Source organism: Benincasa hispida, chromosome 11, assembly GCF_027475165.1.
Source record: "Benincasa hispida cultivar pf3 chromosome 11, pf3_genome.v1.1, whole genome shotgun sequence".
Classification (NCBI taxonomy): domain Eukaryota; kingdom Viridiplantae; phylum Streptophyta; class Magnoliopsida; order Cucurbitales; family Cucurbitaceae; genus Benincasa; species Benincasa hispida.
The window spans coordinates 18,403,335-18,475,423 of NC_143488.1; the positions used below are offsets into that span (position 1 = coordinate 18,403,335).

The 72,089-nt window shown below is 35.1% G+C and overlaps 2 protein-coding genes across 4 annotated transcripts; both read left to right on the forward strand.

The window, feature by feature from the left end:
- The first annotated feature begins 25,435 nt into the window (after window positions 1-25,435).
- Window positions 25,436-40,737, forward strand: LOC120091013 (RNA helicase family protein). Of its 2 annotated transcripts, none has more exons than XM_039048794.2 (15): window positions 25,436-25,858; window positions 26,022-26,090; window positions 26,285-26,331; window positions 26,417-26,497; window positions 26,586-26,802; window positions 27,192-27,606; window positions 32,204-32,407; window positions 32,675-32,835; window positions 32,961-33,146; window positions 33,494-33,725; window positions 33,934-34,133; window positions 38,687-38,821; window positions 39,002-39,209; window positions 39,410-39,495; window positions 40,387-40,737. In XM_039048794.2, the coding sequence occupies exons 2-13, from the start codon at window positions 26,026-26,028 to the stop codon at window positions 39,183-39,185; spliced, it is 2,127 nt and encodes a 708-aa protein (XP_038904722.2). In that variant the 5' UTR covers window positions 25,436-25,858; window positions 26,022-26,025; the 3' UTR covers window positions 39,186-39,209; window positions 39,410-39,495; window positions 40,387-40,737. The 2 variants fall into 2 exon arrangements, with proteins under 2 accessions (XP_038904722.2, XP_038904721.2); XM_039048793.2 differs by having other exon boundaries at window positions 25,444-25,858; window positions 32,675-32,838.
- Window positions 40,738-61,988: 21,251 nt separating this feature from the next.
- LOC120090196 (1-acyl-sn-glycerol-3-phosphate acyltransferase-like) lies at window positions 61,989-65,897 on the forward strand. 2 transcript variants are annotated; one of them, XM_039047733.2, is made up of 6 exons: window positions 61,989-62,370; window positions 62,635-62,972; window positions 63,695-63,844; window positions 64,652-64,750; window positions 64,841-64,933; window positions 65,466-65,897. In XM_039047733.2, exons 2-6 carry the CDS (start codon window positions 62,655-62,657, stop codon window positions 65,700-65,702), a joined length of 897 nt encoding a protein of 298 aa, XP_038903661.2. In that variant the 5' UTR covers window positions 61,989-62,370; window positions 62,635-62,654; the 3' UTR covers window positions 65,703-65,897. The 2 variants fall into 2 exon arrangements, with proteins under 2 accessions (XP_038903661.2, XP_038903662.2); XM_039047734.2 differs by having other exon boundaries at window positions 62,098-62,370; window positions 62,654-62,972.
- Window positions 65,898-72,089: the final 6,192 nt, after the last annotated feature.

Here is a 72,089-nt window from a genome sequence, read left to right on the forward strand (position 1 = left end):
TAAGCAAGGTCAAAAGCAAAAGGTTTACAAGCTTAATCGGTCCATTTATGGATTGAAAAAGCATCTCGACCTTGGAATATAAGATTTGATACTGCGATCAAATCTTATGGCTTTGGTCAGAATGTTGATGAGTCTTGTGTTTACAAGAAAATCGTTAACTGTTTAGTAGCTTTCCTTGTGTTGTATGTGGATGATATCCTACTCATTGAGAATGATGTAGGATTATTACAGATGTAAATAAATGGTTAGCTACCCAATTTCAAATGGAAGATTTGGGTGAGGCGTAGTTTTTTCTAAGGGTTCAAATCACTAAGGATCGTAAGAACAAAGTGTTGAACTTGTCTTAGACATCATATATTGACAAAATGCTTATAAGATATTTGATGCACAATTCCAAGAAAAGTTTATTACCTTTCAGACATGGAATTGTCTTATATAATAAACAGTGTCCTAAAACTACTCAAGAGGTTGAGGAAATGTGACGAATTCCCTATGCATCGGCTGTTGGTAGCCTTATGTATGCAATGTTATGCACCAAACCTGACATTTTCTATGCAGTAGAAATTGTCAGTAGATATTAATCCAATCCAACATTAGATCACTAAACAGCGGTCAAAACAATCCTCAAGTATGTATGGAGAATGAAGAACTATATGCTTGTGTATGGAGCTAAGGATTTAATCTTTATAAGATACATGGACTCTGATTTTTAAAATGATAAGGATTCTAGGAAATCCACATCAGGATCAGTGTTTACTCTTAACGGAGGAGCTATTGTTTGGCGAATCATCAAGCAAGGATGCATCGTGGACTCCACAATGGAAGCTGAATATCTAGCTGCTTGTGAAGTTACTAAGGAAGCGATGGAACGAACACATACGCAGCGGAAGAAAAAACGGATTTAAAGTACTCTAATTAGATTAATTATAAAGATAAGTATGCATGCAATCAAACAAGTAAAAAGGAGAAAAGAATACATATTGAAAAGAGCAGGAGTTTTTCCGGCAGCTTAGTATAATAGCTAACCAACAGCTTGAAGGTGGATTGCTATAGTACTTATTTGATTTGGATTGCTTTCCTCCAGCTATACTACAGAAGGAATTGCTTTCCCTGGCTTTAGAGGTTTCAGCCTGACTTTGATTAAATTAATTGGGCATTTGTCCTGTCACAAGAATAAGCGGCAACCCCTTTTCTTCCTTAGTGGCACAAGCCTCCTTTTCTATTCATGGGAGCTGTAAAGGGAGAACTCAATTCCATTCTTTTTGAAAGCATAACTTGGGTTGTTGTCAAGCTATCCTTCACCTCAATTCAAATACAAATAAGTCTATCTGGCCCTCATAGGAATGGAGGAAAAATGGATTTTAGCAGCTAGATAGTTGGATATCATTGCTGGTGCTTTCTGCATGTATTACTCGAAAAGACTGATTTTCTTTGACTGTGTGACTTTTGTTTTGTTTTAGTTGCCCAACTCTCTTGCAGACCCTTGCTTCGTAACTATCTTCCATATACTATTCTATCCAATCAAACACTGGCTTAATTACCGAATTTCACCTAACATAACAGTATGACTAGTTGAGGCTCTTGTGCTGAGATTGACTTTGTGTTAAGGTTTGTTTTCAGGGTCCTGAAGGAATAAAAAAGGTGCTAAACTACTTTTCATAGTCCCCATTGAATTGGTTAATTGTGGGTGTCCCATCAGGTTTTCGAGAAAGATAATGTACCAGCTTTACTAGATATCGTACCTGCGCAAACAACCTCACGCACACAAGCCAGACAGTGTTGTTAGCCACCACCCTATCTTGCCCATGTCAAGTAGGAAGCGGTACAACCTTTGTAGTCTTTGAATCTTCTTTAAATCAGCTCAAATCTCCTCATGAACGGTTCGTAGACCACCACGAGAGTCTTTCCGACTATTCTCTGGCCTTAGAATGGGATGATGGGATCCGGTGAATGACTAATTTGGAGAGGAAAAAGCTAAAACTTTGAGAGAAAAATGGATGAGATTATCACATAATCTCATCTACACCTACTATGATCAAGAGTTCTTCAAAAGCATTAGACGCTCCTTTTAAAGACCATTACATGCAAACATGCAACTTTGAGTTTGATGAGAATTTGACATGAAAAAATCCACTAACTCAAAAGGTGGGATTTAATGGGACAAGTGTCTTCAAATGAAGACAACACTTAACCATGCAAAAGTTGACATTTCCCACTCACAAATGTTAAATCTTTCCACTAACTTTGTCAAAGTTTGACTTTCAAACTCCAAAGTCAACAAATTTGACTTTTTGACTTTCAAAAATCAAAAGTCAACAATTTGACTTCCATTGCATTTTTTAGTTATTCAACAATTTGACTTTTAATGTAATTTTGACCAAATCCATTTAATTTCAAATTTAATTCTAATAATCAATTTTAAAATTAAATTAATATTAAATAATTAATTAAATTTAATATTAAATCCAACACTTATCCCAATGTTTATTAATTCCTATTCATAATCTTGATATTTAAATCTTATTTAAATATCTCTTATTTTCTGTCTCTTTATGTTTAGTTCACAATTAAACATTAGGTTAAATATATCGTATATATTTAACGCTTTGCTCCAAAAACTGAACTTGAACACTTTAAATTTGTTTGTCACACTGTTCTAAGGTTTGGTCTGATATGAACTAGTAGGGGGACCTTATGGACCTACAAATCATAGGCTCCAACGATCCGCAATTAACCGACTAAACTCTTTAACCTAATTAACCACCATTCGTTAACTACCAGGTCACTTCACTAAAGCCCAGTAGTTGCACTCCCCTCACTGTAGATATATTATGTCCACTCGATATAACCATGATTAATAAGTTAATCCTTCACCAGTTGTTCGTAATAATGGCTGGGTTAAAAGCTATTTTACCCCCGAGATTACATCTTGCTTCTTAAGTCCCACTGATCCTCTAATGAACAATTGATTTGTGATCATCATTAAACTAAGTCCCTCTTAAGCCAATGAGAGAGTGGGGCCCTTTGTTCAAGACTCGGAGTCAATACTTAAGGGAACAACCTCTCTACTATCCCTAAAAGCGGGTATGAGTGAATTCCGTCTTGCACCCTATGTCTCCAACTATCACCTGGCCTTACCCCTAAAATGGAACTTATTGAGTCGGCGTTGTTAAGCCAACCCTCTGAAGGAACTCTTATTCAAGAGAACCTATAAGCGAAAGCAGATCTTTCCAATTCATTGTGACAGAATTACCGCATATACATTCAAAACAAACTAATATGCATTCATAATCCTAAAGAGATGAAGAGATCATACCAGATGAAGATTTCTTCTTCACAGCGAGTAAAAAACCCAACCGTCTACCTCAAACAATCACCACTTGAATAGAAGGAAACAAAGAAGACACCACCACTCAGAGCCCTCAGTATTCTTGGAGTGAGAATTCAAAGTGTGGGCTTTGTTCGGTTTGGTAAAGGGAATGAGGAAAAAGCGATCGTACACAACGATCAAGCAAGTGGGAGAAGAAGTCGTCTATCGCATAGACAAGATGCTTGATCTTTTAGGTGAAGTATACAATCGTGTAGGAAAAGTAAGTGATCGTCTAGACGATCGTGTAGGAAAAGGTCAGCGACCGTATAAACGATCATGTAAGAAAAGGGTGAGTGATCGTCCAAACGATCGCGTAGGAAAAACTAAGTGATCCTCTATACGATTGTTTAGTAAATATCGAGAGCTAAACGATAGCTTAGAAAACGATAAACGATTGTTTAGTTAATAGCGCGCGGCGGTGTAATCGGTGAGCGATCTCTTAGCAATATCATATATGTAAACGGTCGTGCAGTCACTATCGTATAGGTATGATGCGTGGGAAATGGAGAGTAAATATGCATGCATCTTATGATATGTGTTGATCTCCATGCGTCGATAGTCATCCATTGGACTAAGAAATATGCAATATGCATTTAAGAATATATGCGATGACCATGCGTTCCTACCACAAGTTTTCTTGCTCTCTCGCCAAGTATAACAAGATCACAAGTTTCTCGGGGTGATCCGAGGTCGAACTCAGGGACTTGTAACTAAATGTTGTGAAGTAATGTGCTTGCGGCGATGAATAAAAGAATAATGAAGTTAAAAGACTATGCGCTACTCCTACTCCTAACTAAACAGATTGAGCAATGGAAGTATGAGTATGAGAATTGGTAGAGACGCAACAACTATTAACGCGTAATAAAATGTATGGAAAAATAAATAAAATGGTGGAGATAAATTCATCGCATCATTAAGCTTGATCGTAAGGGTAATCTCAGCTAGCAAAAGTTATGCGATCATGCTATACACAAATATACACATGCGATGCATATGCGAAAACCATCGAGAGAACTTATTTCTAAGTTTCTATTCTTGCTTATGCGCGCATAAGACAAGATGACCGCATACCACCATTCCTATTTCTAGGGCGCATGCGACATGTAAATAGCAGATAGAACTTATGTCTAAGTTTCTATTCTTGCTTATGCGATCTAATCTGACTCTCTTAAGCCTAGATTCTAATCCGACTCTCTCAAGCCTAGATTCTATCTTTAAACTACTCTTTCGAGTACGTCCAAAGGGTGAATGATGCATACATAAGACAAAATGATCACATAAAGCATGGTTGTGTTGAACATAAGATTATTCCTATCTCTAGGAACACTGTTTACTTTGCTTAGTGAGTTCCACTACTTATCCTCTCGGGTAATTAATCATCATTGATCAGCCCATAGATAAGCATTGCGGCCCCTCATAGACAAGCGTTGCTACAACCTCACACTAAGCAAAGAGGATTAACTCACTATACTCGTGCAACGCATACCTTTCGGTGGTTTGCTATATGCTTCATATGTCTATGCCACATGATTGAGTATGTGATACTCTTGCAATCTTACTTAGTTCGATGTAATGAAAGTATAAAGAAGAAGATAATGAAGATGGTGTCAAAGGAAATAAAGAGATGTATTGATTACAAAATGTATTAATGTCTTAAGCCAAAATATAATACAATACAAAGGTAAGAAGAGAAGTGGAGGGCTAGATGTAGGCAATCTCTTGCTTCCATCAGATGTGTGTCAAGGCTGCCGGTGGTACCATGGATGGGCGGTGGAGTAGTCTCTCTCGAGATCTATCTCTGGCAAAGCTCTAGTCGTCACTCGGAATGGGTTGAAGGAATGAAGAACTCTCAAAGAATGTCTTCTCACGCTCTCATCTGTGATTATAAGGATCTGCCTTAAGGTAGAAGCTCGGATACTTTGAATTTGGGCTCTACGTCTCTATTTATAAAGCTCAATCGCCGATAGCATTGATGATCCTGCTTTGAATCACTACCACTAATGACACGGTAGGTGAAATGTCAACATCATCTTTTCGTTACTCCCAAGGTCTGTGCTCATGCTCGTTTTTGCCGAAGTACCATCGTATTCTACTAACCTTGTGATCATCCTTCTATCATGGTTATTACTTTGTAGCCGCAGCAACCATGCGATGAATGTATGCGATCAATAGGTGCAACATCCATGCGATGAACGTATGCGATCACCCTTGTGATGGTCTGGGATTCAGCGCATGCAATCGATTCCTGCGATAGCTACAAAAATAGACATTTTGACGCAGAATAACGCATAATATTAGGTTAGCAGAGAATTCTCATGTTGATCGACGCAAGCTCACTTTTCACATAAATTTTTAGTATAATCACCGCAAATTCTACTTGTTAGTCCTCATAATTCTAAATAAAAGGCTACAATAACTTGTATTTCTACCAGCTATCAAGGCACTGATTTTCTAAACGATGACACTTTCTTTTTCACAATGTCCACGCACAACGAGATCAATACACCGTCAGCTATTTATAATGCACTTATTCGTTATTTAGAACAGAAGAAATGACTTCTCATTTCCTTTATAACTGTCCAATGAATGTGATCTTATCATATTCATAACATATAAATTAATATCATATACTAATTATAATATTTTTCTCTACTAGATATAAATCATATTTATATCCAATTTCCTCCAAATTAATGTATCTTATACAAAAAGTTAATTATATCACATTTAATTAACTCGTTCAATTATATCATATATAATCGAATTCCCTCTTGTCAATTTGAACATTTCAAACTGACCCAAAAACTGACTCTCAACTTGTTTTCAAGCTACCAAGGGGACCTATGGACCTATGGCTCGAAGCTCCAACAGTACGTGAATAGTTGACTAAACTCTTTAGTCACAATATCCACCATCCGTTAACTACCAGGTATTCCACTAAAGACCGAGAGTTTAACTCTTCTTGCCATAGATATATTTCTATGTCCATTGGATATAACCAATCATCAGTACGATGACCCTTCATAGATGATCGTAATTATAGCAGGCCAATTTACCCTTTTTGCCCCTATAGTTACATCTTCCTTCTTAAATACCACTGATCCTTCTAATGAACAATACAACATAGTCCTACTATGTGTGAACACCTCTTGAGCCATGAGAAGGTGTGTGGCGCCACATCGTTCAAGCTCCGATATCAGCCCTTAAGAGAGCAATTTATCTACTTACCTCTACTTTAGAGAATGAGTGAACTCCATCTTGTGAAGCTAAGTTCCTAACTCCCAAATCAGATGAATCCCCAAAATGGTAGGTTTGAATCGGCGACCTGGCCACTCGCACCCATACAAATCAAAAGACCACCCTCAATGGCAGGAATTCAGCGACGGTTTCATTAGATATCTTACAACTGGAATCCCTCTTTTTTCCGATCCAATTCCTCCACCACCGCGAGGAACTAGACGCATCCGGGAATAACCGATTGATCTCGATTAATAACTCACTCAGGATTAAGGTCATGTTACTTATGGTCATTCTAGTGAAGTGAAGTCTCAGTAATGAACAGTGTTATATAACGAGACATTAACACTTCGTGGTCAGGTCTTATACAAACTCTTTGTATAGGACGCCCCCGCTCGCATGTCCCCTACACGAATGATCAGGATCAGACCATCTGTGACAAGTCACAACACTTGTGACCATTTCACAAAACAGGCCACATCCGTAGTGTTACCAGGGTAAGGTTTCCCTTCTATATCCATATACTACAGACTATTTTAGCTGTCACTTAAGACATGATCCACTTCTATGTCACTACATACATGCTTAAGTTACATAAAGACAAACAGGGATATTAAGTTTATTGGTTTGTGGTAAAATAAAAAATATCTAAATGTGCAAAGTCAAATAATGAAGTAAATATCATTTATATTATACATCACAAGTGTTCGTATAAAGTTGTTTACAAACTTCAAGACACGAGACTTTAAGGTATAAACCCCAACACCCTCATCCATGCAAATCTAAGGATAATCCCGAATAAACTACAGCTCATAGTTAACTCAAGATTAAGGTCAAGTTACCTAGGTCTTCGCTTTGAAATAGTCAGTCTTAAACAGTAAACAGCGTTATAAAGTAAAAGTGATTTAATTATTGGTCCGATCTTATGCAAACTCATTGTATAGAATGCTCCCACTTCTCATGTCAATACATGAACGAATCAGGATAACCTCATTTGTAGCACTTTACAACAAATTATAACAACTACAGAGTGGGCCGCATCCGATAGTATTACCAGAATAAGGTACCCAACCTTATTCGTATACTATAGACCATTTTGGCTATTTATTGAACTTGATCCACTCTTATGTCTCCACATAAAGTTCATGTATTCATATAATAGCCATGGATCTTTAGTTTATTGGATTAGACTTTATAGGTGTAATTCACATATTCAATAACAGTTTTCTTGAATAAACGTCAATAACATCTTTATTAATAATAGAATATATTTAACATTACAAATTTCATGTTTTAGGACATACAACCCAACAGGAAGCTGTTTGGCTAAAGAAAATCCTTACAAATTTGGAAGTCGTTCCAAATATGTCTTTGCCCATCATACTTTATTGTGATAATAGTGGTGCTATCGCAAATTCTAAGGAACCCAAGAGTCATAAAAAATGCAAACATATTGAGAGGAAATATCACTTGATTTGGGAGATTGTGCAACGAGGTGATGTGATTGTCATAAAGATAGCTTCGGAGTACAACGTTGTCGATTCGTTTAATGGTTAAAGTGTTTGATGGTCATCTCAAGAGTCTGGGTCTACGGGATATGGGACATATTGTCTAGGACAAGTGGGAGATGTTACAGGGTATAACGTATGTCATAGTTTATTGTATTGTGGACTTTTTTGGTATTGTACACTCCACTCCACTAGCTTTAGGACAAATGGGAGACTTTGGAACTAGTGTCCTAAATTTATTATATGCTCGTAGTTTGTAAACTTGTATAAACAAATTGTTATTGATTAAATAATCATTATTTTATATGTGCATTAACTCAATCTAATAAATTAAGATCCTAGGTTATTATGTAGCTTAAACATGTATGGAGACATATAGATGGATCATGTTTAACTAATAACCTGAATGGTCTATAATAGATGGATAAGGTTGGGTACCTTATCCTAGTGACGCTACAGATACAGCCCACTCTTTATTGTTACAATTGTTGTAAAGTATTATAATAATTTGATCCTGATCATTCATGTGGAGACATGTAAGTGGAGATATTATATAAAGAGTTTGTATAAGACCGGACCATAAAATGATAGTCTCTCTTTATAACTTGTTGCTTGAAAAGACTTACATTTCACTAGGATGACCATAGGTGAATTTACCTTAATCCTAATGAGTTATAAACTCTTACATATTAGGGCGATCCTTTGATTCGTATGGGTGAGAGTGGCACTTATATGTCAAAGTGTTTGTCATAAAATTAAAAACACACCTTAGGTTGTGCAATTATTCATGCATCATGTATTATAAATGTTATAATCGTGCATGAAGAAATTACTTGAAAGCATGAGCATGCATCATGAAATATAAGAGTTATATTTTGCATGCAGTGAGCATTATCATGCATCATCCTTTAATTATAAATGTTATAGTCTAAGGGTAAATGGAAGCATGTTTTGCTTGTTTCATTGCGGTTTTGTATAAGTGTTATATAAAAGAAGTAGCAATGAATGGACAATGCATTGAGCATAACACTTAGGCTGTTTATCAGCGTTATGAATGCCTCGCATGTGTTAGTTTCGCATTGTGGTGGTTGTTTCCGTTGATAAGTGTTATAAAGGAAATTAGACCTAAAATCAAGAATTTAGAGTTGCATGCAGACATAGGGTGAACTCAAGTGTTTAAAAGGGTTTTAAAATTGAATTGAGATAGACCTAAGTGTTAATGGTTCTAAAGAGTTTAATAACCTAGATTAATCTTTTAAAATAAATTTAATAGGATTAATTTGATTGGAATAGAAGATTAAATTTCTTGTAAACCTATCTATAAGAGACCTTTTATCTAAGGTGGGTTCTGGCTAGGCTGGGGTTCTTAAGTTGACGAAAATGTAAGACCCCTACTTGGGTACCTACCTGGAAAGATGAATCAGATAGATTTTCAACAAGCATGTGACGATTTGGTCAAAGACTCCATTAAAGAGTTTAATGGATGATTATCAAAAGTTGTTCAACTATCCAAGGTAAATGTTACTCTTGGAAAAACCTAAAAGTCACTTAGTTAAGATCCTTAGCCGTGTTTTTTCTAAGTAAGCTAAACCCTAGGTTATAAAATACTTAGTGGGAGGAAGAGGCGTATCAGATATGTCTATGATTCCACTCACGTTTCTCCTTGTATGTTCACACCGTGAGATTCATGCTTGGCTTCGAGATGCCCAGGATGTATCCCCCTTCGGATGGTGTTTGCATGAGTCAATATCAAGGTGAACAGAGAGAGTGTTTATAGTAAGTGGGTGAAGGGTGTGTGTCAACATGTCCTAGTCTTTGTCATTGGTTCACACCGTGAGATCATTCTATATGCCCTCGTGTCCCCTTCGAAGCGTCCCCCTTCGGATGGGTTTTATGCAGTTGGTCAATATCAAGGTGATCCCCAGAAATGAATAGGGTCGCTTTAGGTTTTGCCCCAATCGAATTTTTTCCCTTCGAATTGGCCTTTTGGGACGGACCTCTAGGGCTTAAAATGGCGGGTCACACTTACGGGAGATTGTTAAGTAAGTTAATGATCTCTTGGCCAAATCAATGATGGCTTTTTGTTATAGGAACAAGAGTTGCTCTGGTATTAATGACTGGTTGAGAACTTCTCAATTCAGAGGAAGGATAACTGACCTCCTTTCGGCGGCTTTTGTCCTAAACCTTTGAAGCGTCATTGCGAAACTAAATGTTACACGGGGTTCATGTTAATTTTGCTAAAACCTTATTAGATGTTGTTTTTTTTTACAACAGGTATTTGCTTAAAACTTAACGTAGGTCAATGTGTTTTTTTCTTTTCAGCAACTCGTTAGTATTTTCGTTTAAAGCTTTTAAAAATGACCGATTACTTACAATGGAAAGAATCGTGTGAAACGAATTTCGTGGCAAACGACCTCCATCCCACTACTCTCCAAAAGAGGAGACAAGACAATAAATATGATTTATTGGTCTTGGAGACATGTCTGGTAGAGAATGATGATTATGCCTGAATCCTTGATTCAGGTGCTACCAATCATGTTAGTTCCTTTTACCAAGGATTTAGTTCCTGGCAAACATTGCCACAAGGAGATATGACTCTTCGAGTCAGTACTGGTGAGGTTGTTTCAACTGTTGCTATAGGTAGGCTGAAGTTATTTGTTGATAAGAAACGTTATCTGTCACTGGATAATGTTTTTGTGGTACCTCATATTAAGAGGAACTTAATCTCGGTTTCTTGTCTCATTGAACAAGGCTACATCATCTTCTTTTCTGAGAATAAAGTGTTTGTTTTCAATAATGGAATGGAGATTGGTTATAGTTCAATGGAAAATAACTTATATGTACTAAGGTCGTTAGTCATAAAAGCCTTGTTTAACACTAAAATGTTCAGTTTGGCAACAATAGCTAAAAGACCAAAGGTTTCTCCAAAGGAAAACACCCATCTTTAGCATCTTAGGTTAGGTCACATCAACCTCAATAGGATTGAGAAGTTTGTGCAAAGTGGACTTCTAAAGAGTTTAGAAGAAAACTTCTTACCGGTATGTGAATCATACCTTGAAGGCAAGATGACCAAACGACCTTTTACTGGAAAAGGTTACAGAGCCAAGAAAGTCTTTGAGCTTGTACATTCAGACCTCTGTGGTTCGATGAATGTTAGAGCTCGAGGTGGGTATGAATATTTCACCTCTTTTATAGATGATTATTCAAAGTTTGGGTATCTCTTTCTAATGCAACGTAAGTCCGAAGTCCTTGACAAGTTCAAGGAGTATAAGGCTGAAGTTGAAAACTTGTTAGGTAAGAAGATAAAAACACTACGATCTGATCATGGTGGAGAGTATGGACCTCCAATTCCAGAACTATATGATAAAACATGGATTGTGTCCCAACTCTCGGCCCTTGGTACACCTCAACAAAATGGGGTATTAGAAAGGAGAAACAGGACCTTGTTGGACATGGTTCGGTCTATAATGAGTTATGTTCATCTTCTAGATTCGTTTTGGGGTTATACAGTGCAGACTGCATGTTATATCCTGAACAACGTTCCCTCGAAAAGTGTTTCTAAAACACCTTTTGAGTTATGGAGAGGCCATAAAGGTAGTTTATGCCACTTCAGGATTTGGGGTTGTCTGGCACATGTGCTAGCGACTAATCCAAAGAAGTTGGAACCGCGTTCGACGGTTTGCCTCTTTGTAGGCTACCCCAAGGAAACGAGAGGAGGATACTTCTATGATTCGAGTGAGAACAAAGTGTTTGTTTTCACTAATGCTATCTTCTTGGAAGAAGACCACATGAGGGATCATAAGCCACGAAGTAAGCTCATTTTACATGAGATCTCAAGTGAGACTGAGACTGCTGAGGGTTCAACAAGAGTTGTTGAACAGGCCGACAAATCAACCAGAGTTGTTGTCGTCGGAACATCTAGTCAACCAGCTCAAGAGTTGAGACTGCCTCGACGTAGTGAGAAGGTTATGAACCCACCAGATTGCTACATGGGTTTGACTGAAGCCTAAAACATCATTACAAATGATGGGGTCGAGGATCCGTTGTCTTTTAAGAAAGCAATGGAGGATGTTGACAAAGATGAATGGGTTAAGGCCACGTACCAGGAAATGGAGTCTATGTACTTCAATAACGTTTGGGAGCTTGTTGATCCACCTGATAGGGTAAGACCTATTGGGTGTAAGTGGATCTTTAAGCGAAAGAGAGGTGTAGATGGAAAGGTGCAAACCTTTAAGGCTAAACTCGTGGCAAAAAGTTATATCCAGGTTGAGGGAGTTGACTATGAGGAAACTTTCTCATCTATTGCCATGCTGAAATCTATCAAGATTCTCCTGTCCATAGCCATATTTTATGATTATAAAATATAGAAAATGGACGTCAAGACTGCCTTTCTTAGGTAATCTTGAGGAGACCATCTATATGACTCAACCAAAAGGGTTCATAGTTCAAGATCAAGAGCAACGAGTGTACAAGCTTAATAAGTCCATTTATGGGTTGAAACAAGCATCTAGATCTTGGAACATCAGATTTGACACTGCTATCAAGTCATTTAGCTTTTACCAGAATGTTGATGAGCCTTGTGTTTACAAGAAGATCATCAACAGCTCAGTAGCTTTCCTGGTACTGTATGTGGATGATATCCTACTCATTGAGAATGATGTAAGGTATCTGACTGACATTAAGAGTTGGCTAGCTGCCCAGTTCCAAATGAAAGATTCGGGTGAGGCACAGTATGTTCTCGGGATCTAGATTATTCGAGATTGCAAGAACTAACGATTAGCCCTGTCTCAGGCATCGTACATTGATCAAATGTTGACTAGGTACAGGATGTAGGATTCCAAGAGGGGTTTGTTACACTTCAGGCATGGAATCATTCTGTCTAAGGATCAATGTCCTAAGACACCTCAAGAAGTTGAGGAAATGAGACGGATTCCCTATGTTTTTGCTGTAGAAAGCTTGATGTATGCAATGTTGTGTACCAGACCCGACATTTGTTATGCAATAGGGATTGTAAGTCGGTATTAGTCCAATCCAGGATTTGATCACTGAAAGGCGGTCAAGACAATCCTCAAGTATCTTGGAAGAATGAGGGACTACATGCTTGTATATGGAGATAAGGATTTGATCCTTATAGGATACAACGTTGCTGATCCCTTTACAAAGGCCCTCATGGCTAAAGTGTTCGAGGGTCACCTGGAGAGTCTGGGTCTGCAGGACATGCGGCATCTTGTCTAGGGTAAGTGGAAGATGATACTGGGGTATGCCCTAGTTTATTGTATATTGTACATTTTTATATTGTATTGTACATTAGTCTCCCGAGTCATTAGGACAAATGGGAGATTGTTGGGATTGGTGTCCTAACTCTCTTAGAGTCTCTTTTTTTTTTTTTTTTTTTTTTTGTAAAGATACACATTGTTCAATGAATAAAATAAGTGTTATTTAATTCTAGCATTTACTCATATCCAATAAACAAAGCTTCTTGGTTATCTTATGTGAACTTAAGCATGTATATGTGATATACAAGTGGATCATGCCTTAAGTGATAACCTAAATAGGTCTGTAGTATAAGGATTAAGGTGGGATACCTGATCCTGGTGACACTACGGATACGGCCCGCTTTGTAGAGGTTTGCAAGTGTTGTAAACTACTACAGATGGTAGATCCTAACCATTCATGTGAGACGTGGAGTGGGGTGTCCTATACAAAGAGTTTGTATAAGACTTGGACCATGAGATGACTAGACTTTGTATATAACGCCATTGATACTAGAGACTTACATCTTACCTAAACGACCATAGGTGACATGACCTCAATCCTAAGTGTTTTGGGAACTCCTGCCTTTGAGAGCGGTCCTTTGATTAGTATGGGTGAGAATGGCCAGATTGCCAACTCAACATGCCTACCTTTCTGGAGACTTGTCTGATCTGGGAGCTGGGAACTCAATCCACAAGATGGAATTCACTTCTTTCCCTAAGCAGGGATAAGTAGAGAAATTGCTCCCTTAAAGGCTGATTCCAGGGCTTGAACATAGTGGCCACAACTTCTCTTTGGAAGAGAAGACTCAGTCATAGTAGGACTATGACTTATGTTCATTAGAGGGATCAGTGGTACTTAAGGAGACAGATGTAACTACAAGGGCATAACGGTTATTGGCCCAACTGTACTTACGAGCGATCTGTGAAGGGTTGTCGCACTGCTTGATTGGTTAAGATGGACACATAATATATCTGTGGTAAAGAGAATTCAGCTATCGGTCTTTAGTGGAGTGCCTGACAGTTAACGGATGGTGGATCCTGTGACTAAAGAGTTTAGTTAGTTATTCACGTACCGTTGGAGCTTCGAGCTACAGGTCCATAAGGTCCCCTTGGTAGCTCAATGGATTCAGTTGAGGATCAGTTCTTGGTGTTGATTTGAAATGTTCAAATTGACAAAAGGTATTTTGATTATATATGATATAATCGGTATGATGTATGGGATACGTCTAGTGAAGGATTGATGTAAATGAGATTTACATTAAGTACCATGGAATAGAAAAAGAACTATGATTTATATGTTTCATGAGATGAAATATTAAAACTATAGGTTATAAATATAGTATGATAAGTTGGTTATCATTTATATTTATAATAATATTAATTATTGGATGATTAATTCTTTTTTCTTTTAAATAACCATATGTGTAACACCCTGCACTTTTTTTTTAGTAATAATGTAATTTCAGTAACTTTATTATTTAGAATTTCAGTAATTGTTATTAGTTGGAGGACATTTTTGGAATTTTGGATTTTAAGTATAAGTGCGGGAATTTAATTGTTGGCATGAAATTATTCAATTTGAAAATTAATGGTAAGAATTAATTTTCTTTTGAAAATGAAAGAAATTTAATAGTATAAAGTGGAATAAGTAAAGGAATTAAATATAATTATACTTATTTCCTTTTTTAGTTATTATTATTATTATTATTATTCTTTTTAAAAACAAAATCTTTTCTCTTTCTTCCTCTCGCACAACACCTCCCCTCTCGAATTCTTTTCTCTTCTTCCTCCGCACTAAGACCCATCCGACCCAGCCAGACGCTACCGTCGACGGTGTCGAAGCTCATTACACCAACGACCACGCCGTCGAACAAACGCAGAGCCGGTCATGCCATCCACCTCTACATACCGCCGCCCTCTTCGAGCCCGAACCGGAGAAGCCGTCGCTCTTCGATTCGCGCTGCCCAGCCTCGTCCACGTTCGCAACCGCGCGCCGCCCAGCCCTTGACTCGCGTGCCACTCGTTCGCTCAGCCCTGCAGACCCTCGCGCCACAGGTCTGCGCCGTAGATCTGTCCCACGGACTGCTCGTGTTTCTGTCACAAGGCCGCCATTCAATTCCCCTCATTAGTTTCTGCCGCCGACTCTTGGTTTTTTACCAGATCTTGGATTTAGGTAAGGTCGATTTTGTGGGATGGATTTCTTGAAGGATTTTTTTACACCCGTTGATTATTGGATTAAATAATCATTTAATTCATGTTTTGAAGGTTCTAAGTCATCGTTTGTTGGAATTAGAATCTATTAGGAGGAGATTTTGGAGTTGAAATCTTGGGAGTGGTTATTGATCAAGTTTTTTTTGGGTAAGCTTTTGGGTATTTTGGATTTGAGTCCGAGGTTTCGCAGTTATTGTTGGACTGAAATTTAATGGTTGTATTCGTATATTAGGGCCGTTACTTCAAACTGCTATCATTGTTTGATTGTCTGATTTTATCTGTGGATTTTTGATTAAGGTAAGTAATCTTATTACTGGAACTGCCCACGGGCCAAGCATTAGATGTATGCTAGCATGATAAATGTATGTTATGACAGAATGCTAGCATGATAGACTGATGGTGTGATATGATCAAAGTATGTTCTGGTACGAGATCTGAATTATTTAATTATGCACATAGACACTTGAATGCTAGTATGAGATGGTATGTGCTTCCATATGGTTGTATTTGATCTAATGATGTTGAGGTATACATGTATGTTGTAGAACTATGATGTTGAGGTATACATGTATGTTGTAAAACTATGATGTTGAGGTATACATGTATGTTGTATAACTATGATGTTGAAGTATATATGTATGTGGTAGAATCATGATGTTGAGGTATGTGTATGTGGTAGAGCCATGACGTTGAAGATTATACGTATGTCATAGATTTGTACAATGATGATTATAATGTTGAGACTGTGCAAATGTCCTTACTGATTAGTTAAATGCCCATTAGATTTTTGTGTTTCCTTCGGGATTCACCAGTTTGTGTTTCCTTCGGGATTCACCAGTTTGTGTTTCCTTCGGGATTCACCAGTTTGTGTCTCCTTCGGGATTCACCAGAGGTAGTAGGCATACTTAACTACAATAGGATATGACTCATCTCCTTCTTGTTTCATATGTATATGTGCCAGAGGTGGGTATCTAGAGGACATAGATGCCCAGCCTGACCCCATTAATGGGGTTACTTACTGAGTATTTTATACTCGTTCTTTCTCATGTTGTTGTTTCAAGTAAAGGTAGAGATGCACCGGTGATGGACATGCAAAATTCGTGATCGAGCCACTAAAACTAGTTTTTACGCTTCCACATCATGAGATTTGAAGTTCTTTTCATGTTTCTCTTAACTTTTAGTTTTGGTGTTTAAAACTTACTTTTAAGAATTGTTTTTCAAACTTATTTATTGATTTTTATGATTTATGGGTACCCTACTATGGTTTTAGTGTTTGAATTTAATGAAAGTCTTTCGAACTTACTTTATTTAATTAGTATTTATTTCACCATGAACGAGTGTCATTTTGAGTTTCATGCATGCATATATTTAGTAACGGCCTAACTTAAGTCCTAGGGGGTCGGGTCGTTACAATATGAGTGGGTGGTTATTAGATCATGGTAATCGTGAGTTTAAAAGGAAAATAGTTTTCCTATTTTGAAAAGAAGTTTTAAAAACGGTAAAAAGTTTTCTTTGAGTTTTTTCTCTCGTGCAAAAGAACTCACGTAGTCGTCAAGTAAATTCGGATTTACTAAATGATCGTGTAGTGACGAGCTAAACGATCGTGCAGTATTTACTAAACGATTGCATAGCTTTGCTAGACGATTGCTGGCCCAAGGTAAACGATCGTGTAGAGTCTGTAGGCGACAGACCGAGCTAAATGATGAGCTAAACGATCACATAGCTTTTGTAAACGATCGCTTAGCTTTATCTAAATGATTGGACATCGACCTATACGATAGGTCTCCGCCATCTCCCACTTGCCCAGTCGTCTACACAATCGGTGTTTCCTCCTTCGTTTGTCTCATACCAAGTCCGAACAGAGCTCACCTTCTAGATTCTCACACCGAGAATACCAAGGTTGACTTGTTGGTGGTGTCAGACTTAACTCGACACCGTTGAGGTTTTCTAGAGGCCATTCGTGGTGCTGTGGAGATCGTTCGTGTTGCGGAAGAGTTCGTGGTCGAGGCGAACGTTTAGGACGAGTACGAAGTGTTCGTGCTGTATTTGTGCAATGTTATGGTCGTGTAGATTAAGCGTTCTTGGTCGCTGTTGTTCGAGCGATCATGCGCAAAGAAACGTGGAGACACATCTGCCATTGTTCGTAGAGTTTGTCTCTTTTGTGCATTTATTGTTCGCTGAAATTTCTGCATTTTATTTGTATAACCGCTTGTTTGAAGTCGACTGTAAATGTATTATTTATTCATGATTGTAATTTGGAATTATCTTGTTTCCGCTGCTCATGGAAATCTCGCTTCCGATTTCTTTCAGTAATTATAGGGGTAAAACAGTAATTTTGATTCAACTGTACTTACGAGCAATTTGTGAAGGGTCAACACGTTGTTGATTGGCTATATCAAATGGACATATAATTATTTCTACAGTGCAAAAAGTGCAATTGTCGGTCTTTAGTGGAGTGACTGATAGTTAATGAATGTTGATTAATTTGATTGAAGAGTTTAATCAATTAATCTCGTAGCATTAGAGTTTCACTCTGTAGGTCCACGAGGTCCCTTGTTAGTTCAATAAGATTAATGAGAATCAAATTAATTTTGGGTTTAACTTGAATTATTCAAATTAATTAAAGAAAATTAATTGTATAAGATACAATTAATATAATATATGTCCTAAGAATGACAGGTATTGCTGCCCATATGTATGTTGATACATTATAATACAAAGTTTAACGAGAGATAAGTATTTGAATATGATTCAAGTATTTTTATACGAATGAGATTCATATAAGAACTATATGCCAAAATTAATGTGAATATGATTCATATTAAATCTATGTAGTTTTATGAGAGAATAATAAATTATAGGTTATATTATATGTGGTATAATGAACAATAAGTTCAATATTATAAGAGATATAATATATAGTTTAATTATATTAATTGGTTAATATAATTAAAGTAAAATTAGTTTTTGAATTTTGAATTCAAAATAATAATTCCCTAGGGAGTTTTTTTTGTAACCAAATGGGAGTTATTTCCCTCACTCACATTCTCCAAAAAAAAAAAAAGATTTTAAATAGAGGGAGTTTTTTTTTTTCAACAAAAAATGTGATTTTTTTTTTCACAGAGATCTCTCAATTTTGATCTCCTCCTTTCTCTGTATTTTTTTTCTCTAAAAGATCACTCTCATTCCCTTACATCAAAATTAACATAGAAGCCCACACACTACCAATGATTCTCACCTTAAGAATAACAAGGTATTGTTATGGTGGTGTCCTTGCTAAGTTCGTGTCGTTGTTGTATTTGTGGTGTCCAAGATCGACAAGGAGGAGTCTTGTTCGTGTTCACTTGTTGTGGAAAGAAAACGTAAAGAAAGTGTTTCTTCAAGGGTTTGCTATTCTTATCTCTTTCCTCTTTAAAATTACAGTAGAAGCATGCTAAGGGTGTATGTTTATCACTTATTTCTATCTCTCTGTTTTAATTGAGTTTTATAAACAAGTCTTTAAGATACAAGGCATCCATACACTTTTGTTGTGGGAATTCCGATCCCTTCAGTAGTTTGTTCATTTGTTTGGTGCTCAATGTTTGGCATGAAAAGGTCAGAGACTGGAGCTTGTTCAAGAGGAATATTTTCATTTGGTTGGGAGAAAGCTTCTAAAGGTTGTTCTACTGCAAGGGAAAATCTTCACAAACTGGGCTCGTGTCACTAGGCCTTATGATATATGATTCTAATGGATTGTGAGAACTAGATGTTGAGCTTGATTTTTGGAGGACCCATACTATAAGTTTGGGAAACTAAGATAAGACACGATTGTTCTATGAGGCTCTTGTTTAGTAATTAAAGTTGTTAGAAATTTTGTCTTGAAGGAAAATTCATTTTAATTAAAGATCACATGCCTAGACACATATAGTCTTACACTTAAACTTAAATAATTATAACCTCTATGAGCTTTACTATAACCTAGAAACACACATTTAATGCTATTAAATTGAAAATTATGAGTTTGGTATGGGCTAAGATAAGGGAAACATGTACTCCTAAATACTTTTAGAAATGTATAGTTTGGTAGTCTCCCAAAGGCTTTTTCCCATTGTAATCTGGAGTCTGAAATAGGTATAGGAAGTCTATTTATTAAAAACAACAGAGACATAGACATCTCATAGAATCTCAGTGGCATTGAAGTTTGTACTAGCAAAATTAGTCCCATTTCTACCATATGATGATGTTTTCTTTCTACAAGGTCATTAATGTGCGAGCAAAGATGTCTAAACTCCATTTCATTATCTCTTAGGGTGTGTTTGGTACGTGATAAAAGTAGAGAGTTGAGTTGGTAATTATTATTTAGAGAGTTAAATTATATGGGGAGTTAAATTGTCTGTATTTGTTTGTAGAGTTGAGTTGAGTTGGTAATTATTTTCTGTGTTTTTTGTGCTAAGTTGAGTTGAGTTGAGTTGGAGGATTTGATGCAGTTTTTTGTGAATGAGATTAGTTCTATTTATTTTGTTTATTTTTTATTTCATTATTTTATTTTTCAGTTTTATGCTTTGTTATTGTTGATTAATTTTCAAATATATACGTATTTTCTCAAATCATTTATGACATAAATGGACAATCTCATTTTTTTTTCTCAATTTGTAGAGCATAATAGATTATTTTTCATATATTCTTTTCAAAACTGTAATAATTCTAATTCTCTTCAATCTGTAAAACATACCAACAAAATAAATTTCATATTGCTGCTCAATTAATTGGTATATTGTATATTGTATGTATATATATTGAAGGTAATTATCCCAATTACTAATTGGTATATTGTATGTATATATATTGAATCTTGCTAACTTAACAATATTATTTCACCATACAGTTTATTTTTATATAATATAGATAGTATATTTGGAATTGAAATTGTATATAGGATAATTATCTTTCAGTTGATTATGATGGTGAGAATATAATGTAGTACAGTAACATTTTTCATAAGATCACAAAAATAATATGAACCGACCGAACATGTGGCCATTTCCAAAAAAAGTTCACAAAATATATGTTCTTTTCATACTTATAATATAACAAAGTGAGGGCCTCAGATAGAACATAAGATAAAATCAGTCCTTGGAAGAAATCCAACAAAAATAATGAACCAAATTATCATATCAAATTTTTGTAAAACTAAAAAGTAAGCTGAAAACAAATCAGATTTGGGAGAGAATCCAAACACGAACATGAGGGAAGAGAGAAGAAAATAAAAATATCACTGGTTTTTAGGGTTAGTTTTGAGTGGGTAAAAAATGTGGTTTTAATAACCCACGGTTTTTCTTTATGGGCTTAACAAATATGAGTGATAAATATCCACCCAACCCAACAACTCATACCCCCTCTCCAATCAATTGTAAGGTTTTTATCTTCCTTTTAGATTTGTTCTCAACAAGAGTGTTGTATGGAAAAAAGCTTAGAAAGTTTGATCTTATGTTTAAAATGAAAAACATATGTTAGCCTAATGTACTATCCACAAAACTAATGCAATATCGATATATTGAGGTGGAGACTATTGGTGAAGATCCCTATAAATCACAAACTATAAGTTTAAGTGGTTTTTGTGCATGTAAATTGAAATTTCTAAAAGGAAGAGTGAAACACACCTAATATGTGCATTATTTTCCCTTGATTTAGGATAGTTTTCGTATGGTTTTATCAGATTTGATATTTTTGCTAGTGCTTTTCAGAGATTTATCAAGCAAACAAGTGTTAGAACTCAAAAGAACCAAACTGGGTCTAATTCTCCAAGAAAAAGAGAAGAAGAATCAATGTTGCCAAGAAAGCAGGGTAGCATCGTGGTGCTGACCTTGGCGCCAAAGACACTAGCTTAATATTTTAGGCAGTGCGCAACGCTGCGGCAAATAGACAAGGCTGAAGGCTTCAAGAAGGGCAACGCCGACTTTCTTTTTTTTTTTTTTTTAATAATAATAATGTCAGTAATTTAGAAAATTCTCTCTATAAATTCTAAGGTTTTTCACCAAATCTAGAGCCTGAGTTTTTTCTACAAAAAATAGTAGAGAGTGTGAGGGATTTATTTTGGAGGTCGTTCAAGTTTCCAAGATGAAGATCAAGACGTTCTTGGAGGATTCAAGAGACGACAAAACACTTCGACAGTAGTTTTTCCTCATTTTTTATTCTCTTTACTGTTTAAGCTTGCTCACTTGTATGAAAATATGAGCTTGAGAGTTATGAATGGTTAAACTCTTTAGTTTTAGGGTATTGATGGATTTAATAATAAAATTAAGTTAAAATTTAGTATTTTCGTAGATGTTGTTGAATGTTATGCTTTTCAATGTTATTATGCTTAATTCTTATTTATTCACCTTCAATAAATATTAAGTTAGATGTTCAATTTTATAGATTGCATGTTTAACTTAAACTATAGCATCGTATCATTATTAATCTCTCGTGAAAATAGTTAAGTTAATAACAAAAGTGTTTACGACGTCGCTTAATGCCATGTTTCTTAATTTGGTTTCAATAAATTAGTGATCATTTAAGTTGCATGAGAAAAGATTGTTTTTGATAGAAAATAATCTAGATATTAGTTTCTTGACTTAAACATATTATTTAGATAAGATTCCATGAAAGCCTTAAGTATAAGTTAATGAAATCAATACCTTATAACGCTTCATCTCTTGACAACTACTCATAGATGAAGCGTTTAGTCATTATTTCCAAAATTAAAATTAAAATTCAATTTTTAATCCTTTGCTGAAATTGACACGATTCTAAAATAGCTAAACAAAACTGTAACATTTTATCCTTGAGGACGATACTCGGTCCTTTAAGACCATTTTACTTTACTATCACTTGATGTGTACGCTTGTACACCATCAAAGAGCATGAGATTTGTCAAACTAACGTGCATCACAAAAGCTACTATTTTTATTATTAGGAGTAGAGACATTTACATGATTTAAAATTTGAGAAAGAACTTTGTTCCATGGATGGTCTGACCTATGATGCCATACATATCTATACACACATGACTGAGTCAAAGAGAAATTTTTGCCGACTCATTTACAAAACTTGCAATAGTACTTCATTATAAAGAAGAGATGAGTCAAGTGCTCTTGAGATGAAAGGATGGATGAACTTCTCACTTGATTGGTGTTTGTTCAACCTAACTCAATGTTTGGGTCACCAACTTATTAGTTGAGTTGATAAAAATTACCAACTCAACATAACTCTCCCTCCTTCTAGTATTTTCAATAACCCCAACTACTAGCAATTGTTGATGACCAACTTCGGTAATAACCACCATTGACGATTATCACTGTCTCACTATAGCGACATGCTTCGGCAGTGATGACTACCTCAGATGAGTTCCACTTCTAGCAACCAAGTCCAATACACAACCACCGTATATGATTACCGCCACATCACTCCAACGACCAACTCCAGTAATAACCACTATCGACCACCTCTAACAAGCAACTCTTGGAAACACCTCCAACAACCAAACTCTAGTACCCAACTGCAACGACCAACTCCGATCACTAATTTCGCTGATCATCTCTGACGACAAGCTTAACGGCAAACTTGGTCAATCATGTACTCAAAATAAATATAAAAACAAACAAAAGAAAATTTGACTAGTAAAAATATTTTTAAGTACATGTTTGTAATTATTAGTACATGTTTAGAAATAACTAAACCAAATACTCCTGACCAAACTCAACACCTAAAACATACTTTCATGAATTCCACGTACGATTTAGGGTGGTTTTGGATTAACTTTTCAAGTGTTTAATTTTAAAAATAAGTTATTTTAAAAAAATTAAAGTATTTGACAATGTTGGGTTTTATGTCCTAAAACTCGTGGTTTGTAAACAATAAAAATTATTCTGAAAATTCAATAAGTTGTTATTGAATACGTATTGCTTATTAGAAATCCAATAAACCTAAAAGTCCTTTGACTATTACATGAGTACTTGAATTTTATGTAGAAACATAAAAGTGGATCAAGTTCGAGTAAATAGTCAAAATGATCTATAGTATATGAATAAGGTTGGGTGCCTTATTCTAGTAACACTATTGGATGTGGCTTGCTCTGTAGTTGTTACAAAGAGTTGTAAAGTGCTACAAACGAAGTGATCCTAATTCGTACATGTTATGACATGAGGAGTGGGGGCATCCTGTGCAAATTGGTTTGTACAAGATCGGACCACGAAATCAGTCACTCTTACTTTATAATGTTGTTTATTGTTTAAGACTGACTATTTCAAAACGATGATCTAGGTAACTTGATTTTAATCCTGAGCTAACTATGAACTCCTGTTTATTCGGGATTATCCTTAGATTTGCATAGGTGAGGGTTGGCTCAACAACGCCAACTCAATAAACTCTCATTTCAGGGGTAAGACCAGATAGATAACTGGGAACATAGAGTGCAAGAAGGAATTCACTCCTACCGATGTTAGGGATAGTAGAGAGGTTGTTCCCTTAAGTGCTGATTCTGGGTCTTGAACAAGGGGCCTTACCCTTCTCATTGGCCCGAGAGGGACTCGGTTTGTTGATTAGATCATAAATCAATTGTTCATTAGAGGATCGGTGGGACTTAAGGAACAAGAGGTAATCTCGGGGTAAAACAGACATTTTACCCAGTCGCTATTACAAACAACCTGTGAAGAGTTAACTTACCAATCATGATTATATCGAGTGGACTTAATATATCTAAAGTGAGGGAAGTTCAACTATGGGTTTTAGTGGAGTGACCCATTAGTTAATGAATAGAGTTTAGCCAATTAATCTCGGATCGTTAGAGCCCATGATCTGTAGGTCCATGAGGTCCCCCTACTAGCTCGTAAATGGATTAGCTTTAGAGTAGCAATAAGTTAATATGAAACGTTCAAATTATAATTAAAAGAATTAGTAATTATATGAGATATAATTACATGTTTAATTTTAAGAATTAAACAGAATTGGAGAATTAATCTTAAATTTGATTTAAATATATGAAGGTGGATTTATGTAAAATTAATTCAATATTTGATATTAAATTAATTAGAATTATTTAAATTGTTTAAATAATTATTTATTAATTTTATTAGAAAAATTGATTTTTGAAATCGATTTTGGAAAAATTGAAAAGTTAGAAAAACAAAATGGAATTGTGGTTTATTCCATTATCACTTTCAAGTTGCTCACATAAAACTCATCTCTTTAGGCTTCAATTACTCCAAGCATGAGCTGCATGAGACGCAACCATCTTCTTTGCATGATAGTCTATAATATATTGAGAAGATTGGAGTGGAATTGAGACATGCAATCGATAGAATTTTTACTGAAAAATTCGTGTGACGAAGGTGTTCTTCAAGTGGGTTGTTGCTGTGAATTCTTCTCCAAGTTCCCTTCATTCAAGCTTATTTTGAGTTCCATAACTCAATCTAGAGCACCAAGAGAATAGTGGGGAAGATCTCGAGGTGATCTATAACGAGATTTGGAGAAATTTGCAGTTGGAAATCGAGGTTTGAAGAAGTTCTACAAAGGTATGACTTGAAACCCCCTTGTTTCTGCAAAAGCATACTTTAGTTTCGACCAAAATTAATGAATTAGTGTGATTATTGATCTTTGTTGCTTCACTTGCTGATACATTCCACTAGACAATTACTCAAAATAACTTTAGAAGTATATTTTTAATAGATTTTATGAAAAGAGTTTAAATAAAAATAAATTTATTGAAAATCATTTTTTTGGGTAACTTCATAGATTATTTTGTAGGAAAATTCTTATAAATAAAATATTAAAAAAATATTTATATTTTATAACAAAAGTTCAAAAAAGTACTTTAAAAAAAAAACTCCAAACTGATTTGGTACCCACCTCAAGTGAACTCAAACGCCACACCTCACGTGGCTAACTTAATTGTCATTATTCAATATTCTCCCTCATCTTAGCCCTAGCAGGCCTTTCATAGTGAACTCCCCCTCTCTCTATCCCGTCCATACAAACTCGTGGACAACTACTAGCAGCCGGCAAAACGCGATTCCGGCAGCTTGGTGACCGTTCCGTTAAACGGCGGCATAAAATTGCAACTCTCTGGATTTTTTGCGTACGATTTCCCTTGTCCTCGCCAAATTTCCGTGCTACACGGTTTCGCTTTCTCACTCACTCAACCAACTCTGCGACTTTCTCTCTGCCTCTTTTGCTTTCAACCTCTTTCCTTCGCCGCTTTACCCTTCCATCGTTTGCTTTAGACTTCTTTCTCTCACGTTTTCAGAAATTTCGCTAACCTGGTATGTGAATTGAATTCTATTAATCACTAATTTTTCTGTTCTGTTCTGTTTTGTTCATGCAACAGAAAGGCTGTAGAATTTTCTTGTGTGAGACCAAGTTCGTGTGTGTGTGTAATTGATAACAGTGGGCTTTTGTTTTTTCTTTTACATTCTTTTACTACAGGGCAATGGAAAGACAGGGACTCAATGCCAAGGTCTCAACTAACGATCGGAAGAGTGAAAATATCTCAAGGCATGCACTTTTAGTTCTAACCTCTTTTTCTCGTGTATTTTCTTTATTTTTGGTTGCTCACAGATTACAACGTACAAGGACAAATGAATGAAAAAAAAAAAAAAAGGAAAGAAAGAAAACGAATTGGAGTACACAACTTTGGCTTCTCATGTTTTGGTAGTAGTTTCATTGACGTGATTTTGGTTGCCATGCAGGAAGCGAAAAATTGCAGAACATAGAAAGTCACTCCCAGTAGCTTCCGGTACTAACCTAAATTCTTTTGGGTTTCTCTTTTAAATTAGTTCTTTCAAATTCCTGAAGTTTGTTCATCTCTTTTATTTGCTTAGTTGAAAACCTGCTCATACAAGAGGTGCATAGAAACGATACATTGATTATCGTTGGTGAAACTGGGAGTGGAAAAACGACCCGTGAGATTCTATTCCATGTTTCTAAACGTTATAATCATATTTTATCACCTTATTATTATGCTAAACTATTTGTATCGATATATTTTAGAAATACCACAGTTCCTGTTTAATGCTGGATTTTGTCGAGATGGGAAAGCTATTGGGGTGACCCAACCTAGGCGTGTTGCTGCTGTAACTGTAGCCAAAAGAGTTGCCGAGGAATGTGGTGTTGAAGTAGGGCAGAAGGTTGGGTATTCTATTAGATTTGAGGATGTAACTTCTAGTTCCACAAGAATCAAGTACATGACAGATGGTCTGCTGCTAAGGTACAACATAGAAACAATGGTTTTCTTTCCAAAATGCCATCTCAATGAACACACATATAAGGATTTATTACGCTCTTTTGTTTGTTATTATTATTTTTTGTTTGATCTTATTTTTCTTTCTCGTCTTTGTGTATTTGTATGTTGATGATACTTGATTTCGAATTCGTGTTGTTTCCCTCCTCTTGTTACATGTAATGTATTTTTTTTCCATGTAACTTATTTGTAGATAGGCATATGTGATAAATAAGTTTGTTTGTGGCTAATACATGAAGTAGATTTCTTTATTAGCATATTGATTGTTTCTCTTTGAGATTTAGAGATCTTAAGGTAAATGTGGACCTTGTGCAGTTTTCTAACTTAGGTATCATGTTGCTTTCATAAATTTTCAGGGAAGCATTGTTGGACCCTTATCTTTCAAGATATTCAGTTATCATTGTAGATGAAGCTCATGAGAGAACAGTTAATACCGACGTATTGCTAGGATTTTTGAAAGAAGTGCAGAAAACAAGATCTAGATCTTTGAATAACTCTTTTAATACTGAAAACATGAATAGTAATGGCCTAGTATTAGAAAGTGGAAATAATGGTAAATATGTAAGTTCCCTCAGGCAATATCGAGGAAGGAAACTGCCTCCATTGAAGTTAATTATCATGTCTGCCAGTTTAAATGCACGCCTTTTCTCTGAGTACTTTGGTGGTGCAAGGGCTTTTCGTGTCCAAGGCCGTCAATATCCAGTAGCCATATTTTATACCCGTAAGCATGTATCAGATTATTCAGAGGCCACTCTTATTACTATATTTCAGGTAGGTTTATTAAATTCTCACCCTGGATTTCCATATGTAATTGAGTTTAAGGTATATATATATATATATTTGTGTAGTGATTTTTTTTAAAAAAATAAAAATTAAAAACCATTGAGATCAAGTGAAAAAATCACGAAGAATCGAGAAAATCAACACCCAAAAGGAGCATAAAATAAAAGGGTAATTAGAAAAAGCTTTACAAACGGGGGGGGGGGGGTGTGAAATCTTACAAGGGACCACACCTCACCCAAGGTCGTTATAACCCTCCTAAAATTCTATTATTTGTTTCCTTTTAAGGACCCTGTAAAATAGGATAAAAGTTGGCAAACTGCAAGAAGTGACCCTTTCCACAAAAGAGATGAAGAAGAAGCGCCTTCACCGTGGGATTATTCCAAAATTTGCCTTCCAAGGATGAAGGCACCTTGAGAATCTGAGATTGTCTTCGGAAGAACTTTCTTTAATTTATGACAAAATACCATTTTTTGATGAGAAGTGACCCTTTCCACAAAAGAGATGAAGAAGAAGCGCCTTCACCGTGGGATTATTCCAAAATTTGCCTTCCAAGGATGAAGGCACCTTGAGAATCTGAGATTGTCTTCGGAAGAACTTTCTTTAATTTATGACAAAATACCATTTTTTGATGAGAAACATATGAATAATTTCATTGATGGGATGAAATTACATAAGGGCACAAAAGCCGTGAGAGAGATTACATAATACTATGCAATTGTGTAATAAGAGAAGTAAGATTGTAATCTCGAAAGTGTTGGGTGAATATACAATGAAGTATACAATAGGTGATCAAAGAAGTGGGTGAAATCAGATTCCTCATCTTTAAAAGTACGACGATTTCGTTCATTCTATATGAGCCAAAAAAAGGCTTTGATGATGAAGCACCAGATGATCTCCTTTTTGTTTTTGAAAGGGTGGCCAATAAGGAGCATATAGGGTCGTTTGGGAGGACCATGTGGTAGTTGAAGCATGTGAGGATCTTCTTCCAAAAGGATTGGGCATATTCACAGAAAACCGGAAGGTGCATAATAGTCTCCCCCACTATGGTGGCATAAGACACACCAACTATGGTGTGAAATCTTACAAGGGACCACACCTCACCCAAGGTCGTTATAACCCTCCTAAAATTCTATTATTTGTTTCCTTTTAAGGACCCTGTAAAATAGGATAAAAGTTGGCAAACTGCAAGAAGTGACCCTTTCCACAAAAGAGATGAAGAAGAAGCGCCTTCACCGTGGGATTATTCCAAAATTTGCCTTCCAAGGATGAAGGCACCTTGAGAATCTGAGATTGTCTTCGGAAGAACTTTCTTTAATTTATGACAAAATACCATTTTTTGATGAGAAACATATGAATAATTTCATTGATGGGATGAAATTACATAAGGGCACAAAAGCCGTGAGAGAGATTACATAATACTATGCAATTGTGTAATAAGAGAAGTAAGATTGTAATCTCGAAAGTGTTGGGTGAATATACAATGAAGTATACAATAGGTGATCAAAGAAGTGGGTGAAATCAGATTCCTCATCTTTAAAAGTACGACGATTTCGTTCATTCTATATGAGCCAAAAAAAGGCTTTGATGATGAAGCACCAGATGATCTCCTTTTTGTTTTTGAAAGGGTGGCCAATAAGGAGCATATAGGGTCGTTTGGGAGGACCATGTGGTAGTTGAAGCATGTGAGGATCTTCTTCCAAAAGGATTGGGCATATTCACAGAAAACCGGAAGGTGCATAATAGTCTCCCCCACTATGGTGGCATAAGACACACCAACTATGGTGTGAAATCTTACAAGGGACCACACCTCACCCAAGGTCGTTATAACCCTCCTAAAATTCTATTATTTGTTTCCTTTTAAGGACCCTGTAAAATAGGATAAAAGTTGGCAAACTGCAAGAAGTGACCCTTTCCACAAAAGAGATGAAGAAGAAGCGCCTTCACCGTGGGATTATTCCAAAATTTGCCTTCCAAGGATGAAGGCACCTTGAGAATCTGAGATTGTCTTCGGAAGAACTTTCTTTAATTTATGACAAAATACCATTTTTTGATGAGAAACATATGAATAATTTCATTGATGGGATGAAATTACATAAGGGCACAAAAGCCGTGAGAGAGATTACATAATACTATGCAATTGTGTAATAAGAGAAGTAAGATTGTAATCTCGAAAGTGTTGGGTGAATATACAATGAAGTATACAATAGGTGATCAAAGAAGTGGGTGAAATCAGATTCCTCATCTTTAAAAGTACGACGATTTCGTTCATTCTATATGAGCCAAAAAAAGGCTTTGATGATGAAGCACCAGATGATCTCCTTTTTGTTTTTGAAAGGGTGGCCAATAAGGAGCATATAGGGTCGTTTGGGAGGACCATGTGGTAGTTGAAGCATGTGAGGATCTTCTTCCAAAAGGATTGGGCATATTAACAGAAAACCGGAAGGTGCATAATAGTCTCCCCCACTATGGTGGCATAAGACACACCAACTATGGTGTGAAATCTTACAAGGGACCACACCTCACCCAAGGTCGTTATAACCCTCCTAAAATTCTATTATTTGTTTCCTTTTAAGGACCCTGTAAAATAGGATAAAAGTTGGCAAACTGCAAGAAGTGACCCTTTCCACAAAAGAGATGAAGAAGAAGCGCCTTCACCGTGGGATTATTCCAAAATTTGCCTTCCAAGGATGAAGGCACCTTGAGAATCTGAGATTGTCTTCGGAAGAACTTTCTTTAATTTATGACAAAATACCATTTTTTGATGAGAAACATATGAATAATTTCATTGATGGGATGAAATTACATAAGGGCACAAAAGCCGTGAGAGAGATTACATAATACTATGCAATTGTGTAATAAGAGAAGTAAGATTGTAATCTCGAAAGTGTTGGGTGAATATACAATGAAGTATACAATAGGTGATCAAAGAAGTGGGTGAAATCAGATTCCTCATCTTTAAAAGTACGACGATTTCGTTCATTCTATATGAGCCAAAAAAAGGCTTTGATGATGAAGCACCAGATGATCTCCTTTTTGTTTTTGAAAGGGTGGCCAATAAGGAGCATATAGGGTCGTTTGGGAGGACCATGTGGTAGTTGAAGCATGTGAGGATCTTCTTCCAAAAGGATTGGGCATATTCACAGAAAACCGGAAGGTGCATAATAGTCTCCCCCACTATGGTGGCATAAGACACACCAACTAGGAGTGGGAATCAGCCAAGGGGCCTGTTTAATAAGAACATCAGTGGTATTGATGCCTCCATGACTTACTTCCCAAAGGAAGAATTGAACTTTCTTAGGAATGGGGCCTTTTCAAATATGCTTGTATAGGGTAGCATTATTGTCTTTGCCACTTCAAGCAAAATGAAGGATCATCGATCTTGATGTAAATTTACCAGATTTCTCCAATTTCCATCTCCATGTGTCATTATCTGAGGGGTTGTTGGGGGCAAGCCAAATGGAGGATATCAAAGTCCATTCATCTATTTTGGCCTCGTTAAGATGCCTTCTTAGATCAAGATCCCACGCTTTATAGGTCGAGTCCCAGCAATGTGCAACGGATGCTTCCTTGTTCCTAGATAAAGCATGTAGCCTAGGAAAAGTGGTCTTAAGAGGGATAGATCCAACCCTACCGTCATTCTAAAGTGATGTTTTCTCACCATTTCCAATCACGTTCTCAATGTTATCATGAATCAAATCAGCCATCTCAGCAATATATTTCCATGGGCCTTTAAAAAGAATGATGGATCTACTATGGGGATAGAGAGGTGAGCTGTATTTAGCATCAACAAGGCACCTCCACAAAGCATCTGTCTTGCATTGGTATCTCCAAATCCAGTTGGCCAATTGGCCCTTGGTTTTTTTTCAAGTCATTTAAGCCAAGGCCCCCTCGGTAATTGGAAGTTGAACTTGTTGCCAATTGAGAGTGTATACCTCTTTTGTCATTATGCCCATTCCAAAGGAATGTTCGATATAGTTTCTCAATCCTGGCACTTGCTGTGGATGATATCTTAAAAAGAGACGGGAAGTATGTGGGTAGGTTGCTAAGTGTGGCTTGGATAAAGGTGAGCCTGCCTCCTTTGGAAATATAATTATCCCTCCAATTGTTAAGACGCCTCTCCACCTTCTCAATGATAGGCTCCCAAAATGCTGATGTGTAAGGCTTACCATTCAGAGGCAAGCCGAGATAACTAGAGGAACCAGTGTGCCTATTGACCCTCTGTTCTCTTTGAATTCTATGGTCTCTATGTCTCATTGTAATTTGAGCAATAGTCTCTTTTCATTTCACTAATGAAAAGTTTTTTTTCTGCTTTAAAAAAAAGACACTTCAGCAAGAATGTTGGCAAGGGTTTTATAAATACGCGTTACTATTCCGGCTTTAGTGGAATGGTGTTATGGTTTTTATTAACTTTAACATGTAAATTATCTAGCTACTTCCTCACTTTATTTATACATGTTTTTTCATGACTATTGTTTGCCATGTTTTGTTTTGAATGTAAACTCTTGAACACCCGTTGTCGTTACATTTTCTCAGACAAGTTCATCTGACAATTTGAATATTTTATCACACATATCCTGTCATCTAGATTCATTTGGAGGAGAGTCCCGGTGATATACTTGCTTTTTTGACTGGGCAAGAAGAGATAGAATCTATTGAAAATCTTGCTAAGGATAAGATTCAAAAGTTACCTGAAAGCAAGAGGAATTTAGTAGTTATACCTATATATTCAGCACTTCCATCGGAGCAACAATTGCGAGTTTTTGCCCCAACTCCACCTGGAGTTCGTAAGGTAGCTTAACCATGTATCTTATGAATTCTTTGTATAAATTTTCTTTTTCCATTCTTACTCCTAGTCAGATATTATCATTTAAGCATATCTTTGGTAAAAAATCCTTTTCATTCTTGCATTTTTTTATTATCCTATAGATTCCTTGTTTGTTTCATATTTGAACTGATGCTTCTTGTTGTACTAACTACCGTTGGATAAGTATAAGGTTCATCAGTGCTATTCTATAATTGATGATCTAAAGCTTTTACTGTTGGCCCTGTATTTTAGGTGATATTGGCAACAAACATTGCTGAGACGTCTGTGACAATACCTGGAATCAAGTATGTTATTGATCCTGGATTTGTAAAAGCACGCACTTATGATCCAAATAAAGGGATGGAATCGTTGATTGTTTTTCCAACCTCAAAAGCACAGGCACTACAAAGGAGGTAGTGAGTGTTTGCTATTAGCTTAAGCGTGATTGCTATTATGAAATTTTGTTTAGGCTATACATCGAGCTGAAAGGATTTGAGTTTAACTAGTGAGTGTTCTAGTGTTAATATTATTGCTTCAGTGGGCGTGCAGGCCGTGAAGGACCTGGAAAATGCTTTCGTCAATATCCCGAGGATATGTTTTATAAGCTTGAGGATTCAACCAAGCCAGAGATAAAGAGATGCAACCTTTCTAATGTCATTTTACAGTTGAAGGCTTTAGGTGTTGATGACGTCACGGAATTTGATTTCTTGGAACAACCGCCAAGGTGCAAGTTTTTATAGAGTTTATTGCTTGAGCATGTTGGTTTCTTTTCATTGGTGGGTGCATGATGTTTATATCTAGATGTTTAGTGAATAGTAACTACTATTTATTTGCTTTTATCTACTTTAGAACTTCCTCTCCCTTGTGGAAAAGAAAAGGAAGGAAAAGATAGGTTTTGAGGGGTGCATGATGTTTATATCTAGATGTTTAGTGAATAGTAACTACTATTTATTTGCTTTTATCTGCCTTAGAACTTCCTCTCCCTTGTGGAAAAGAAAAGGAAGGAAAAGATAGGTTTTGAGGGGTGGGCATTGAAAGATGGTCATGTGTCCTTGACCCTTTTTTCAACAGGCAAGCTATTTACAAGTCGTTGGAGCAGTTGATTTCTCTTGGGGCTATAGCCCATGACGGCAAACTATCCGATCCAGTAGGACATCAGATGGCTCGTATTCCATTAGATCCAGTATACTCTAAAGCTCTGATTGTTGCCAGTCAGTTCAATTGTTTGGAAGAAATGTTGATAATTGTGTCAATGCTATCGGCGGAATCCATTTTTTACCACCCTCGTGAAAAGCTAGAAGAGGTCAGTCCACACTTAATAGAAATCACGTTGTTTCTTTATATTTTCTGTTTGTAGATTTTATCTTTGTATCATAAAAGTATCAGCATGCAAATATCATTCACTCGACAACAACATAAGAGGTGATGATTAGAAATATTTCCTGCACTGAAGCCTTTGTGCTTTTAATCTATTTCTATGGTTCAACTCTATATGTTTATTCTGTTTTCAGGCAAGAGCTAAAATGAAATGTTTTTCAAGTCCGGAAGGTGATCATCTCACTCTAATCAATGTATATCGATCTGCTGAGGAATTTTTGGATAAGAAAAAGTTGGAACTTAGCAAAGAAAAATTGGAGAAAAGCTTGAGAAAGTGGTGCAAAGAAAATTTCATCAATAGTAGATCTCTGAGACACGCACGTGACATTCACAGGTTAGAAATGGAATTTCTTCATTTTATCTTCACCCAATTGATGAAGTCTCTGCCATAGATAATTGTGATATCTCTAACTAGACCACATTCTTCACGTTTTAAATTTTGGTTTCAATTCTATTATAGTCTCGTAATTTTAATTTAAAAATATTTTGTTTTAGATTTATAACTTTGGATAAAAGATTATCTTAGTCATTGCATTTTTTTTATGAATTATTTAAAAAGAATATACTTCAGTACATCTGTTGTTTATTTAATTCATCAATGAATGTTTACATGGACAGATGTTTTAAGCTACATATAATGAGTCATATATTGAATTCAAACAGATTAAAATTCTTGTTGAATGGTCAACGGCAAATTAATGTAAAGGATGACAGTCTTTTGTGCATGATGACAGAGTTTTAAGCTTTGGTTTGGATGATGTATCGCTTTGGGGATTTGCGTCGGATGTTCATTGGATTGTTGTTTTGTTTGGTCTCTCCATTTTTATGGGTTTCTTGCATCGACAATCCATTTTCCATCTCCATTTTTGTGGATTTCTTGCATCGACTATCCATTTTCCATCTATCTGTCTTTATCATCTTTCTATCATATCCCACCATTGTTTACATTATATATATATATATATATATATATTTTATTCTTTTGATGGGGTTGCTCTTTTTGATTCATCTTTGCACTTGGGTTTTTGCTGTACTCCTTGGATATTTCATTTATCAATGAAATGGTTTCTTATTAAAAAGAAAAAAAAAACAATCCTTTATGCAAATTTTTGGGATTAAAAGAGAACACTTGGAAGCTAAGGGACTGGAAGATAATATTTCAAAATGTAAACGACCAAAACAAAATTAATGAAAGTTCAAGAACCAAGGTAGGACTCTCCTTTCTCTTCTCAAACTAAAGAGTAGGATGAGATTAGGAAGGTAACAATTGATAAGATGGTGTTGTTGGTAAGGAGAATAGGAGGTGGAAGGGAAATGTTAGTAGAGGAGTGTAGATGTAAACAGGTAGAGGTTAGATTTGGAGTTTGGTTTGATAGCTTGGGTTAGGGATTGTTTTGTAGGCAGTGTTGAAGCTGAGACTTTGATAGGCTTTGAAGACGAAGGGTGAATGCATTGTTGATCCTTTTCCAAGTGTCAAACTCGAGGGGAAAGTCTAATCTTGTTTCATTGAAAGTTTTCGAGGATAAAGATCTTTGATACGTTCCAGAGCTCTTGCTTTGGGTTTCTCAGAATGTCTCCGGAAAGCCCTTGTTTTAATTTCAACTTCTCAGCAAGTGTATTAAAAGGTTTTGGGTGGGAAAAGAGAAACTTTGCATATGTTGTTGTTGGGCCAAGGAGTCGAGACTTTTGGTCAGTTTCCAAAATGGAGTATGAATCACATATGAACGTGGACTTTGACTTTGATTTTGATTGTGTTGCAACAGTAATCATTGAAAGGGGTAGTTGTGGGATTGTGTGGGATAACATCAAAGATTACCTTGAGAAGGAGCTCGAGTTTGGCTTTGTTTTGAAGTCTTTTTGCTCAACTTAGTTGTGAGCAGTGGTGTTCAAAGAAACTCCAAAAATCGGCCAATTGTATTGTCATCTCAGTCGGTTTAAAGGAAGAGTTGGCAAGGGTCGATTTTACAAAATGTAAAATTGGTTAGAGTATTTTTTTTTTTTTTTTTTGAAGAAATTGATCGACTGACCGTATTATAGAGAGAAATCTATATATTTTTTTTAAAAAATTGAAGTTTGTGCAATTAAACGAGCATCATGATGATTTAAGATGGTTTTGGAGAAAAGCATGGATGCCCATGGTTTTCTCAGAACCGCTGATGGTTTTAGAAAAATAATAATTTTCTTTATGACATTGTCTTTGCTTCAATCCTCACACGATAACTACTCAGTTTCCAACCTCTTCTCTCTCCTTTTCCCTACTCTCTGTTCGTCTCTCTCTTTTCTCCACTCCTTCCACCGGCCACCATCACCACCGCCGATGCATACCGTTGATGATGTGTGCTCTCACTCTCATTTTTTTTTTCCATTTTCTTTCCTCTCAATCTCTTTTTCTTTTTCTTTTTCTTTTTCCTTTTTCCACGTGCTCGTTTATTTTCTTTTATTTCCTCTTACTTTGTTCAGTTCAAGACACAAAACCAACTAAATCGACTGACCATCCATGTGGATGGTTGATCAGCATCAACAACCACAAATTTCCTTTTCAGAAACCGACCAACCACCACCAACGGTTTTAATCCAAAATTGACACCGATCGACTAATGAACATCCCTATTTTTGGGTTTGTGTGGAAGTAATAACTAATAAGGAGGCTAGAATCTTTCAAAGCTGTCAAAGATCGTCTTTGGTTAAGCATCATTTGTGCTGTTTTGTGGAAGGTTTGGGATGAAAGAAATGCTAGAATCTTCCGGGATGAGAAGAGTAAGACAACAAAGGATATTATTGATACTATAATTCACATTGCTTTTTTTGGTGAAAAGATTTATAGGCTATACACAGTTTTTCTTTCCTCGTTGCAAATTGGAAACACCTTTTGCACACCCTATGGATGAGTTTTTTTGTACACCCTTTGAATGGGGTCCTAATGTACCTTTGGATATCTTTGGATATTTCATTTAATCAATGATATTGTTTCTTATCCCAAAAAAAAGGAGGCTAGTGAGGTTCTTTGGAGGGGAAGACGAATAGAGTCCAAAATTTCTTTATCCATGAATAAGATTTTAACTTGATAGTCGAGTTTAGAGGATGGATAATGGCCTTGTACACCCCCCCTCTCCCCACTAATGACTGGCTTGTTTAAAGGGCTTGTTGAGGTTGAAGAAGTTGCTTGTGAGGTGTCGTGAATGGAGGAAGTCCGCTTTAGGGCTAAGGGAACATTAGCATGATGGAACTTTTTTTCTGGTGAGGTTTGTGGTGCATTGGTTATGGTAAGGGGGTTGGAAACCGTGAGTTAGGTGCCAAGGGAGCTAAAAAACTTAGTGTTTGATTAAATATGATGGCAGAAGGGTTTTGTCAAAAGTGGGAAAACTTAAGTTGCTCAATGAAGCTCATCTCTTGGAATGTGCAGAGTCTCGGTGGGAGGGATAAAAGGAGGCCGGTGAAGGAGTTCTAACTTTGGAATGTCAGAATATTGTCATTTTGTTGGAAACTGATCTCTAGAGATATTGTAGTTGCTTTGTTACGAATCTTTTGGGCAGATGTCATGTGGAATGGGCAAGGCTAGAGTTGGAGGCTTCGGGTTCTTTTGATGTGGGATGGGAGAGTTGAATCTGGAAATTTGAAAACTAGAGATTACATGAAAACAAAGTTGTATTTAATATTTTTAGATATGTGTTTGGTAGCAGAATTCAGAAATTGAATTCTAATTTAAATAATTGAAAACTAGTTGTCCCACTAAATATTAGTGGTAATAAACTATTATTAATTTATTTATGAACATATTTTATGTTAAAAAAATTGTAAAATTATTATTTTGTAATAATATATCATTTTAGGATAAATTGAAATTTTTGATACTATAGTTTGGAAGAAGTTAAAATTTAGGTCTTATGATTAATTTTAATTTACACCCTATGGTTTGATAAAAGCTTCATAAATAGTTCCCGTGATAGAGATTATTTTAAAGGATTTAACAAACCATAGAGATTATATGTGAAATTCTATCAAAACATAGGAACAAAAATCTAAATTTTGTCGATTTGTATGTATAAAATATTTTATGAAGCGGTGTATTGAAAGTTCTCCAAAGAGGGGCCTAAGAATAACGAACTTCGGATCATTGACGTATCTTCTTGAATACTAAAAAGGTGCCTAGGGACCGTGCCTATTTAGATTTGAAAACATGTGGTTTGCCCACCCTTCTCCCAAAGCATCTTTCATCTCTTGGTGGAGTGCAAGGGTTTTAGGGCAGTGGACAGCAGGAGGATCTTGATCATCTTCTGTGGAGGTGCCAGTTTGCTTACTTTGGAGTTGGTTTGGTTTTTCAGGTTTGTGATTGCTTTAGTACGTAATAGGGGTTGTGGATCTTTGGTTGAGGAGGTCGTCATGAACTCACCCTTCCGTGATAACTGGAGGGTCTCTCTCTCTCTTTTTTTAATGCAAACAACTTTCATTGAGAAAAAAATGAAAGAATACAAGGGCGCACAAAAAAAAAAAACAAGCCCTCCAAAACATCCCTTCTAAAGGGAGTCCAACTAGGTAAAATGTTATCAAAGGTATAATTACAAAAAGACTTCGAAACCGAAGCCCAAAACGACATGAAATGGAGGGTCTTTTGGTTGACTTGTTTTGCTATCTTGTGGAAAGTGTGGATTGAGAGGAAAAAAAGAATTTATAGAGGATTGGAGAGGTCTTTAGAAGAGGTTTGGGAGAGGGTGAGATTTAATGCCTGTTTGTGGGCATCCTTTGTCAATTGTTGAGGGTTTTTTTATGGACTTTTTTTTTGTATGCTTTTCTATATTCTTTTATTTCTCTCGATGAAAGCCTGGTACAAGAAACACATATTTGTTCATTGAGCACTTATAATCTTTCTAACTATATATTTTATTACAGTCAAATTAGAGGACATGTTGAACAAATGGGCCTTCCTCTTCACTCTTGTGGAGATGACAAGCTTCAGTTTTGTAGATGCCTTGCTGCTTCCTTTTTCCTCAACGTTGCCACAAAGCAGCCTGACGGAACATACAGGCATTGATCTTATCTTGTACTTGACATGTTTGTATCAATCTCTAATACACATTTTTGTAGCTTTGGCTTCTGGATTACACTAGAATAAAGACCATTCTGGATCCCCCCCCCTTTTTTATAGGTTTTTTATGTAGTTCTAGCTATTTAATTCTTAATCTATCTCACATGACAAAAATGCAGGGATTTTGCAAGTGGTGAGGTGGTACAGATTCATCCTTCTTCAGTGTTATTCCGTAAAAAACCAGATTGTGTAATTTTCAATGAGTTTGTGCAAACTAATCAAAAGTACATCCGCAATATCACTAGAATTGATCGACTTTGGCTATCGGAACTGGCTCCGCATTATTATTCTCTGCGAAGCTAAATTGACGTGTTCATGTCCGAATAGGTATTCTTGTATTATTCCATTATCTGTACTTCGTCTCTGGAAATGATTTCTTTTATTTCCTGTTTTGCACAGTAAACTAAATTGAAGTGTTTCTCTAGTCCACTGATATATAGCATTGACTTTTGAGGTTTTAGAATTAGTAAATCTTTAATACTCCGGTAATACTTCTCAATCTCGTGTCTCACATATGCATTTTTCAGTTCGGTGACATTCCACATTGGACAGCTGCACTTCCTGAAGGTATTTGGGAAAGTCGTTTCAGCAGGAAAGTCGTTTTGGCAGAAAGGTACTCAAATACATGCAATTATTGTTTGGTTCTCTTGTTGATGTCTCTCGCTCCTTGTGTGGTAGTTCATGAATGATTAGAGGAAAGGTGTTAGATCCCAAGTTTAAGTACACCGAATGAAATACCAAGATAAAGCTACATTGGAATATCAAGTGAAAATTATAATATCAATAGCTGTTTGAGAAGGTTGTCTCCCACAATTCACCTGCTATGGATTGATTCACCAAAATACGACCTCTTCTGACAAAACCTAACTCTCCATTTATAACCAAGTCACCCACATGTACCACTATTTTTTTTTCTTATGAGAACATACACTATGCCAAATGCTTTTAGTAATGTCTTATTTTATTCCTAATATATACCCTAATATTACTCTCACTAGGGTACTAAATATATCTCGGTGCATATACCTCAAAACTAAATGTTGTAGAGTAGCTAGCCTGCTTATGTGACAGTGACTAGTTTGATATTTTTTTAGTATAATAAAAGTGGGGAATTCGAACCACAAATCTCTTGGGCACATACTATATTTCAGTTACTATTTTGATGATTAATAATTGTTTGAGGGTAGGATTTGATCTTATAATTGAATTACAGTGTTGGAAATTCTAGTTTTGTACTTGAGAATTGTGAAGGAAAAGGATATTGGAAGTTCGTTCGCACCTAATCATTACCCTTAACCAATTTGAGGGAAAAAAATGAACAAAACAAAAAGTTGCAAAAATTTTAATATATTTAATAAAGTGAGCTATGACTGTATTGTCTTATATAACTTTCTTTTTGTGTGACATTTTCAGCTTTCAGGTTGAAACCTAATTTGCTATGAGTGAATCTATGATGGAGACTGGGAATAATTATTTAATCTTGTAAAATTTTAACTGATTTCAGGGACCTTTCTCCAAGATCTGCCAGTGCTATCTAATGAGAGTTGTATAATGGATTGAAATTTTGAAGCAGAATACAAATATTGAAACAATTAGTGGTGGGAATGGGATCTTAGTGCACATTCAAATTCCTATTCCCACCACGTTCTATATCTTTCAAAATCAGAATTGAAATGAGGGTTGGGATCGGAGTCCCAATAGGAGATTGGTTTGGAGAATTCCTGTGCCCCATGAGTCCATGGTGAAAGAAGTTTCTCATTGTGTAATTATATTAATTTTGATAATTATAGGCTATCAAATTGCCATGTCTTTATTCTTAAGTTAATGACAAAATGCCATTTGGTATCAGCCACAAGTTGACGTGTGTTTCAAGTTAATCTCGAATAGTATCATATGTTTTCAATATGATAAGTTGACTTACGATGATTTGGTTGAGCAAGTCTAGTTTGGGTGGATTGGGTCATATAATAATTGGGTGTAAGATCACAGAAGTCTAAAAGTTCATTAAATGACAATTTTACTCAAAAGCTCGACCTCACAGTTTCAGATTCAAAACCATCCAAGTCCAAAAAAGTAAGGTCTAAGATCAAGCTCAAGGGGTTAGGCCCAAAGCAAGTCTTTGAAGATGAAACGAAGATGAAAGACGCTTCGAAGATCAGACAATTTCAAAACATAAGGACTTTAACCTCTAGAACAAACGCTTCGACTCTTGAGTGAAGTTCATTAGAGGATATAGATTTTGGAGTGTTTGGGCTCTAATTTGGAGTAGGTTGAGGGATTATAATAGCGTACAAAATAATGGGGAGTAAGAGTTTTTTAATATTTGTTTTGTAACAGTAAAGTTATTTACAATTTAATAGTTAAAATGACCAACTCTCTCTTCTTCGGATGATAATGAACTTTCACCTCCAGTGATAATTTCAATGATCACTTTGATGGTCAACTCTAGAAAAGGCCATCTCCAATGCTCAATTTTGGTGGCAACTACCTTTGATGAATAGCTTTGACAAGTACCTTCAGCGGCCAACTTTGATGATTACCTCCGATAACCACTTATGCAATCAACTTTTGGAATCACTTTGATGACCACTTCGAACGATCACTCTATGTGGCCAATTCCAACAAAGACTACCTATGATGCGCAATTTGGGCAATGACTACCTTTAGCTGCCAACTGTGATGATCACTTTCAACAGTCACATATGCGTTCAAATCTTGTGGCCAATTCTAATGAGATCACCTCCGACTCCAAGCTTCGGCAACAACCACCTCCAATGACTCCCTTCGGTGGCCAACTTCGAAGATCACCTCTGGTGACTAATTCAGTGTTTAATCGTAATTTTTTTTATAGTAATTTTACATTAATAGAAACGTTGAGAATAGCAGATCTAACAAACATGTATATAAAAATACTTTGGGACAAACTCAGGTAATATTCTGATACGTAGGGATCAAATGGAAACTAGAGTTAATCGATGTATACTCAATGCAACACCACATCAATGCGAGTACTTTCACGCAAGTTAGCTCTAGCGATGTGTTCGAATCAAAAGAATGACCTAAGGAATATCAAGGCCAATGTATGCGAGTTTTACGCGAATTAAATTGAATGTTCACTTCTTATTTGGACGCATATATTATTAAGTAAATCCTAAAAAAACTAAGACTAAGATTTAAAAAAATATATAATTAAGTAATTAGGTGACCAATTTATGTTGAAAGGGAGATAGAGAAATTAAAAAATAAAAATAATAAAAATAAAGGACCCAATCGTTTGGAAAGTTAAATGAAGAGCACGTGGATAATAAGATTAAAAAAGTTGGCATACCAAAGTGAAGCTTCCAGATCCCGCGTCCTAATAATTTAATAATGAATATTGTATAATGTGTCACCAAAAAGAAACTGACACTTGACAAAGCTTTAGGCTACAATTTCTAGAATGTTTTCAGAAAAGTTAAATAAATAAATAAATAAATAAAGCTCTAATTAGATTCTGTTTGTGACTATTTGATTTGTTTATTTATTTATTTTTAGTTAATTAAACCTATAGACACTATTTTTACCTTCAAATTTCTCTTTTTATTATATCTATTTTTTATCAATAGTTTAAAAAACCAAGTTAAATTTTGAAAACTAAAAAAAATAGTTTTTAAGAACTTGTTTTTGTTTTTAAAATTTGGCTAAGAATTAATTATTGTACTTAAGAAGAATGCAAATCATTGTAAAAAGGAGGAGGAAATAGACTTAATTTTCGAAAATAAAAAACAAAAAAAACGACATGGTTATCAAACGAGACCTTAATGATTTATTCCGATAAGAATATTACCCCATGTCCATTGAGGAATATATACAATATATTATTACTCCATAAAGTATTTTCAAAAAGAGGTTTTCCAAATGTTAAAAAAAGGTTTTTTGCTAGTTTTTTTTAGACAAAGACAAGCAACCACACAACACTACGATTAACTCTTCCAAAATTCCTAAACATGCAAGAGAGGGAAAATACTATCTTGAAAATCATATTTTTCAGAACAAAGAATAACTTTGAGAATGTTCTCAACGAGAATCCCGATTTCATCTAAAGAAAACTCATCCCTAGAGAAGTTTAATTTCCAGCACATAAATTATCCATTTCAATGATTGGGTTATTACTAGCCCAATCTCATACAATCGTACATAAATATTTCAAAATACGCTTCATCTTCCAACAGATTGACACTCTACCCTTCTAGGATGAATTTACAATCACTGACAAACGTCTCACCACCCTCATGATCACGAACTATATTCAACCTGTTGAATCAAATATCACGAATTTTGTTGTGCCGTGCAAGAACCACTGCCCTGAAAGAAAATACAGCACGACCTCGATATTAACTGCTTAAGCCGGTTTCTCCCCAAGGTTAACGCAACCTCCAAATTCAGACGTGCACTCGTCGGAAAAAGGACTAGAATTGGAGAGAAGATTGCTCAGAACAATAGAAACGAAGTGGAGAAGGAAAAATAAATTTGTTGTGTGTCCTCTTCAAAAATCTGAACAAGATTATATAGAGGAGGAGGGAAGGACACCAACGGATGGAATAGAACGGGTGGAAACGGAAAGGTCCATTAACAGACGAAAACCAACGGTCAAAACCTCCAAGGTCTGATTACGGATAAAATCCTCAACGGTCAGTTAACGAACATAAACCAATAGACCAATAACGAATAGAATTCCAATGCTCAAAAGTCAACATTAAACAAAAATAAAAGAATAAATAATAAAAATTTAATTATTTTTTGTGCAAGCACGATTACCCGAACCCGAATCTAAACTCACCCGTCCGACCAGACGAATGGCATTGGCGTGCGTGTATGGTGAAAGGGTTATACTTCTACTCACTTTGGGTTTTCATCTAGAATGCCTTGGTATTTATATCCTCTAGGCAATTCTACAACTATCCATGTGGGACAAAACTTCGCACTCTCCTTTACTTTTCCTATCGGCCCTAAGCCCAAAAAGTCATTTCCAACAATCCCCCACAAATGACTGTTACAGAAAAGTTAACAAGCAAAGAATATAAAAGATTAAATGAAAAATAAAAAAAAAGGTGTTTTGGGCAAATAAATGAGATCAGAGTTAAACATCAATATCTAACGATTTGAATTGATGCATAGTGAAATAGGGTAACAACCTTGTTAGAGAGAGTGAGTTACCTCTTGAACTTTCAATAACACTGGTTGAGACCCCTACAACACGCCTTACTCCTAGTCCTTCTCTCGATTCTGCGATATAAAGTGTGCTTATTATGGCCATACACATAAACCTCGGGTCACTGTGAAAGCTCTAGAAAGAGACCTTTAAACTCTTTCATAGAAGGTGGCCACACCTTCATAATCACGTTAATTGCTTCATCAAGTCTATCGCAATAGACCACTCAAATTGAGTTATGAAGAATTCTCCTCTAGTCCATACTAGGACCTTCTTTATCAAGTATGTCAAAGAAAAACCACTAAAAAATGAGCTATGAAGATTTTACACTTATCCATCCAATCCATACCAGGACCACCCAAAAGAAGGGCTGTGGAATTTAAAAGGTTTTAGTTCTTTCCATCAAGTCCGTATTGGGACCACCCAAATGAAGGGCTATGGACCATAAAGTCTATCGCAATAGACTACCCAGATAAAGGGCTATAGAATCCGATAAGGGTTTAAGTCCCATGTTTATTGATGATTCTAATTTTTTTTTTTTTTTTTTTTTTTTGTTAAGCCTTTGGTCAAAGGTCAGCCAAATTTTGCTCAGACCTCACAAAATCCAAGGAAATAATTCCTCCCTTTTAACAATTGTTTCACAGCTCCATGTCTAAGACGTATATGTCTCATTTTGCCATTATATACATTATTCTTGGCAATACCTGTGGTAGCCTGTGAGCACAGTGCACAGATACTGGTACTGATGCCCCCCCCACAATGGTACATCCCCTAGCAGGCTTCTAAGTTATTCAGCCTCCTGTCCTGCTAGTTCTAAAGCAATAAATTATGATTCCATAGTGGATCTAGCTATACAAGTCTGTTTAGCAGACTTCCATGATATTGCTCCTCCTCCGAGTAAAAACACATAACCAGTTGTAGAATTAACTTCATCATTATCAGATACCCAGTAAGCATCACAATAACCTTCTAAAACATCAGAGAATTTGTTAAAATGTAAACAATAGTTCACGGTTCCCTTAAGATATCTTAACAGACGACGAACAACACTCTAATGATCTTTATCAGAATTATATGTATATCTACTCAATCTACTAACAACATATGCAATATCAGGTCTAGTATAGTTCATTAAAAACATAATGTTACCTATAATCTTTGCATATTCAGATTGAGATATATTATCGCCTTTATTTTTCTTAAGAAATATACTAGCATCATAAGGTATTCTTGTAGGAGGATCATCAAAACAATCAAACTTCTTTAGTAATTTTTCAATGTAGTGTGATTGGCACAAAGAAAAACCATTTGCAGTTTTTCTTATCTTAACACCAAGTCTTATGTCAGCTTCCCCTAAATCTTTCATTTCGAAATGGAAAGATAGTAACAATTTGGTATTACATATCACCTCTATGTTTGTTCCAAAAATGAGTATATCATCAACATACAAACATATAGTCACACACTTTGCTCTAAACAACTTTGAATAAACACATGTATCTGAAGAGTTTACCTTAAACCCATTGTTTATCAAAGTATCATTGAATTTTTCATACAATGGTTTGGGAGCTTGTTTAAGACTATAAAGAGATTTGTTTAGTTTGCATACTTTGTTTTCCTAACCAACAACTGTAAATCCTTCAGGTTGTACCATATAAGTTTCTTCTTCCAAATCACCATTGAGGAATGCAATTTTTACATTCATTTGGGAATTAGAAGTCTATAGATAGCAGCCAATGCAATCAAGGCCCTAATAGTAGCTATTTATGTTACAGGGGAATACGTGTCAAAGTAATCAACACCTAGTTTTTGTGTATACCCTACTATTACTAATCTAACCTTGTATCTTTCAATTGAACTATCTGGCCTCATTTTCCTTTTGAAAATCCACTCACACTTGATAGATCTACTTCCTTTCGGAAGATCTACTAAGTTTCAAGTTTGATTCATGATTAGAGAATCCAATTCACTCTTAATAACTTCTTTCCAAAAGCTAAAGTCTACAGAACTTAAGGCTTCTTAGTAAGATTTAGGATCCTCATCTATAAAGTACATGCATGCAAATTGATAGTCAATATCATTTGACCTCTCAACTAAAAAAGTAGTTAAAAAATCAGGACCAAAATTTTTCTCAATTCTCTATCTCTTACTTCTTCTTGGTTCTATAACAGGCATTCTATTCGTGTTGCTTGAAGTAACTCTTATCAAAGAGAACCCATGAGCGGAAGCAAGATCGTTCCAAATTCATTGTGATAGAATTACAAGCATTCACAAACATACAAACTAGTTACGTATTTCAAAACAAATTACGACATGCTTTCATAAATAAATACAAAGGGAACGAGAGACATACCTTTGAAAAACGTTTCTTCTAACTTTCTCTCGCTCTCGTGGAGCCTTGGGCTCAAAAACTTGATGCGTTATTTTATGATGTGGAATTATGGATGAATTGCGATGATGAAAATGCGTTGAACACTCAAGTTTTCTCAGTGGAATCCAAGTGTAAACCCCACTGAGTTTCTGGTTAGTCCAGGGTCGAACTCAGGGACTTGGGAAAACAGGTTGCGATGGTAATTTTTAGAAAATTTTGCGATAACTGGTAACGGTTTGTTTGTTGATTGCGGTAATGAAAAATAAACAAATGCGGCGGATTTGAGAAAAGTCTGATTGTGTGATAGATGCACTGAGTATGCGAATGAACGGGTTGAGAAGGTCTTTAGCTAGCGTTACTTGGGAATGCGTCAGACTATGCGATCATGCTACAAATATGCACAACAAGTCATTTTCCAATGCAAATGCGATGCTCCTAAGTCTAGGACGCATGTGTTGAATGCAAAAGTGTCCATAGAGCTTATTCTTAACTCTCTACTCTTTTCCTATGTGATGATGCAAGATGCATAAGGGCAAGGTGACCGCACACAATCATATCCTATCTCTAGGATGCATGCGATGCGCTAATAGCAAACATTGCTTATTCTTAAGCTCCCATATCTTGATTATGCGTTCTAATCTGACTCTCTCGAGCTTAGATTCTGATCTGACCTTCCCAAGCCTAGATCTTGTCCTTAGACTACCCTCCTGAGTATCTCTAATGGACAAATGAAGCATACATAATACAAGATAATCACATAGAATGAAAATCCCCAGTTAAGCTAGCTAAGTGCTTCTCAATCCATTCAACAGATTTAGCTACTCATGCATAAATAACAGAGAGTGAACAAATATAAAGAAGTAAATGTCATTTCTATAAATGAATTGAATATAAAACAACAATGGAAGATAAAGGTAGAGAGCCTGGTAGCAATCCTTTGAGTGAACAGATATAAAGAAGTAAATGCCATTTCTATAAATGAATCGAATACAAAACAACAATAGAAGATAAAGGTAGAGAGCCTGGTAGCAATCCTTTGCTAATCAAGGCTTTTACACTGGCAATCTCTATTCGGTTCAAAAGATATTCCTGCTTCCGCAGGAGTCGGCCCTCTTTCTGATCTTGAAGCTTCCGGCGCTCTCCCAAGCTTACTGGAACGATCTCCCAAGCTTCCGCAGGAGTCGGCCCTCTTTCTCTCGCGTCCGCCTTAAAATAAAAAAAAAAAAATCTAAGAACAAGGCTAAACTATGCACAGAACTTGTGAGCTCGGAACTTTCGAATTGGTGAACTTGTTAACTAGTGGAACCCTTTTTCTGAAGGATGCCTCTGGTATTTATAGAGCTTCGGGGTGAAGACGGCTTCTCTCTATGATTGCACATATGGGATGACTTTAATTCCCTAACTGATGCGCCGAATATTTTTCACTGAAAAGCTGAATGTACTTGTTATCGTTAGCGGCTGTCAGCTTAATTCGGATTCAACCGTTATCAGCTTTCTGTCCCATTGTGATTAATTATGCCTTTCACTCAGATGCGCCCACCAAGTTGCGCCGACTCTATGCGGCAATCCTTCTTCAGCAGATGTTTGCGAACATAAATCACCGCAAAGCCTTGCGATAATGTTGCGCTCGACCAATGATTTCCTGTGATCGCTTTTTCCGCCTTGCGTCAACGCATATTCTGCATAAGAATACAAAACTCAACTGTTTCTATGCAATGAACGCATGCGACCGCAATGTTGTAAACTTAATGCTTTTGGACGCAATTTAACATATTTTATCAGCGTAAACGAGCATTGTTTAAGAACTTAGCACTATGATAACGTGCATTTCTGCCCGTTATCAACCAGCACCTCTCGCTGTCACTACGAACACCAACCCAATCGTCTAGTGGATCGTCTAGTCAACCACGAACAAACTTCTACATGAACAAGCAACCTTTTGGACATCACCACTCAATGAACTTGGTATTCTCGAAGTGAGAATGCAGGAGGTATGGGCTCTATTGAATTTGGTAGAGGGAACAAGGAAACAACGATCACACTATACGACCAAACAAGTGGGAGAAGGATAGTGTCTATCGTATAGACTTTGTGCTTGATCATTTAGTAGGTGTCAACAGGTACACGATCGTTTAGGAAAACTAGCTTGATCGTTTACACGATCGTTTAAAGAATCTTGCTAAGGCGCGCGATCATTTAGTAAAAAGCTATACGATCGTTTAGATAAAAACGCGTGTACACGATCGTTTAGACAAACACTTGAAGCTGTCGTGTAGTCTCTCGTGAGCTAAATGATAGGCAGTGTACTCAAATGAAGCGATACTTACAAAATGAAAACATTTTTCATTTTATCATTCAGTTATGAAAACTGAATAAAACCTCCCAATTTCACGCACAATTAAGGAGAAACCACCAAAAATTATCTCATAATTGTTTCAATTATAAATAAATATAATAACTAACTTATCATATTATATTTATAACCTATAGTTTTAATATCATATCATATGTAACATTTAAACCATAGTCATTTTCTCCTTTACTTGATATTAATCATATTCATATCATTTTCCTCCAATTAATGTATCCCATACATCATGTCAACTATATCATATATAATTGAACCAGTTTAGTCATATCATATATAATCAAACTCCTTTTTATCAATTTGAACACTTAAACTAACCCAAAAACTGATTCTCAACTTGAATCCATTGAGCTACCAAGAGAACTTTATGGACCTGTAGCTTGAAGCTCCAACGGTACGTAAATAACTGACTAAACTCTTTAGTCACGAGATCTACCATCCGTTAACTGTCGTGCACTTCACTAAAGACCGACAACTGCACTCTTCTCACCATAGATATATTTCTATGTCCGTCGGATATAACCAGTCAACAGTACGATAACCCTTCATAGATGCTCGTAAGTACAGTTGGGCCAATTTACCATCTTGCCCCTGTGGTTACATCTAACTTCTTAAGTACCACTGATCCCTCTAATGAACAATACATCATAGTCCTACTATGAATGGACACCTCTCCAGCCATGAAAAGGTGTGTGGCGCCACATCGTTCAAGCCCCAAAATCAGCTCTTAAGGGGGCAATCTATCTACTTACCCCTGCTTTGGGGAAGGAGTGAAATCCATCTTATGTAGCTAAGTTCTCAACTCCCCAATTAGATGAATCCCCAAAGTGATAGGTTTGAGTCGGCAATCTGGCCACTCGCGCCCATACAAATCAAAGAACCGCCCTCATTCAGGATTAAGGTCATATTACCTATGGTTAGGGTTGGCAAAAAAAACCCGACGGAGCGGGTATTCCCCGGTTTAACCGGGGATGGGGTCAAATCGGAGAATTTATTTGGGGTCCCGTCCGGGGACAGGGCGGGGATGGGGATAGTATCCCCGCCCCTACCCCGACCCCGACTTAATCCCCAACCCCAAATTTATATATATATATTTTTATCTCCTCCCCAGTCCCCTCTTGCTCTCTGCAATCAACAACAAAACATCCCTCCCCTCTCACTCTTTGCATCGCTCTCGCCCTCGCCCTCGCCCTCGCCCTCGCCCTGGCGTTCTCGCTCTTACTCTCGCTCATCCATCCCCTCTCGCTCATCCCTCCCCTCCGTTGAAGTCTACCACGAATGGGACCTCGCAGGGACCCCGTTTCCTCGATGGGGAATCCCCGCCCCCGTCCCCACCTTCAAATGCCAGGGACGGGGGTGGGGATGGGGGACAATTTACCCTACAGGGTCGTGGACGGGGGACGCCCCCCACCCCGCCCCGGCCCCATTGCCAACCCTGCCTATGGTCATCCTAGTGAAGTGAAGTCTCTGTCATGAACGGCGTTATATAACGAGACTATACACTCGTGGTTCGGTCTTATACAAACTCCTTTGTATAGGACACCCCCGCTCGCATGTCTCCACATGAATGATCAGGATTAGATCATCTGTAGCACGTCACAACACTTATAGCTATATACAAAGTGGGCCGCATCCGTAGTGTCACTAGGATAAGGTTTCCCTCCTATATCAATATACTACAGACCATTTTGGTTATCACATAAGGCATGATCCACTTGTATGTCTCCACATACATGCTTAAGTTACAACGACAACCAGGGATCTTAGTTTATTGGTTTGTGGTAAATACAAATAAAATATTTCATGTTTCATAGACAACAATGAAGAAAATTTCTCATATTATTACATCACAAGCGTTTGTTTAAAACAGGTGCTTATAAACTACAAGTCCCAACGAGAGTTTAGGGCATCAACCCCAACATTGCTAACATCTACAATGTCAGACATACTACTAGAACCTATATCATGCATACTATTAGACAAAGAAGGCATGGAAACAGAATCATTCTCACAGTTAATTGTTCTAACAGATTCAGCATTTTCCTTTTTCAAAGGAAAAACATGCTCAAAAAATTATGTATCCCTATATTCACACACAAATCTATAATTCAAGCACATAAATCTATATGCAGCGCTATTTTGTGCATTACCAATAAACACACAATCAAAAGTTTTAGATCCTACCGTAGGTATCTTGAATGGAGGAATAGAGGATATGGAACCTTAGTCATCTTAACCTTTTAATTCTTTTATCTAATTGATTCTTTACTTCTGCTTTATATTTTAGAAACGTACTACCAACTTCATCTTTTGTCTTTAAAAGATAAATTCTAGTATATCTAGAAAAATCATCAATAAAAGAAATGTAGTAATTTTTTTCCACCTCTATTTGTGGTGTTTTTGAAATCAGCTAAATTAGAGTGAATTAATTCTAGTAATTTTATACTTCTAGATGTGACAGGTTTAAAAGATTTCTTGATAAACTTTTATTCTACACAAACAGAACATTTACTAGTTTCATGTGTTTTAGATGTATTAATCAATTTCAAATCCTTAAGTTTCTTAATTGATGCAATATTCACATGACCTAGTCTACCATGCCACATATCAAGAGACTCAACTATGTAAGCAGAATTAGAAGTACTTTCATTCATCATATTTGAAACAGAGACAGTATTTAGTACAAAAAAATTATCAGTAAGATATCCCTTACCAACAAAGTCTCCATTTTTGGTGAGCACAACCTTGTCAGCTTCTAGGACAATCTTAAGCCCAACACGATTTAGCAGACTCTCAGGTACCAAGTTCCTACGTAAGGAAGGTACATACAATACATTACCTAAGAATAAAGTTTTTCCAGAGGTTAATTTTAAAGAACCTTCTCATTTTCAAGCATTCCTGCTGTGGCCGAGTTATCCATGAACACACATTCTTTGTCAGCAGTGTCCTCGTAGTCATGGAAGAGCTCTCAGTTTGAACAGAAATGTCTTGAAGCTCCTGTGTCAAGTATCCAGTCAATTTTGTTTTCCACCCGGTTTGCTTTCACAACAGCAGCAATTACTTCACCTTGTTCAGCAAGATTAGCTTGTGGTGTGAGTTGCTAATTTGGTCTTCTTTTCTTTTGACTGCATTGGTAGGATTTGTGCTCAGGTTTCCCACAGACATAGCAGATCGGGTTTTTTTTTTTTTTTTCAATCTTCCCACCAACAGCTTTGCGATGTCCATTCTTCTGGAAAGAATTATTCTTTCCAGATTGCTTCTTATGATTTTTGGACTTGTCTTTGTTAACAGCAGAAGATTCAACCAAGCTAGCATTAACTAAATTTAGATTTCCAGAAAATAGCTTATCTTTTAGCCTGTTGGCTTCTTTCGTGCGCATGTGACTGATCAGCTCTTGGAGTGTCAGATTCTTCTTTTTCTGTTTTAGATGATTTCTATAGTCGCTCTATAATGGGAGAAATTTCTCAAGCAGCACATTAGCTTGTAGAATCTCACACATTTTCATGCTCTCGGCCATAATGTTTGCTACTAAATTTTCATACTCATGTATCTGCTCCCTCTTTTATTTGATGTTAACATGAGTACTCACTTTCTTAACTTCAATAATTGAAACAACTAAAATATACAATCTATTGGTAAAGTTTTCAAATCAGCCCCAAAAGGAAAGGTTTACTTTGGAAAATAAAAGGAAAAAAGAAAGGAAAGAAAAAACTTTATGATATGTTGTAGAAAGAAATGAAAATTAAGTACCATTTTTCTTGAGAGATCTATTATTAATGCTTCCAATTAATTAACTTTATGGGGACATTTGGTGCACAGATTTATAATCTTAAACCTAGAAATGTTAAATTTGGGGTTAGACCGAAAGGTTTAGGTAGTTTGGGTTTAAAAAAACTGTATTTGGAGTGCAGGTTTTTTAAATATGAATTTAAAAAATTTGTGTTTGGAGTACACGCCTTTAGTGCAGATTTATAAATCTTGAGTTTTAGATTTAGATTAGTTCAAACTTGTCATTTTAATTATTTTAATATAGTTAAGTTTAAAATAACCTAAATAATTTAGAAGAATATTTATTTTTTTTAAAAAAATTAAAATAGAGATGTCACTAAATTTATAATTATATTTAATTTATTTTTTTAAAAATAATTTGGTATTTCAATTTTACTAGATTTTGAGACAAAATTTCGTAGACTTTTGTCACTTTAACTAATTTGAAAATGATCAATTTTTTTACTATAACATGCTAACTTCAAATTGAAATAAACTAGGGCTTTAGTCGTAAATTCAATTATTAAAAAATTATAATTTTTTTTATCAAATTACAGTTGAGGAATAAAAAAATAATAAAGTTTGTGTTTTAATTTTTATTTGGCACTAAGTTATTACCAACATTTTAATTCTTTACGTTTAAAAAATAATTTAAATCTTCGAACTAGTTAAATTGACCAATGGATAAAAAAATGAAAATGTTAAATTAAATTAGGGTTTTCTATAATGTACCTAATTATACAAGTATAGTCTAATGAGCTATTATTTTACATAAAAATATGGTCAAATTTACTTTTTTAGCTCTCAACATGTACATGTAATGAAAGTTTCTTCTGGTTTTGAATTTTCCAAAACAGTTTTCTTTTCAGAACCTATACAAGTAAGAAAAATATCTCTAAAAATCCAAAAATTGGTGCCCTCATAAATGAAAGCAAGTATCAACGAGAAGTTTTGAAGGAGAAAACAAGGTATATTTGATATATATAACACTATATATTTGAATACTCTATAAATAAATCCGTGTTTATTTGATAAGTACATAAACAATATAACTTACATAATATATTTTCTTATATACCAAATGATATATTCGATGTATATTTACATTTTTTAGTATATTTGTAAACATGACAAAAAATAAACTTAGGTATATTCGATGTATATTTACATTTTCCACTATATTACTAGTATATTCAACATATACTTGAGATCCTAGGAAAAATAGAAAATAAATGAAATCTCCTAAAATGAAGGAAACGTTGATTTTAAACAAAGAAGGAAAGAGAGAGAATTTAAAAAGATAATCTAATAATAATAATAATAAAACTCCAAAAGAAAAAATAATCAGAAGAAAGAGAAAAAGTATTTTAAAAAATATTATTGTAATTAAACTTGATGGATTTAGTGTCCTAAATCTCGTTCAACTTGTAGTTTATAATTTTATAAATACAAATTATTTATTAAGCAGTATTTTATTACTTTTAGATAGTATTAACCCAATCCAATAAACTAATAAGGTCATTTAATGAAACTTGAACAGTATGAGGTAAACATACAAGTGGATCGTGTTCAAGTAATGAACTAAAAGGTCTGTAGTATATGGTTAAGGTTGGATGTCTTAACCTGGTGACACTGTGGATACGACCCACTTTGTAATTATTACATGAGTTATAAGTGTTACAAACAATATGATCCATATTGTTCATGTGGAGATATGCGAGTGGGGTATCCTATATAAAGAGTTTATATAAGACCGGGCCGTGAAATGATTAGTTTCTCAATATAACACTGTTGATTGAAGAAACTAACTTTTCCACTAGGATAACCATAATTCTGAGTGAGTTATGAACTCCTATCAATGAGGACAAACCTTTGATTTGTATGGGTGAAAGTGACCTTTTCGCCTACTCAATAAGTATACTATTTTAGAATTTTGTTCGAGTAGGGAGCTGGGAACACAACTACACAAGATGAAATTTTCTCATTCCCGTAGAAAAGAAAAGTAGATAAATTGCTTCTTTAATAGCTAATTTTGGGTTTTGAAATATGAGATCTCATCTTCTCGTTGGCCTAAAAGGGGTTAGTTTATATTTGAATTATAAATTATTTGTTCATTAGAGAAATTAGTGGCATTTAAGGAATTAAATGCAATGATAGGGTAAAACGTAATTTTGACCCAACTATAGTTATGAGCAATTTGTGAAGGGTCAACATACTGTTGATTGATTGTATTTAGTGGACACAGAAATATATCTACAGTGCGAAGAGTACAACTGTATGTCTTTAGTGGAGTAACTGAAAGTTAATGAATGTTGATTAATCCGATTAAAGAGTTTAGTTGGTTAATCTTGTATCATTGGAACTTCTAATATGTAGGTCCAATAGGTTCTCTTGTTAGCTCACTAAGGATATAAACAAGGAAAATTTGGTTTTGAAATAATTTGAGTTGTTCAAATTATTTATGGAAATTTAAGTAATTAATTGTATTAATATGATTAATATAATATATAATGTATGTTGATACATCCTAATATGTAGTTAATTATAAATATAATCTATAATTAAAACGATATATTATGTGAGAGAAGATAAATTTTATACTATAGATTAAAATTTAATATGAATTTGATTCATATTAAAACTATAGGTTAAAAGAGAAATTTGCATTATAATATGATTATAAATGCATATAATATGGTTACTAATAGTTAGATTAACCATATTATTAATATTATTATTTAATATTAATATATTAAATATAATATCAATGTTAAATAAAATAACTCCCCACCAAGGGAGTTACGTTTACACAACGTGAAAAGGGAGTTATTCCCTTCCCCTCTCTCTTTATCTCTGCATGAAACATAAAGATATTAAACTCTTTTCTATTGCTCTCAAGATTTTGCTCTCTCACTCTCTCTCACAAATTTCCCTCTGCCAAAACTCATAGAAGCCCACACTTCAATCCTTGTGTCCTAAGAATAACAAGGACTCCATATTGGTGGTGTTTTTATTGGGTATAACAATTTTTGGATTTTCACATAAGGTTTATTCATGACATTAGACGAGGAATTTCGTGAAGATTTAGATTTTCTACAAAGGTACTATTTCCTTCATCTCTGATTTTTCTATTTGAAAAATCTCTATGCTTAGACTAAATTAGGTCTGTATGAAATCAATTTTGATTTTTCCCAATCCCATATAAAAGATAGAACGATTATTTGCTTCTGCATTGGGATTCAATCCCTTCAAAACTAAGGGCTTCTTTAGAATGATTTAGAAAAAAATAAACCTTCACCAACATTGGTGACCAAAGGTGATCGCCGGAGGGGGCGGCCAGAGGTTGGTCAACAATGGTCACTAGAGGTTGGCCAGCGACAGTCGCCTAAGGTGACGATCGAAGTTGGTTTGTGGCAATCATTGGAGATGGTATCTGAAAGTTGTCAGCCAACTTCATAGATAAAATTAGGGGAAAAAAAGGGTAATCAATGGATTTGAATAGTGTTTACTATTCAAATTGAAAAATGGTGTAGAAAGCCCTTAACCAAAACAAGGATTGTACTTAGAATGCCTAACCCATCCAATCTTAACCCTTGAAACAAACACCCCATAGAGTTTTCTCACTTGATTCCTATCTCCTTCAACTTTTTCTTTGTGTTTAACTTTTCAAAATGGATGGAGTTGTTAATTTTTACAACTGCACGAATTTTCTTAAAATATGTGGTTTCCAACCATTTCAACTAAAACACATATTTCTTAGATTTATTCAATTTGTGTATATAGTTCGTATGACTAAGAAGTTATATCTCTGGCAAATAGAAATTTTTCGAGGCTTTCAGTCAATCAAATAATATTTATATTCGTGATCTAGCACTTTAACTAGTAGTCTTAATGACAAGATCGGGTCGAACACAGGAAACTTTCGAATTTCTCAAATAAATGGTTTGTAGCCCTAGTGTAACCAAGAGGGAGATTTGAAAGTTAATTAATTTGCAAAAGAATAAAATGCACAAATTAAAGATTTAATAAATCATATGAAAATGCCTAGCATGAGTTGTAGTGGAGTTTTCACTATTCAAAGTATTCGATCATTGAATTCTCATCACCAAAATTAATTAATTACGTATACCGAGGCAATTCAATTAGAAAAGCTAACTAAATTTTCCTAAACAACTAACTAGGCCAACTCGAATTGATAAAAAGCATACAAATTCCAATTGTCCTAATTGCGTTAAGATCTAGAGCACGTTAGGTGGAATGTTTAATTTTCAAGTTCCTAATTAAACATTCATTCAATTCAATCTTAAGTTGCCTAGAAAAATACTCATCTAATTTGATTCGCAAGCTAACCCAACCTATCGCTTTTTGGAATTAACATACAATCAAGTGTCACGAGTGATACATTAATCAAAGCAATGATCATAAAATCCTCAAGTGTACGATGATACAATCATAATCTGAGTAAGAACAAAATTGGACCAACAATACATGATGGAATTTGGTACGAAAACTCACAAATATATGAAAGTTGAGAAAACTCCTAAAAACCCAAGCTAAAAACAATTACCTCAACCCATAATTGACATCATGGGCACCAAGGATTTGTTTATGCACATAGACAGACCACCAAAGATTTGTTTAAGTACATAGATAGGCTTAAGAGATAAAGAAAATAGAGAGAAATTGTCCTTGGTTTAGCTGGAATTCGAGATTTGACCTAGGTGGCAGAAAGAACTATTTATAGAAATCATGATGATGTATTCTGCCTTTTTAACGCCAAGCAAGGCACCATGCTAGTAGGGACAAAACTTGTCTTTTTGGCTTTCTCTTTCCTAGTCGATGCAATTAAGCTCTATTTTGATTCATTTTAGCTCTTTTCTGTCACTAACACCAAATTCTACCCGTAATATGCTCGAAACCTACAAAACAATCAATTAAACACATAAAATTCAAGAACATTCCCGAGTTAAGCAGAGCCAGATAGTACATTTTCGATGATATCAACCTCACATGTACCCTTTCATGTTTCAACTAATTGTCACACTATATTTTCGTTTTCATTTTAATGGAAAAACTAAAGAAACAAGTTCAAATGTTAACGGCTAAAATGAGACTTTGGAACAATAAAGAACACATTTAAAACTTAACCTAATGTTCAAAGGCATAATTGAAACTTATTGTTAATATCATATGTATTATTATTTTATAGGTTCTCGACACGTTGGTTAACAAAATGTTTTTTTTTTTTTTTTTTTTTTTTGACAATTTGTAGAGGATTGAACCTCAAGATGTTAATAATACAAATTCATGTCACTTAAGTTATGTTTTTGTTGGTCAACGAAATTATTGTTATGAGAGTAAAAATGAAACTTTTAAAATTTCATAAACATTAATTATTCCAACCTTATCTTAAAATTCGTATGTATCTTGTATAATATATAGAAAATAAAAATAAATACTATTTTACATAGATTTTTTTTTTTAAAAAATACTATTTTAAATAGATATGGCCTAATAAAAATTTGGTTTGCTAATTTGCACAAACTTTCATGCCATTTCTGTGGTCAAAATTTGAGAACTTTTGCGGCTAGAATTTATGGGAGAGTGAGAGAAAGGGAGCTCTTTTTGTAAGGACAAAGAAAATGATGAGAGGGAGGATGACATACAAGTAAAAAACATGATGTATAAGTCTTAACCATATTTCACGAACCTATTTTAAAATGTTAAAAGCTTCGTTTGATAATTATTTTATTTTTTATTTTTATTTTTAAAAATTAAATCTATAGATATTACTTTCACCTCTAAATTTCTTTCTTTGTTATCTATTTTTTATCATTGGTTTAAAAAACCAAACCAAATTTTGAGAATTAAAAAAAGTTTTAAAAAAAAAGTTTTAAAAAAAAAGTTTTAAAAAAAAAGTTTTAAAAAAAAAGTTTTTATTTTTAAAATTTAGCTAAGAATTCAACTATTGTACTAAGATGCAAATTATTGTAATAGATGTGGATAAAATAGATTTAAATTTAAAAAACGAAAATAAAAAATTAAATGATTATCAAACGTGACCTAAAATCACCAATTTGGTATTCGTACTCCCCCTACCAAATTTTCAAAGTAAACTCATCTCCTACAGACCCAATCGGGGCAAGAAAATCTCCCATGGGGTCAAATAAAAAATTTATTTCAAATCTTCGATGGAATCCCCAAATTAACATGCTTTGTTCATTGTTTATTTATAATATATTAATATATATAAAATATATTTTGTAATATTATTAATAACATTATATATATTTTTTAAAATAAAAAACTGTAAGCTACTACTGTATGCGTTAGGATTATCATAGTTTTTTTTTTCAAAAAATTAATTTCATGATATAAAAACTTTAATTTTTGTACTAATTTACATTAAAAAATGCTTAAATATTTTTTTAATTATTCAATAAAACAATAATAATACTAAGGTGTAACATAAAATATTTACAATTTCAATATAAATATCAAAATTTAATTTATTTTAATTAAAAATAAAAATGAGGATTTTTTTTCCTCAAAGAGATCCCATCCCCGAATGAGTTTTGGTCTACCCCAACCATGACTCCTTGAAATGGGGATTGGGGTGGGAATGGAAAGTACATCCGTGGTTCTATCGCATTGCCATCCCTTATGAATTGCTTATTCATGGGCCACATTGTTACAACTCTAGGGGAAAATATTTTTTTAATGTTAATTTTTGTATTAAAAAAATCTTAGTGAAGAGATAAGTCTATTGATAAAACCTCTTCATTGCTTATCTCACAAGTCATCGATGAAAAGTATAGAGATGAAAGCAGAAGTTTTGAAAGTATATGGACTAAAATAGATAAAAAGTGAAAGTATAGTGACTAAAAATTGAACCTTTTAAAAGTATGACCAAAATAATATATAAACATAAAATTAAGTTGAATACTACAATTTATAACAACGCATGTTTCATTGGTTACAAGCATTGATGTGCGCTTCAAAACTCTCTAATGTGGGAAACATCCAAGTTTCTCACAATATAATTAAATAATGATAAATAAAGTGAACATAATACAATAATAATTGATATGTATTATTTTCGTTCAAATTCATATATCCACTCTTAATATTAAAATAAATGGTTAAATTTTTTTATTTCATTTCTACCCTTCTTTTTAGTTAACAATTATGAAATGAAGTCATGATTAGATTGTTTATCTTTTTAGACTAAATTTAATTTGACTATAGTAATAAACAATATAAAATATTGTAAAATATCATGATTTTGATGTAGATTGATAGTGTTTCTTTTAGTATGGCATACTTTTACACCAAAAAAAAAAAAAGGTTTTGGTATTTTAATCCTTTTATCTTGCTGTCTCAATGTGCAACCTTTTATGTTGGTCAACAATTTTGTAGCCCATTAATCACAAGAACCCTCAAAGTTAATTAGAGTGTAAAATAAAATTAATATACGATTAAAATCGCAATGACAAAGAATATTCAGAAGTATTTGTCAATATAAGTAAAACTCAATTAATATATAATAAATACTCTCGTTTAAGAGGTCAATAAAAAAACCAAAGTTTATTTAACTCGAAAAAAGAATAACGAACGAATTATGAGAATTTTGAAGTTATGTAACTGGCGTTTGATTTTTTAGGTCAAATAATTTTACCAAGTTGATACATGGTACAAAATATGAGTTTTATCATTTTTTTCTTGAGTTCATCATCGGTAATAAGTCATATGTTTAGCTCATAGAATCACATAAAATACACACTTAATTGCTTCATTCATTTCAAGTCACACAAATTATGATTGAGTAGACTATATTTTTTTGTTACTCATAATGAAATTCTTAATCCTTCACATGATAGTATACCAACATAAGTATAGTTCTTGACTTGTATAAGACACTCTTTTTCTAAAAATTAGAGTTTTGAGTCTTCCCCGCTCAATTGTGTACTTAAAAAATAAGAGTATACTCTGAAAAAGTAGGAACATCTTGCATCTATAACAAATAGATAACAATTTTTCGACTAAATCTAGCCTTCATCCCTCAAAACCAATAAGAATAGTACATTACCCAATTTAATTCATGAAAATGAAAAACAAAATATCACTATCAGTAGTGCACTGTCTTTGAAAATGAAGGGTTTAATTCAAATAAAGTAGACTCTATTTTATAATGTCAAAAGAGTTTATATTAATTTCTTAATGTGACATTATCAGTACTAGAAAATCCTCTAAGTTTGCTTCACATAATTTAGCTAGTGATATTCAGTCTACTACTAACCAGCAATGTAGCTTTTATTATCTTAAATGGTTCAATTCTTTGACTTATTTATTAAAAAACAAAAATAAAAAAACAAAAACTTCTTGATGAAAATCAAGAAAGAAGAAATACGAAATAAAGTTTTACGCTGGTGTAATTTTATTGCTCGCTCGCTTGCTCGAATTGTATATGATTGTAATAAAGGGAACTATCTCAATTATGATGGAGAACCCTGCTTCGATTAGATGAACTCTACAACAACAACTCCGATTAACAAATTGATAACAACCTCAACAAAGCTAAAATAAATTTAGCTTGGAAAGATTTGATCAAAGATCAAGAAGAAATGATAACTTTTTCCTAATTTCAAAATTTCAAACTCTCCACCACTTAATTAATCAGACTATATTGAAAGTTCTACAATATGTATTCTTACACAAGAATACAAAGAAAGCATAAAACTTGAGAGATTCAATCCTATGAAAATTCATTCAAATTTCAATTCTTTCTTCAAAATGTGGAGATTACAACCCTATTTAGACCAATCGAAAAGATATTATGAAAGGACGTCCTTTCACCTGGATTGACTAAATTAATCTAACACCCTTTCAATTACTTCATAAATATAGATACATAGAAATTAAATTGGTAATAATTCATTAAACATGTGGATAAATTTGGATTTTTAGATTCATAATGACTCTTGGATGAAAAGGTGACTTTTGATGAATGAAAAATTGCAATTTTTCACTTTGACTTGAAAACTTAATTTAGAAGCTAATATTTAATCCATTCTTGAAATCTTTTAACTCTAGTTTACTTCATTACCACGTATTTCCTTATCAGATTGTTTTGGTGTCCAAACATATAAGACTTATTGAAACTCTTGTTTTCATTGACCTCTATTTTCTTATGGAGATGTTGTTTGTGATTAGCTTCTCTGTTTAATCAATACTCAAATGTTGTAAGTCAGCGGATTATCACGTGAGATTAATGAGGTGGGTATAAAATGGTCTGACACTCATGAAGATTAAAAAAGAATTTAAAAAATTCTTCTCATTAGTCAAATGCACATGATTCAACTGTCCATTAAAAAAATGTATTTGGGTTGGAGTGGCATTTGGTAACAAGACGCAAAGCAAAACCACAAGACGACACCAAGATTCTCACAATGGCATTGCACCAAATTCTTTTTTCTCTGTGTCTCTGTTTTCTTACCTTACAGCCACAATCGGCACATTTGTTTTTACTTCCTTCTTCTTCTTCCCTTTCAATCCACATATTTTGGCATTCCCCAGATTTCTCAATCCACCCTTTTCCTCTCTTGTGCCTTTCTCTATCTTTCTTCTTGATAATATGACTTTGGTTTCCCAAGTGGGTGTGTTTGGTTGGTCTTTGACCAAACTTTTATGCAGATTCTGGGGCTGTTTGGCTGCTTAGACAGTTATTTAACATTCAAAACGATTCACCCCAGAGAAAAACTATAAGGTTCTGTAGAAACAATCCCAACTGGTAAGTGCTGTTTGGTGAAAGGGAATGGCTAGACTAACATTTTTAAAGCTTATTCAATCTTCAGATAATTTTATTGAAATACTATTTAATTTTAGTGAGAACGCAGAATTTTGTGGCTTCTCTTTTCAAGTAATCATAATAACATTCTGATATCTAGATATGGTGTTAATATGGGTTCTTTCTTTTTGCTTCTATGTTTGATGAACCTACGTAGTTTTGCAGTTTGGTTGCTAATTTCTGTATTATATTGATAAAAACCTGTAGGGGATTTTCCTATAAACAGCATGGAGAATCTTGGAGCTGCTTCTTTGAGGAGTAGAAGGTTTGAGAGCTGCTTCAATACAAGTTATGAGCCAAATAAGAGAGAAGCCTCTAAATATTCTGCTGATGAACAAATACCGAAGAGGGAGAAGACTGATATATATGTGGATGATAATGGGTGGAGTTCAGTTTTGATATCCTGTTTCAGAATTGTCTTCTGCTTTCTAACTATGATGGTTACTACTTTCATTTGGGCTCTAATTATGCTTGTGCTCCTGCCATGGCCATACCAGAGGATTAGACAGGGCAATATATTTGGCCATGTGACTGGTAGATTACTGGTAAAATCATCTTTATTATTGTTTGTTTGTTACTTTATAAAGGGATGTTCGAAAATTCTGTTTGTAGTTCTTCCTTGTTTGATAAGGAGTATGGGAGTTATGTTTGTCATTGTTATCCTAAGCTAATTGGATTAGCCTAATTGAGAACCACTTATAGCTCCATAACAAGTATTTTTACTTGCTTTTACACATGAGAGTCAGTTTTAGAGATGGAGCAACGAAAACCAAATCAAGAACATCTAGAGAAACTAATTAGACTAGATGGCATCAATTTGCATTTGAACAAATATAATGTTCTTTCATAATTTCTTAATCTCGATACATTTCAAAGCTTTATTTGATGTTTTAGTTGCACAAAACAGCAATGCAGCTTGTGGAAATGTACAAGGGTAATGGAATTAGGAAACGGAAACCTTTAATCGATATCAAACACCGTATAGGTGTTAACCGTACAGGCCCGAGTATGGAATCAACCTTGTAAAGATGACTGTCTACACATGGGGAGATAGCAAATAAGGGGCTATTCCAGCCTTTGTAAGAATATGATTATGCAGAACTAAAGATTCTCATAGGATAGATTGAATTATATAAAAAAGAAGAAGTGATGTTTCCCCCAATCTTTTATTGGAAAGTAAAGCTAACAAAAGTTGTTAGGTTCTAATTGAGTGACAAGACTTCTTATTCTTATTGTTATTCATTCATTTGTTATTATTATTTTGCAGATGTGGATCCTTGGGAATCCAATAAAGATTGAAGGTTTTGAGTTTTCAAATGAGAGGGCCATTTACATTTGCAACCATGCATCACCTTTGGACATTTTCCTCATAATGTTTCTGACACCCACAGGCTCTGTTGGGATTGCAAAAAAGGAGGTATAAGTCCCTACTTAAACAAATCATGGAGATTCTTTTCCTAATTCACATATATTTATTCAGAGATTCTTTTTTCGTACTAAGGTATATAGTTTTATTACTCAATTCTTCCTTTATCCGAAGGCATGTCTTTGGAAAATTGTCTGCACCCCCTAGTTTGCTTGTGAGATGGATTGAGGATAATCTACTTTTTAAAAATGGTGTTTTAAAAACATTTGTAATTTTACTAAATTCCTAAAACAAAAACTACTTTTTTTTTTGTTTGTTTTCAAAACTTGGCTTAGATTTTGTAAATACACCTAAAAAGTAGAAAATAAAATAATGGAATCAATAGGTGGAATTAGTGTTTGTAAGCTTAATTTTCAAACACCAAGTGGTTATCAAACGGGGCTTAAAAATTTGAATTAGAATACAGATGGGAGAGATAGAGAGAGAGAGTTCAACTAATCCAGATGGAAAATGAGCCACTCCAAGGGAAATGAATTAATGAGAATAAAATTTCCAATCTTACTCCAGGGCCTACAAATTAGGAACCATTTGCCTAATCCATTTAAAGTTTAGTAACAACGATAATCGGAATAGAGGAGAATGACTCTTGTCCCCTCGATTATGTTTGTGTTAGAGGAACCCTTTTTTCTTTTATTCCTTTCAGTAACATCTCAAGATTAAGATGAATTTTGTCATTGTTCTTAGTTACCATTTGGTTTTTCAGTTCACAAAAAATGTTTTTAGGAAGTATAGGTGTGACAAAAATGCAGACAGCCTCCTATACTTTGTGTTGCTAATATTGAGGTTCTTTTGGCATAGATCATATGGTACCCTCTATTTGGACAACTTTACATTCTCGCTAACCATCTTCGTATCGATCGTTCGAATCCAAGTGCAGCAGTTGAGTCCATGAAACAGGTAGACACATTCTCCTGCATATTGGTTTTCTCAGTTGATCATTGTTTCCTCCTCGTTGTTAATGATAGTATTGGTTTTTAATATACTTAGGTAGCTCGAGCAGTTGCGAAAAATAACTTGTCCTTAATCATATTCCCTGAGGGTACTCGGTCCAAGGATGGAAGGCTGCTTCCCTTCAAAAAGGTAACGTTAGAACCCGAGTCCATTGTTTCTCTTTTGAAAATCACAGCCAAATGTTTCTCCAAGTGGCTGATATTGCACATACTAGTTTGTTGTGTCCAAATTTTAGCCCTCCTGTCCCATCTCAATACTGAATTCCACATTGGAAAAAACTAAGGAACCTCCTCCTCTCATTGTTAATTGGTTTTGAGATGAAACTCCATGTTATCTACTATTCAAATACTTAAATTGATCCAAACTCCCATAACCTATCCGATTAAGTTTTTAAATTGATAAATGATTTAACATGATATCAGAGCAGGATGTCCATGTTCGAACTACTTTAAATTTATTTTCTCTCCCATTAATATTCATTTCCATATATTGGATCTTCAACTTAATCTCGAGTCAACTGACGATTTAACAATTATCAAAGATAGATGATTTGTTGTTGTGTTCATGCTGCGATATTGCTAACAATGTCGAGTGCATGCATTAATCTCGTGCTCATTGTCTATATTTAGACACCAACATCTTGTGGCAATTTTCAATGCAGGGCTTTGTCCATTTGGCACTGCAAACGCAGCTGCCAATAGTTCCTATTGTCTTCACTGGCACTCATCGAGCTTGGAGAAAGGGTAGCTTACATATCCGGCCAGCTCCTCTAACTGTGAAGTATCTTCCTCCAATACATACCGATAATTGGACAGCGGAAAAGATCGACGAATATGTGAAAATAGTACACGACACTTATGTCAAACACCTACCGGAATCGCAGAGACCTCTTCAGTAAGAAGGATCTAATGTTAGTTCATTTTCAAAAAGTTCTGCATATATTATGTTCATCTTCATGGAAGCTTTGAGAAGATAAAAGAAAGTTCTATATTTTTCTGCCACATGACAATAATTTGAAATTTTAAGTTAACCAGAGGTGTTCATGTATTGCTGATTCTCTCTAGCTTTGTTCAATCACTTACGAAATTTGTCAGTTTCTTTTTCCTTTTAATTTTCTAGAGGAAATGTTTTAATTAATTGCAAAAATTTCTTGAGTTCATGGGTGTTATATAATGGCAGTAAGTCTAAGGATAGATCTTGTAATTTTATATTTAATCAACAACTTAGGCAAGCAATTCTTCAAAAAAAGACTTAGAAAAAAAAAACTTTTTGTTATGAAATTGAGGAGCATAACAGGAATGCGGATATGAAAAATATAATATAATAATATTTTTATATAATAATAATAAATAAGTAAAAACTAAAATTATAAAATAAAATAACTAAAAACATAAAATAACCAAAATCATGAAATTGAATAATATGAAAATTAGTGGAAGTGGAATTGTCACCAATGTATGCGCGATTTTAAGATCCACTAAATGTCACTATTTATAGACAAAGTGGCAAGTAGGATGTTGACTTACATAGATACTAAACATAAATAATTACAAGGCACATGAACAACATGAATGGTGATACATGGCCTTTGAAACACTAAGCAATGAACATCTATTTTCTATTACAAAATTCATAATACTCCCTCTTAGATGCCCATATATATATATGAAATATGTCTCGTTAAAACCTTACTAGAAAAAACTCAATGGGAAAAACCCTAATGAAGGAAAAATGGTACATATTTCATATAATACGTACTCCTAAAAAAAATAAATATATTTACTCTCCCTCATGAAAACATTACTTAAGATCCCTGAGTTGCCGCATTCCAATGTTGTGCACCAATTTTTTCAAAAGTTGCGATTGGTAATGCCTTTGTAAATAAGTCTGCCAGTTATCTTTCGAACAAATTTGTTGTACAGTGATGTTGTCATTTTCTTCAAGATCATGAGTGTAGAAAAGTTTCGGTGAAATATGTTATATTCTATCTTCTTTAATATATCATCCTTTGATTTGGGCTATGCAAGCTGTGTTGTCTTTGTATAATATTGTTGGAAGGTTTTTATTAGAAGACAAGTCACACATTTCATGAATGTGTTGAGTCATTGACCTTAGCCATACACATTCTCGACTAACCTCGTGAATTGCAAGAATTTTAGCATGATTTGAGGAAGTGGTTGTTATAGTCTATTTCACCGATTGCCATGATATAGCAGTTTCTCTACATGTGAACAGATGACCTGTTTGAGATCTACCTTTGTGTGGATTAGATAAATATCTAGAATTTGCATAACCAACTAGATTAAAATTTGATTTATTTGAATAAAACAAACCCATATCGATTGTTCCTTGGAGATAACGGAGTATATGCTTAATTCCGTTCCAATGTCTTTTTGTAGGAGAAGAACTATATCTAGCTAATAAATTTACTGAAAATGCAATATCTGGTATTATATTATTAGCAAGATACATAAGTGCACCAATTGTACTAAGATATGGTACTTCAGGACCAAGAAGTTCTTCATTATCTTTTCAAGGTCGAAATATATCTTTTTTTATATCCAATGAATGGACTTCCATTGGAATATTTAATGGATGTGCTTTGTCCATATAAAATCTTTTAAAAAATTTTCCGGTATAAGTTGTCTGTGAAGGAACTTTTATCAAAGAGCACCTATGAGCGGAAACAAGATCCATTGTGATAGAATTACAAGCATTCACAAACATGCATACAAGTTATGCATTTCAGAACAAATTACTGCATGCTTTCAATAAATTAAATACAAAGGAACGAGAGACCTACCTTTGAAAAACTCTTCTTCTGTCTTTTTCTCGCTCTCATTTGGAACAGCTCCTCTTGCTGTCTTTGTAATTGTCTACCCAAATCTCTCGCTGTCGCTTCGCACACGAACAATCTTCTCCACGAACAAGTGGCCTTACGAACACCACCACTCAGTGACCTTGGTATTCTCGGAGTGAGAATCCAGGAGGTGTGGGCTTTGTTGGATTTGGTAGAGGGAAGGAGGAAACAACGATTGCACTCAACGACCAAGCAAGTGGGAGAGGTTTGTGTCTATCGTATAGACTTGTGCTTGATCGTTTAGAAAAGGTACACAATCATTTAGGAAAAGCAGCTTGATCGTTTACACGACCGTTTAGAGAATCTCGCTAAGGCGCACGATCGCTTAGTAAAAGCTATACAATCGTTTTGACAAAAGCGCGTGTAAACGATCGTTTAGACAAAACATTTTGAGCTTTTGTTTAGTCTCTCGTGAGCTAAACGATAGGCAGTGTACTCAGAAGATGCGATTCTTCAATTCTACTCCAAAAATGAAAACATTTTTCATTTTATCCTTCAGTTATGAAAACTGAATAAAACCTTCCACTTTCATGCATGGTTAAGGAGAAAATCACCAATTTCATGATTATTTTAATTATAAATAAATATAATAACTAACTTATCATATTATATATATAACCTATAGTTTGAAACCATAGTCCTTTTCTTCCTTAATTGATATAAATCATATTTATATCATTTTCATCCATTTAATGTATCTCATACATCATGTCAACTATATCATATATAATTTAACCAGTTTAATCATATTATATATAATCAAACTTTCTCTTGTCAATTTGAACACTTCAAACTAACCCAAAAACTGATTCTCTACTTGAATCCATTGAGCTACCAAGGGGACCTTATAGACTTATAACTTGAAGCTCCAACGGTACGTGAATAACTGACTAAACTTTTTAGTCAGGAGATCCACCATCCGTTAACTGCCAGACACTCCACTAAAGACTGACAGCTACACTCTTCTCACTACAGATATATTTCTGTGTCCATCAGATATAACCAGTCAACAGTACGATAACCCTTCATAGATGCTCGTAAGTACAGTTGGGCCAATTTATCGTTTCGCCCCTATAGTTACATATAACTCCTTAAGTACCACTGATCCCTTTAATGAACAATACATCGTCCCACTATGAGTGGACACCTCTTGTGCCATGAGAAGGTGTGTGGCGCCACATCGTTCTAGCCCCAGAATCAACCCTTAAAAGAGCAATCTATCTACTTACCCTTGCTTCGGGGAAAGAGTGAATTTCATCTTGTGTAGCTGAGTTTCCAACTCCCCAATTCACTTGCACCCATGCAAATCAAAGGATCGCACTCAAAGATAGAAGTTCCCAATTCACTCAGGATTAAGGTCATGTTACCTATAGTCATCCTAATGAAATGAAGTCTCTGTCATGAACGACTTTATATAACGAGACTATACACTTCGTGGTCTGGTCTTATACAAACTTCTTTATATAGGACACCCCCGCTCACATGTCTCCACATGAATGATCAAGATCAAACCATCTGTAGTACGTCACAATACTTGTAATTATCTACAAAGCGAGCCGCATCCGTAGTGTTACTAAGATAAGATTTCCCTCCTATATCCATATACTACAGACCATTTTGGTTATTGCTTAAGGCATGATCCACCTATATGTCTCCACATACATGCTTAAGTTACAACAACAACCAGAGATCTTATTTTATTGGTTTGTGGTAAAGCAAATAAACCATCTCATGTTTCATAGATAACAGTGAAGAAAATATCACATATTATTACATCACAAGCATTTGTTCAATACAGGTGTTTACAAACTACAGAACCCAACGAGAGTTTAGGGCATCGACCCCAACAATTTTCCACTTGTCCTAAAGCGAATGGGGTGTACATAACAACGAGTACAAATCAATAAACTAGGGCACTAAGGCCCAGTACAAAAATCTCCCACTTGCCTTAGTCCAGCTGCGAGCGGTCCCATAGACCATGCTCTGAAGGTGACCCTAAAAAATTGTAGCCGTGAGAGCCTTCGTAAACGGGTAAGCAACGTTGTGCTACGAAGCGATCTTCATGACTATCACGTCCCCTCGATGCACTATCTCGCAGATGAGATGATACTTCTACTCTATATGTTTGCCACGCTTGTGACTCTTAGGCACCCTGGATTCGCCATAGCACCACTATTATCACAATAGAGGAACTTCCTGAGCCAAACGGCCTCCTTAATAGCTTCACCAGCCGATACATACTCGGGCTCCATCGTGGAATCGGCGATGCACCCCTACTTAGTGCTTCGCCATACTACAGCTCCTTCGTTCAGAGTGAACACTGAGCCTAAAGTGGATTTTCGAGAATCCTTATCAGTCTAAAAGTCAGAGTCCGTGTATCCAGTAGGGATCAAAACCTTAGATCCATACACAAGCATGTAGTCCCTCGTTCTCCAAAGATAATTGAGGATGTTCTTAACTACGGTTCAGTGACCCTGTCCTAGATTAGACTGATACCTACTGATTAGCCCCACAACGTAGTAAATGTCCGGTCTAGTACACAACATTGCATACATCAAACTGCCAACGACAGATGCATAGGGGACTCGTCTCATTTTCTCAACCTCTTGAGGTGTCTTAGAACACGTTTCCTTAGACAATGTAACTCTATTCTTAAAAGGTAGTAGATCCCTTTTGAAATTCTGCATCGAGTACTTGAGCAACATCTTGTCAATGTACGATGCCTGAGACAGCGCTAGCACTTTGTTCTTCTGATCCCGAAAGATCTAAATACTAAGAATAAACTGAGCCTCTCTCAAATCTTTCATTTGGAATTGGGTCGCTATCTAGTTCTTAATTGATGTCAGTAGACCTACATCATTCTCAATGAGTAGGATATCGTTTACATACAACATTAGGAAAACTACTGAACTGTTGATGATTTTCTTGTAGACACAAGGCTCATCAACGTTTTGGTCAAAGCCGTACAATTTGATCGCAGTATCAAACTGAATGTTCCAAGATCGAGATGCCTGTTTCAACCCATAAATGGACTGATTTAGTTTGAAAACCTTTTGCTATTGACCTTGGGCTATGAATCCCTCGGGCTACACCATATAAATGGTCTCTTTAAGATTACCATTCAGAAAGACAGTCTTGACGTCCATTTTCCATATCTCATAGTCAAAATATGAGGCAATGGACAGGAGGATGCGGATAGACTTCAACATGGCAACAAGCGAGAAAGTCTCCTCATAGTCGATTCCCTCCACCTGGGTATAACCCTTTGCTACAAGTCTAGCTTTGAAGGTTTGCACCTTCCCATCGACAACCCATTTCATCTTGTAGATCTATTTACAACTTATAGGTTTTACCCCATTAGGTTGATCTACAAGATTCCATATTGAGTTGAAGTACATCGACTCCATCTCGAGATCCATGGCTTTGACCTATTCATCTCGGTCAACATCCTCCATTGCCTTCTGATATCAACCTTGCCATCGACTACCATAGCTAGGATTTTCGTGAAACCCATATAGAGAACCTCCCACTTCGTCGAGGTTCCTTCAACTTTTGAGATGGAACTGACCTACCAGACGAACTTCTATCAACAACTCTTACTGATGGAGTATGCCTTTCAACAACTCTTGTTGAAGTTTCAGTAGTTTCGTTGGAAAGTTCATGCAACACAATCTTACTACGTGGACAATGTGTAGGATTGTATCAACAACAACGGAAGCACAAGGATCATCTAAGCATTCAAATTCACTAATTTTGGCAAAATATAAAGCATGCTTTTGCAGGAAAAGTGAGTTTCAAAACATACCTCTTGTATAACTTCTTCAAAGCTCCTTCACCAACTGCAATATTCTCTAAATCTTGTTGTAGCCACCTAAAGATCTTCCCCACTATTCTCTTGGTGCTCTAGATTGAGTTGTGGGACTCAAAACAAGCTTGAATCAAGGGATGAAGGAGAAAAGCTTACTGCTGCAACCTTGTTGAAGAGCCTTTCTTCAAACCAGTTTTTCTCTAAAAAACTCTACAGATTGCATGCCCGATTTTCACTCCAATCTTTGCATTATATTGCAGATCAACAAGCAAAGAGAAGAGTTACATGAGTTGCAGCTCATTCTTGGAGAAGACAAAGACATTGCTTCATGTGTGAGCTACTTAGGTGATGGATAATGGGAAAATCCTTTTTTCCATTTTGTGTGTTTTGTTTTCCAATTTTTCCAAATTTATTTAAAAATCAAAATTTGATTTATAACTCTATTTTGATTTTAAAAATGAAAATTTAATTAACTTCATAAATTAATTATTAAATAAACTTAATTAATTTAATATCAAATATTAAATTAATTTTAACAGATATCCATCTTTATATATTTAAATCATATTTAAATATATAAATTTTCCTATTCCGTTTCATTCTAAAATTAAATATAT

Bases quoted from the DNA above. Each gene is read 5' to 3' on its own strand.
- LOC120091013 (XM_039048793.2), top strand. From the start codon at position 26,026: ATGGAAAGACAGGGACTCAATGCCAAGGTCTCAACTAACGATCGGAAG. The intron at 26,332-26,416 runs GTACTAACCTAA...TTATTTGCTTAG, and splicing joins GTCACTCCCAGTAGCTTCCG to TTGAAAACCTGCTCATACAA. The intron at 32,839-32,960 runs GTGAGTGTTTGC...TTATTGCTTCAG, and splicing joins CAGGCACTACAAAGGAGGTA to TGGGCGTGCAGGCCGTGAAG.
- LOC120090196 (XM_039047733.2), top strand. From the start codon at position 62,655: ATGGAGAATCTTGGAGCTGCTTCTTTGAGGAGTAGAAGGTTTGAGAGC. The intron at 64,751-64,840 runs GTAGACACATTC...TAATATACTTAG, and splicing joins CAGTTGAGTCCATGAAACAG to GTAGCTCGAGCAGTTGCGAA. The intron at 64,934-65,465 runs GTAACGTTAGAA...TTTTCAATGCAG, and splicing joins GGCTGCTTCCCTTCAAAAAG to GGCTTTGTCCATTTGGCACT.